Source organism: Myxine glutinosa, chromosome 1, assembly GCF_964187855.1.
Source record: "Myxine glutinosa chromosome 1, kmMyxGlut1.1, whole genome shotgun sequence".
Classification (NCBI taxonomy): domain Eukaryota; kingdom Metazoa; phylum Chordata; class Myxini; order Myxiniformes; family Myxinidae; genus Myxine; species Myxine glutinosa.
Window position 1 is genome coordinate 267,689,895 of NC_136261.1, and position 72,089 is coordinate 267,761,983.

At 47.3% G+C, this 72,089-nt stretch overlaps 1 protein-coding gene and 1 pseudogene across 1 annotated transcript; one reads left to right on the plus strand and one right to left on the minus strand.

The window, feature by feature from the left end:
- Window positions 1-13,675: 13,675 nt before the first annotated feature.
- LOC137420568 (uncharacterized) lies at window positions 13,676-57,991 on the minus strand. The gene is made up of 5 exons (XM_078786754.1): window positions 57,956-57,991; window positions 46,912-47,344; window positions 15,425-15,565; window positions 14,317-15,282; window positions 13,676-14,232 (listed from the first exon to the last, which is right to left on the minus strand). The coding sequence occupies exons 2-5, from the start codon at window positions 47,330-47,332 to the stop codon at window positions 14,138-14,140; spliced, it is 1,623 nt and encodes a 540-aa protein (XP_078642880.1). The 5' UTR covers window positions 47,333-47,344; window positions 57,956-57,991; the 3' UTR covers window positions 13,676-14,137.
- Window positions 53,780-54,610, plus strand: LOC144889890 (uncharacterized; annotated as a pseudogene).
- Window positions 57,992-72,089: the final 14,098 nt, after the last annotated feature.

A 72,089-nucleotide genomic window follows, 5' to 3' on the forward strand; every position in this document is an offset into this window, starting at 1 on the left:
TGCGCCAGGATAGTGATCGTGCTGTGCAGTACCTACCACTAGTTGTTATGATTGATAATTCTCAGTATCAGGATTAATTGAAAGAATCTTGCCGGTATGTGGGCGCTATCCCTTTTTGGGACTTCTTGTTGTGCAGTCGTTGACTGGTGCACTTCCGATTTAATCGCTGGAGTCATGACCGACGTGTAATTCCAATGACACCACTTATTCCGATTTGAGGCCTCCATTTCTTTTTCAATTTGTAACTTTCTGGTTATCCTTAAATATTATTCAGATAATAGACAAAAAACAGAAAGGAGATATTGTGGCGGACACAAAAGCCCACTGGCGTGGTGACATCATTCCACGCACCAAGTGGGCGGTGGCCACGCCCGAGGGGTAGGCGTGGCCTCATGATATACACCGGGCGACCAGCCCGGAGGAGTTCAGTGTTACAGTGTAGTCTTACAATAAAGACGTTTATATGTTACCGCTTGTCCGCTTCCTCCTTGCTCACAAGCAGCGCGTGTAACGCCGCGCTTTACTGGTGACCCTCGACGTTGGATCTGCCGGAGCGATCCTTCCACACGCGACGCCATCGCCATGGCCGCCTTCGTCAAACTTCCGGAATTTTGGGAGGCTCAGGCCGAAGTCTGGTTCGTCCAGGCCGAAGCCCAATTTCAGCTTCGGCACCTCACCGGCGATGACACGCGCTACTGCCACGTCGTCGCCTCCCTCGGGCCCGGCACGGCCGCTCGAGTTGTGTCCGTCCTTCGCCACCCACCGGACGGCCACAAGTACGAGGCACTCAAGCGGCTACTCCTAGCCACGTTCAGCCTCACGGACGACGCACGGGCCGACCGCCTCCTGGATCTCCCCGAGCTCGGTGAGACGCGCCCGTCGGTCCGAATGGACCATATGCTGTCACTGTTGGGCGACGAAGCCCCCGGTTCGCTATTCCGGGCGCTTTTCCGTCGCCAACTTCCAGCGCAGGTTCGCCTCGCGTTGGCCGGGACCGGGCTAACGGAACCCCGAGCATTGGCGGCCGAGGCGGACAAGTACTTCGCCGCTTCGGACACGCGGGCGAGCGTTGGCGTGGCCGTCACGGCCTTCGACGCTGATGTTCCACAGCATCATCTTCTACAGCACGCTGAAGTTCAGCAGCATGCTGATACGCACCTCGTGAACGCCGCCACGCCCCGCCCACCGCCGCGGCGAAAACCGCCACCGCGGGGAAACCCGTCGACTCCACCGGCCTGGCGGAGCCAGCCGTGCTCCTCCAGCTCCACCACCTGGTGCTGGTTCCACGCCAAGTTCGGCCACGAAGCTCGGCGGTGTCATCCGCCGTGTTCCTTCAACGGGTCGGGAAATGCCCGGGCCGGCGCTCAATTGTGGCGATGAGCGCCGGCCGTTCGAGCAGCCTGCTGTTCATAACGGACACCTTCTCCGGGCGCCGTTACCTGTGCGACACGGGAGCGCAGGTGAGTGTCATTCCCGCCGGCACGTCAGACAAGCACGCCGCGGGTGGGGGCCCCGCGCTGCTTGCCGCGAACGGGACGCCCATCCGGAAGTACGGAAAACGCTGCCTCTCTCTGCGGTTTGGAGGGCAGGTTTTCCGATGGACGTTCGTCACCGCCGACGTGCCCATGGCACTGCTTGGCGCGGACTTCCTGTGCGCTAATGGGCTCCTGGTCGACGTCAAGCGCAGACGGCTTGTCCAGGCCGAGACGTTCAGCTCGCTCGCTTGTGCGTTGCCTAGCTCAACGAGCGGCTTGCCAAGCGGCTTGCCGAACGATTCGGTTCCGGCCACGTTGGTCTGTACGCTTCCGGCAGCGGACGCATTCACCCGCCTCCTCGCCGGCTTCCCGGCCCTCATGCGGCCCACCTTCTCGGCGGGGGCCGTCAAGCACGGGGTGGCCCATCACATCCCCACCGTCGGGCCACCGGTCTACGCCCGGGCACGCCGCCTCGAGCCGACGAAGCTGGCGGTGGCAAAAGCGGAGTTCGCTACCCTGGAGCGACTCGGCATCGATCGGCGCTCAGAGAGCGCTTGGGCGTCGCCGCTGCACATCGTGCCGAAGCCCGGCGGGGGATGGCGACCGTGCGGGGACTATCGCCGTCTCAATGACGCCACGACTCCCGACCGCTACCCCGTCCCCCACATTCAGGACTTTTCCGCCCGTTTGGCGGGCAGGTCCTTCTTCTCGAAGGTGGACCTCATACGCGGCTACCATCAGGTCCCCGTCAGGCCGGAGGACGTCCCGAAGACGGCGGTCATCACGCCATTCGGACTCTTCGAGTTCCTGCGCATGCCCTTCGGTCTGAAGAATGCGGCTCAGGCGTTCCAGCGACTGATGGACAGCATCCTGCGCGACTTGGATTTTGTCTACGTCTACCTGGACGATATCCTCGTCGCCAGCGCGTCCCGCGAAGAGCACCTACGCCACCTCCGCACGCTCTTCGAACGCCTGGGCCAGCATGGCCTGATTGTGAACCCCGCAAAGTGCCGGTTCGGCGCCGCCACAATCGATTTTCTGGGGCACCGTGTCACCAGGCACGGCGCCGTCCCCCTGCCAGCCAAGGTGGAGGCGGTGAAGGGGTTTCCGCGCCCCCGCACGATCAGAGGGCTGCAGGAGTTCCTGGGCATGGTGAACTTTTACCATCGGTTCCTGCCCCGTATCGCCCAGCTCCTGCGCCCCCTGCATGAAGCTCTCCGAGGTAAGCCGGGCAAAGGCGACGTTACCTGGACCGAGCAGATGGACACGGCGTTCACGGGCGCGAAGCTCGCCTTGGCTAACGCCACCATGCTCGCGCACCCGGCGCCCGATGCACCGATCGCCCTCACCACCGATGCCTCGGACTACGCGGTGGGCGCGGTGCACGAGCAATGGGTGCGTGGAGCTTGGCAACCGCTGGCGTTCTTTAGCCGGCAGCTTCGCCCGCCCGAACGCCGTTACAGTACCTTCGACCGCGAGTTGCTCGGACTTCACTTGGCGGTCAGGCACTTCCGCCATCTGCTCGAGGGCCGGGCGTTCACTGCCTTCGTCGACCACAAGCTGCTGATCTTCGCGATGGGCAAGGTCACCGAGCCGTGGTCGGCCCGGCAGCAGCGTCACCTCTCGGCCGTGTCCGAGTACACGACGGACATCCAGCACGTCGCGGGCAAGGACAACCCGGTGGCGGATTGCCTTTCCCGGGCCGTCGCCCACGCAGTCCACCTCGGCATCGACTATGCCCGGATGGCAGCGGACCAGGCCGCTGACCCCGACGTCCAGGCCTTGCGGACCGCCGTCACGGGCCTCCGCGTCACCGAGGTGCCGTTCGACGGCGCGGGCGCGGCCCTCTTGTGCGACGTCTCCCTCGGGCGTCCTCGCCCCATTGTGCCCGCGGGCTGGCAGCGCCAGGTGTTTGACGCCATCCACGGCCTGTCCCACCCGGGCGAGAGGGCCTCCCAAAGGCTGATCGCCGACAAGTTCGTCTGGCATGGCCTCCGGAAGGCCGTCCGCGGCTGGGCCAGGACGTGCCTCGCGTGCCAGCGCGCCAAGGTGCACCGGCACACCCAGGCCCCGTTGGCCCCGTTCACGGTGCCGGAACGCCGGTTTGACCACGTCCACGTGGACCTGGTGGGACCTCTGCCCCCCTCGCGGGGTTTCACCTACGTCCTCACCATGGTGGACCGCACCACCCGGTGGCCGGAGGCCGTGCCCTTGGCGTCGACAACGGCGGCCGATGTCGCGCAGGCTTTCATCGCCACCTGGGTCGCCCGGTTCGGCGCCCCCTCAGACATCTCATCCGACCGCGGCCCCCAGTTCACCTCGGAGCTCTGGGGGGCGGTTGCGCAGGGGCTCGGGGTCCGGCTGCACCGAACCACGGCCTACCACCCCCAGGCTAACGGCCTGTGTGAGCGATTTCACCGCTCATTGAAGGCCGCGCTCCGGGCCACCCTCCGCGACGGCGGCTGGGTCGACAGGCTCCCCTGGGTCCTGCTGGGCCTCCGGACGGCGCCCAAGGAGGACCTGCGCGCATCCGCGGCGGAGTTGGTCTTCGGGCAACCGCTGCGGGTGCCGGGCGAGTTCCTCCCCGACTCCACGGCACCATGGTCCGCGGCACAGCAGCGCTCCGCTCTGCAAGAGACCGCCCAGAGGTTCGCCCCGGTGCCAACGGCATGCCACGGGCACCCACCGACGCACGTCGCCCCGGAGCTTCGCACGGCGGAGTACGTCTTCGTCCGCCACGATGCCCATCGGACACCACTGCGGCCCCCGTACGACGGGCCTTTCCGCGTGCTGGAGACCGGGGCGAAGCACTTCACCCTGGACATCGGCGGTACTCCTGACCGCGTTTCGGTAGACCGCCTCAAGCCGGCCCACCTCGATGTGGACCATCCACCGCCAGTGGCCCGACCCCCACGTCGGGGCCGCCCTCCTGCGGGCGGACCCCCGGCACCGCCCAGCCCCGCCGCCACGGCGCCCCCCGGTCCTGCACCCATCCCAGGGGCAGCCAGGGGCATCCCACCTCGTATCCCTGCACCCCGGACGCCGCCGATCGCCAGGGGGCGCTTCGGCCGGGTCATTCGTCTGCCCTGCAAACTGGCCCTCCAGGTGCGCGGGAATTCTGGGGGGGCGCGTGTGGCGGACACAAAAGCCCACTGGCGTGGTGACATCATTCCACGCACCAAGTGGGCGGTGGCCACGCCCGAGGGGTAGGCGTGGCCTCATGATATACACCGGGCGACCAGCCCGGAGGAGTTCAGTGTTACAGTGTAGTCTTACAATAAAGACGTTTATATGTTACCGCTTGTCCGCTTCCTCCTTGCTCACAAGCAGCGCGCGTAACGCCGCGCTTTAATATGTACAATTAATTGACCACAATGAACTGGCTGCCCAAGAGCTATAGGGCTAATGACTCCTATAAAAAGCACCTATATGAATCCATTGAAAATGTATTAAGGAAAGATAAGGCATGTGAGAGTTACAAAAATTATTACGACTTTGCTGGAAGGAGGCAAATTTGTAAGTTATTTTTGTCTGAATTTGTTGTTGAAAGATGACAATTCTAACTTTCCCTAGTTCAATGCTCGGGGTCGGTATGTTTTAATTTCCCACGGTCCACTTTCACCCTTTCTGTACGATTCTTTTTATTTTTTTGTCCTCAAATAAATTCTGCCTCCGTGTCCTTCTACCACTCCGAGGTCCCTGCTGACACTGCTCCGCCTAATCTGCCAGGCCTGACTCAGTATGGGTGGATTGAACAGGGGAAGTGTAATCTCCAGTTGTCACAAATGTGGATTCTGGCCTATGGGCTGTTATTGTTTAGGTATGACGTAACTGTTGCAGAAGTAATTGTGCATTATTTCATTGCTCCTGCAAACAGTTGAACATGGTGAGCACAGCATTGTGGAAGTGCAAGACGGAAGAGAAAAAAGGAGAACATTTTGAATACTTACACGTGAATGAAAATGACGAGGATGATAATGAGTTGCAGTGACATTAATTGCCACAAATAATACAGATATTACTTTAGCAATTTTAACAAGAAAATGTGTTGACAGTTGTGTTTACTCCATCTTCCATCTTTTTTTTATTTTGATGGACTTTTTTGAAATACCGACTTCTTTCCTTGAAGTCCGAGCAGTGTCCAAGTGTTTTATATCTCTCCCACCCACCCCTCCCCCCCTTCCCATGTCCCCTCCCGCCAAGCCCTCTCCCTCCCACAGATCTCCCGATGTGCCTGTTCTCTACTGTTGTACTTGTGTGCTTCCTTCTCTCTCTCCATCTTGTCTCCCGCTCCCTTTATAATATGTTTTATGTGTCAGTTTGTTTTTATGTGATTAATGTTAGCTCTTACATGAGCCTCGATCTTGTACACAAAAAAAAAAAAAAATCTTACACCAGATAGACAAATCCACCAGATGAAATTAATGATGCATGGATGCGAGACTTTTAAATAGCATTAATAGTATTGACTGTTTGCATTTTACACTTTGGGTGATAGGATGGCCTATAGGTATGCACACTCGCCTCTGAGTTGTCTAGCCTGCGTTTGAATCCTGACCCAACTATAAACTGTCATCCCGGTGTTTCACATGCAGGGCGATTCCTCACGACAGGGCGATTCCTACGATGTGTGCTGTCCCTTGGATGGACGTTAAACTGAGCGTTCTGTCTGTCGCCATTAGTTGGTGGATGTTAATGCTGAACCCAGGTGATGCTCGCTGCACGCTGACACCGCTAGGGGGGGCGCGACTATAAGACCCGATGCGGCCGCTGCTCTAGGCGTCTTCTCCTGTGACATGTTACATTGACTAGTAGACTCGTTAACGGTACGTACCGCATAGAATATTACGCTTGCTTTCATTGAATGATATTGTGGATTGACCTATGTGAAGCCGAACCTTATTTCTATTGCATCCCTGTATTTGCAGAATGATGTCAAAGGTCTTAATGGAATTAAACCAACAGATGGACTAAAGTTGTGACTTGATTGATTTCCACAACACAAGGTATCTGACATCGTATTGGTTTGAGATGTGCTGCTTGAGACAGAGTCACCCTGACATCTATGCAGAGTTTCAAGCTGGGAATTTTGTTGCACAAACACAACAGAAGCATGGGTTTGCTCAAATTGGTTGTGACCAAATAATTGAGCAAACTGCAAACCGAGACTCCAAGACAAAAAGAGGAGTGACTGGATTCACACTCAAGAAGGGTGCAGTGCACAGATGGACATTATTAAAATATGAAAGTACTGCCATTACGAGAAATTGTCAGGAGATGGCGTTGGTTGGTCCTCACACTTCATGTCGGGCCCATGTTGATTTAGACAGAACAGACCTTCATGAGGCTAAGGAAAAAGGTGAAGTTGCCTTCACAACATTCTGCCAGAAGAGACTTCAATCAAATGATATTGGTTTTCATGACACCACGACGAAGATGAAGCTGAAGACTTTCAAGGATACAGATAAGTCCACCATAACAAAAGTGAAGGGTAAAGAAATCGCCTTGATAGCTGACCAGGATCTGTCCGCAGGCTGATTGTTGTTGGTTCAGTGAGAAAGGTTGACATCAAAGAGATGCTGGTTCATTCATTGGGTCCATTTCCTGCACCACTGGCAAACCATGATGGCTCTCCTGTGAAAACCAACTAAGACAAACTCATGCACTTCCTGGAGGGATCAGTTGAGGAGATCCCATTTGGCCCAATGTGCGTATGGGATTCGACGGCACTCATCAGTCTTCAAACCACAGCCAACATTTGGACAGTTTGCTGATGAAATGTTGAAAGTCCTTGTGAAACAGGCAAAGATGAACAAGTCCAAAGTTGTGCACTTTGTTCCAGACAGATACATGTCTGGCAGCATAAAGAATGCTGAAAGAGGAAGATGAGCAGAGGGAGGGACCAAGATCACTGAAATATTTTCTCCTGATCAGAGGACTCCAAAACAATGGTCCATGTTTCGATCTTGTGGTGACAACAAGGAAAATCTGCTCCAGTTTCTGTTCAAACAGTGGTGCAAGACTGGGAAGCTGATTGATTACATCACAATTGTTGTTGGACATTGCATTGAGTGTCATTCTATTGGAAAGCATGGCAATGATGAGGAAGTTTTGCAAATCCAAAGTCTGTTCTCAACACAAGAAGCCGATACGAGACTTCTACTACACTCTTTGTACGCTGTAATAACAGTGATCACATCATCATCATCAGTCCAGACACCGATGTCTTGGTACTATGTGTGGCATTTTGCAAGGACATAGATGCAGAGGTCTACTTCCACACAGGCAGAGGAAGTAATACACACACAATTTTTGTCTGTCACATAATTGACCATTTCAGGAAAGAAGTTTGTTCTGCGTTAATAGGATTTCATTGTTTTACTGGATGCGACACAGTGAGTGCTTTGTATGGTAATAGTAAACCAAAATCTGCAAAGATCTTCACATCAAGTAAAGACCACTGATCCACATTTGAAAAGCTTGGCATGACGTTTACAGTACCACCATCCTTGCAAGAAGACATCGAAGCATACACCTGTGAACTCTATGGGCAGAAGGGCTGTCGTGATGTAAATGAAGCAAGATGCAGAATGTTCAAGACTCGGAGCTGTGGAGAGAAAAGCTTGCCTCCAAACAGAGATGCTCTGCACAAGCACATATAGCGAGCAAACTCCCAAGCCGCCATTCACAAAATGTGCCTTATCAGCAAACCAGAAATATCATCACCAAAGAACCGAGATGTCTGGTTTGGATATTGATGATGGTTTGCTCACCATAGACTGGATGGGTCTTCCCCCAGCACCATCAAGTGCAATGGAACTTGCCCATTGCTCTTGCAAGAAGACACAATGTACTCGAGGGCGGTGCTCTTGTTTGCTCAACAAGCTTCCCTGTACTGATTTGTGTTCATCTAAAGTCTGTGCAAATCAGGTATCTGTTCCTGACTTGATCCAGATTGAGGAAGAAATTGACACTCTGGAATCAGATGAAGATGCTTAATTATTTCCTTGTACTCTGTGGGTTTTTATAACTTGAGTCCATTAGTCATTGATTTATTTTGATGTTTTGCTACTGAATGCACAAATATGATTGACAGGTATGCATTATGTTATTGTATCAAGAAAAATCTCTGCGTTTTTGTTCTTTTTTCTTCATTTTACAACAAAGGGTTTTTCCACTTTCTAAAGAATGGGGTCATATCCATTTGAAAATGAAAGATTAATTAATACAAAATTTTGTATTTCAGATGAATGTAAGACTGGGAAATTATGCATATTTCTTTTTTTTTTTGGTCTCCAAGATCGAGGCTCGTGAAGGAGCTAACAAAAATCACACAAAAAGTCAAACCGACATAAAAAAACATATAATAAGGGGAGCGGAAGACAAGATGGGGAGAGAGGGGGGAGGACACAAACACAACATTTGAGAGCAGGGACATCGAGAGATCTGTGGGAGGGAGAGGGCTTGGGATTCATTCCAAAGTTTTGCTTTGGAAGATTATACCTGTGTTTTCATTTCGCCGACAACAGTTTATACTGCAGGGTAAAGCAAAAAGAATGTAGTTTAAGAATGTGAACTTTTGTGCTGTAGGGTCGGATTTTCATATGAAAAATTACAATGAATATGCATACCAAGTACAATATCTATCCTTTCCCAATTATTATTGAACCAAATTTTATGTACAATACTTAATGTGCACTAACTTGCGGATAGACAGAGGAATTGGAGGAGTTGCATGTTTGTATAATGATTCAAACCATGATGTCCTCATACAAACTTGTTTACATCAAGACTTGTTATACGCAATATCATATGCATGTCAAAGAGAATTTGTGAAACACACGAGCCGTTTATAAACTGAACATAAATGGTATATTTCAGTGGCTTTTGCCATTATTTAGTGCCGTTTCAGATAGGGATGCACACAGCTTGAGAGAGAATGAGAGAGAGAGAGGAGGGGGGGGGGGGGGGAGGGTGAGAGAGAGAGAGGAGGGAGGGGAAGAGAGTCAGAGAGAGAGAGAGGATGAATTAAGATTATGAAAAATGTGACTTTTAAAATGAGTGCATGTGCATGTGTGTGTCTGCATGGGTGTGCATATGTGTGTGTGTGTGTGTGTGTGTGTGTGTGTGTGTGTGTGTAAGTGCATGTCTGTGTGTGTGTGTGTGTGTGTGTGTGTGTGTGTGTGTGTGTGTGTGTGTGTGTGTGTGTGTGTTAAATGGAGAGAAAGGGGAAGGAAACAGGAAATATTTACAAGAAAGAAGAGTGATTAAGGATCATTTGGAATATAAAAAAGAATGATATGGATGTGCACGTGTCATGTGTGTAAAAGTATGTGTGTGTTTATGTGTGTCTGTGTGTCTGTATATCTCAAGAGGACAAAAATAGAGAAAGGTAGTATGGGGATACGACACAAATATAAATACCCATTAAAGTATATGTGATAATTATTTCGGTTTTTTTGAAATATTTGTTTCTTTAATGATTCATTTTTGTATTCCAAGTTATAAATATAGGGATATGGGGTGGGATCACGAGTCCCCAAAGTATACCAGTATGTTTCGAGCCTGGCTAGTCTAATTTACAGGGCAGATTTATACTTTTAGTGAATCAATTGATGCATACAAGCAGTTTGTGAAATATTGGTTGCGAGGGATATTTTTTACCATAGCAACGGACACCAATAGGAATTATGTACATGAAATAATCCACAAAATAATATCTGATAACATCAGATGATTTGCAAAATCATACATTTGCATGATCAGAGGATTGCAATGCTCAAAATCTCGATTTAGAAGCATCTATGCAACCGTTGCTAGGGAAAAGGAAGTCCTCACCAACGGAGTTTAACTTCGTCTTTGTTTTTGGCCGTTGCTCATTAATGTGTAAATTTCGAACATGGGAACATTTCATTAATGGTTCATATACACTTATTAAACATATCAAGCACATATGCAGATACTTCTCATCGTAGACCACGGAATTCGAAAACCAAGCAGAATTAGTGGACCCGGCCCATGGTCTATTTGTACGGATGCTCTCGTTGGTTGTTATCTCCACAGACCGGTTTTATTTAGAAGGTGGAAGGAAGTTGTAATCTCTGCCACACTATCAACTGCTCTCCCTACCTCCCCCACTCATCCTTCATCTTATCCTACTCCTCCCCTCCCCTGTCCTGTACCCGATGCTCCCCCTCTCTCTTCATAACGGTATGGACCTCAAACATCCGGGGCCTTCGCTCAAACCTGATTGATCTCTCCATAGAGGTTGCTTCTGACAATCCAGACTTGATCTGCTTAACAGAGACTTTCCTCCTTCAAGATGTCTCTGATTCCTTAATATCTCTTCCTGGTTACTCCCTCCTCCGGTACGATAGACCTGAGCCTCGTCCTGGTGGTGGGGTGGCTATCTTTATCAAAAACTCTCTTCCTCACTCTCCTTGCACTGCCCTCTCTCCTCCTCACCCCCAGGAGTACCTCTGGCTACGGCTTCCTCTCCGCTCCCACCTTTTGTTCATATGTGTTCTGCACAAATAATGATGTTCATATGTCCCCCAAATAGTGATGACTCCATTTACATTTCACTGTCTGACAACATGGACCAACTTCTATCCACTCATCCCAACTCTCTCTTCCTCATATGTGGTGACTTCAATGGTCATCATGCCACCTGGTTGGGTGTGGGTTCCTCTCTCACCAGTCATGGCACCTCAGCAAAGGACTGCTGTGACTCACTGGGATTGACACAATCTGTCAATTTCCCGACCCGGATCTCAGCCAATGGAGTATCTTCTCTTCTAGACTTGATTATGACAAACTTCCCTGCTAATGTCTGTTGCTCTTCTTCTGCTCCAATCGGTTCTTCTGATCATGTGCTTGTCAAAGTGGACATCTCTCTGGCCATTCTCAGAGAGCCTCCTCAGCGTCGACAAGTCTGGCATTTCACTCAGGCCGACTTGCACGGTCTTCAAGCAGCCATCAATCGTCTGGATTGGTCTCCCATCTCCACTGCCTCTGACATCAATTCTTCCTGGGAATTCTTCCAAAGCAAACTGCTCTCTCTCATGCACAGATTTATCCCATCTCGTCTTCAGTTGTCTTACCCTTCCTCCCGTCCATGGTACACTGAATCTTGTGGTGAGGCAGTTGCCCTGAAACAACTTGCCTTTGCCTCTTGGAAGGCTAATCCAACTGAAGGCAATCTCAGTTCCTTCCACCAAGCTCGGAACAAGTGTGTGTCTACCCTCAGGAGTGCCAGGAAGCACTATCTCCCCTCACTCAAGAATGAACTCTCAAACCTGTCTCCTTCCTCCAAATCCTGGTGGTGTCTGGTCAAATCCGTTTCTGGTGTTTGTTCCCCCTCCATCCCCTCCCTTACCTCAAATGGCCAGACAGTTGACATCGCACGTGACAAAGCCGAATGCCTCAACTCTGTGTTTACCTCAAAATCTTTAGTCCCAAACCCATCTCTCTCTGTTCCCACCTTTCCCAGTCGAACCCAACTGCTCCTGGACTCTGTGTCCTTCTCTCCTGACAAGGTGGAGGAGTTTTTGTCTAACCTCGACTCTGATTCTGCAACTGGACCAGACGGCATCAGCCCACGGGTCCTAAAATCCTGCTCTGCCGCTCTATCTCATCCTCTCTCTGTTCTTTTAACCCTATCTTTTGCTCAAGGTCATCTGCCAGCATCCTGGAAATCAGCAAACATTACCGCTTTACACAAAAAAGGTGCAAAAACAGATCCTTGCAACTACAGACCAATCAGCCTGCTCCCAATTATCAGCAAAGTCATGGAATCCATCATTGCTTCGGATATGAAATCTTTCCTCTTCTCCAATGGCTTGATCTCTGATCATCAATTTGGTTTCAGACCAGGTCACTCTAATCTGGACATGCTGCTTCTGCTGTCGCAACAATGGATGGAGGTCCTCAATGCCAAACAGGAAATCAGAGCTGTCTCCCTTGACATATCACATGCCTTTGATACAGTCTGGCACCCAGCTCTGCTCACCAAACTCTCCTCCTATGGTATCCATGGAAATCTCCATGCATGGCTTGCGGACTTCCTCTCTGGTCGTAGTCAACGTGTGGCCCTGAATGGATTTCTCTCATGTGGCCCTTCCTGTTCAGGCTGGAGTTCCCCAAGGCAGTGTGCTGGGCCCTGTGCTTTTTCTGGTCTTTATCAATGATCTCTCTGACTCTCTGGAAAATCCTCTCTATCTCTTTGCTGATGACTCCACTCTCTGCCGCTCCATTCCTCTTCCCTCAGATCGGCAGTCTGCTCACTCTCTGAAGACCTGGACAAAATCACAGTCTGGTCAAACAAGTGGAACATGTCTTTCAATCCTGACAAATCTCACAATCTTACTCTGTCTCTCCGAAAAGATCGACTGGACAACCCTCCCATCTAATTTCTCAACAATCCTCTCCAAGAAGTTCTGTCGCTCAAGCTTTTGGGTCTCACTATCTGCCATGATCTTTCTTGGGAAAACCACATTTCCAAGCTGGCCTCCAAAGCAAGTCGCCGACTGGGCATCCTCCGTCGTGCGAAGTCCTTCCGAGACACACCTCAGCTCCTCAACACATACAAGGCTTTCATCCGCAGCTCAATGGAATACTGTTCTCCCCTATGGGCCGGTGCTCCTGCCTCACACCTAGCTCGGCCTTCACGCTGTTGAAACCAAAGCTTTCAGAATCATTGGAATCTCTCGCGATGAAGCTATCTCTGAGGGCCTTTCACTCACTCACCGCAGGCAGGTAGGTGGTCTTTCTGTCTTCTACCGACTCCTCTCCGGCCTTGCTCCCCCAGCTCTCGTTGCGCTCTGTCCCCCAAATATTCCTACAGGTCGCACAAGATCTGCCAGCAACCCTCTGATGGTAAAACTGCTGAAATCTCGGCTCTCTGCTCACCTTCACTCTTTCATTCCTCTTTTCTCCCGCCTCTGGAACAAACTCCAACACTCCCTTCAATCCCACTCCTCCCTCCAGGTCTTTAAAACAGCTGTTCACCACCATCTCTTATCTTCCCCCATCCAAAACCTTGATCTTTTCTACCCCCAATAATTCACCCCAGATCCACCTTGTTTGAAATTCCAACTTCTTTCCTGGAAGTCCTGGCAGTGTCCATATGTTTTATACCTCTCCCACCCCCCCTTCCCATGCCTCCCCCCCAAAGCCCTCTCCCTCCCACAGATCTCTCGATGTCTCCATGTCTCTCGGTCCCTGCTCTCAAATGTTGTGTTTGTGTTCTTCCCCCTCTCTCCCCATCTTGTCTACCGCTCCCGATGTTATATGTTTTATGTGTCGGTTTGCCTTTCTGTGTGATTAATGTTCGCTCTTTCACGAGCGTCGATCTTGTATACAAAAAAACAAAAAACAAAAAATTCTCCCAGAACTCAAAATCTCCACCTCCTTTTTCGGTAAAGGATTCTTTTTCATTAACCAGTTTGTGAAACTTCGTTCTCATAGCTTTGGTCCAAGAGCTCGTTTCAGAATCCTCACTGAACCTCTGACAGCTTCCACCTGCAGATTCTTTGTCATGATATTCCCCGGAATGCTTTATAAGTACTTCTTTGGGATTTTCTTGATCATCCGGATTCCCTGTTGCTCTGACTATCACTGGTACAATTTCAGATTTCTTCAATTTCCAAATCCTCTTCATCTCATTTTTCATATCCTGGTATTACAGATTTCAGCTCTCCTGTATGGATCCTCATATGTAATTTCAAATTGCCTTTTTGAGAGAAACCTTTATCACCTATCGGGCATTTGTAAGGTTGTTATCCTGAATGGATCCTCATATGTAATTTCAAACTGTGTTTTCGAGAGAAACCTTTATCACATATCGAGCATTTGTGAGGTTGCTCTCCTGTATGGATCCTCATATGTAATTTAAAACTGTCTTTTTGAGAGAAACCTTTATCACATATCGAGCATTTTTGAGGTTGCTCTCCTGTATGGTTCCTCATATGTAATTTCAAATGGCTGTTTTGAGAGAAACCTTTATCACATATCGAGCATTTGTAAGGTTGCTCTCCTGTATGGATCCTCATATGTAATTTCAAACTGTCTTTTCGAGAGAAACCTTTATCACATATCGAGCATTTGTAAGGTTGCTCTCCTGTATGGATCCTCATATGTGGTTTCAAATTGCCTTTTTGAGAGAAACCTTTATCACATATCGAGCATTTGTAAGGTTGCTCTCCTGTATGGATCCTCATATGTAATTTCAAACTGTCTTTTCGAGAGAAACCTTTATCACATATCGAGCATTTGTAAGGTTGCTCTCCTGTATGGATCCTCATATGTAATTTCAAAATGTTTTTTCGAGAGAAACCTTTATCACATATCGAGCATTTGTAAGGTTGCTCTCCTGTATGGATCCTCATATGTAATTTCAAACTGTTTTTTCGAGAGAAACCTTTATCACATATCGAGCATTTGTAAGGTCGCTCTCCTGTATGGATCCTCCTATGTTTCTTCAAATTGCTTTTTGCCAAGAAACCTTCATCACAGACAGAGCACTTGTGGGGGTGTTTTCCTGTATGAATCCTCCTGTGTATTTTGATGTTATTCGTTGAAGCAAAATCCATTCTGCATACATTACACTTGTAACGTATTCCCCTTTCTACAACCCTTTTGTGTTTGTTCAATTTAATATTAATCTTGGTGTTGTGAGGCCCAGACATGCACTTGTATTTTATAGGAAGTGAGTCTTGATCTCGTGATTCTTTCTTCAAAAAAGGCTTCTTCTTCACTGTCAAGCTGCGCCTGGACCTTGTTTGTCCCTTATTACTTCTGGATTGTTCTACAGAAAGAAAAAACACAACAATTTTCTTTTTTTTTGTCAAAATCAAAATGCTAAATATTTAACACTTTTCCAAAAATTTAATATTTTCTCAACACAAAAGATCTCTTCTGCAAAGTTAATTTTTTACGTTTCCACTCACCAGTTGCAAAACAGGCAGCACTTCCGTTTGTCATGTGAATGTCATCTGAACCTTTCTTTGTCGAAGCACATTTTGAATCTTCTGTGACAGATGAATCATTGTTGTGTTGTCTGCCTTCCACATTTACAGGATAGACATCACCTGTGTACAAATCAGCGTCAGTAGTTTGGAGGGAAATGAGACTGAGATCCATCTTGAGAGATCATAGAACATGTTACGTCATGAAATGTATACTTCCATCGAAATATAAACAGAGGGGCAACACCCCCGGGTGCTCATCTGGTAGAATAAACAGTATACGACACTGAATAAAGGTGTTTTAAACCATATCAGGGCATTTTTAACCAATTTGAATGGATGCTGGAGGACAGGGCAGCATGTACAATCATACAAACGTCATCATAAGACTTTAAACAAACAAAAGAAAAATCAACCTCCATCCACCTCCCCCCCCCCCCCCCCCCAATCCCCATAGACTACCTTAGACCCCATTTTTGTAAATGCTGGGAAAAAACGTTGGTACATCATGGGTGATGAACATAATGTTGTGGTCAAGTTTTATTGGAATTGGATGTGTAGTTTCTGTGAAGAAAGCAAATACCTATTTTGGAGGGCAGACCCTGCCCCCTGCACAACCCCAAAGGGGCAGATTTTTTTTAATGCCATGAACAAACTTTGTTACAGCACGGGTGGTGAAGGTTGTGGTCAAGTGGCATCAAAATTGTGTGTGTAGTTTCAGAGAATAAAGCATATATCTATTTTGAGGGGTCAAACCTCGACACACTTGCCCCTCCCCCACCACCCCCCCCCCCCTCCCATTGAGCCCCTTAGACTTCGATTTTCTACGTGCCATGAACAAACATTGGTACATCAAAGGTGATGACGGTTGTGGTCGAGTTTCATCAAAATAGTGTGTGTAATTTCAGTCAAAAGCTACTTCCTATTTTGGGGGCGTTAAACATGGATCCACTTTGACTCCCGGAAGACCCAATTTTTTAATGCCGTGGAAAACTTTAGTCACAAAATAATAATATTATTTGTGCCAAGTTTCGTCACAATTCAATCAGCGGTTGAGGAGAAAAAGTTGCAAGTGTTTATGGAAAAATGGACGTATGGACGGACTGATGACGCACCATCACATTAGCTCCCCGGAAAATCGTTCCAGGTGAACTAATCATGAAGTTAAATATTGTTAAAAATAAAAATTCCGGATGTTAAGCGCTGTTGAAGCATGCTAACCTTTAGGTTAGTGGAAATAACAAGGCGGCGATTTGTATTCAACAGTGTTTAAGTATTTAATTCAATTTCCATGAAATAAAGATTGAAAAATTATTTAAAACATTTTCTGGAATTTCTCGGACTCTCACCGACCTCTGAACTAGCTTCGCGGCCTAACGGGATGTTAAGTAACGACTGACACCGATTGAGAATGCCAAACCTGGCAAGACAATTTATCTCAGCAGGTGATCCTTCCATGGCATGAACAGGTAGGCAGCTTCTCCTCGGGTGCCCAACACGTTCAAACAGCAGCGATTGCTCTGGAGTTCCAGCTTTTAAGCCGCTTCCGCACTAAATGTTCTATCCTATGTAATTCCCCCTCTGTGGGAAAGTTCTGCCGCACATCTGGAACCTGCCAATGAATTTAAATGTTCGCACTCACATTTGGCGGATTCCCGACGGGAACACGGATGTGTTCTCCACATCCACTGCTCGCGCTGCGGAACCCCCACAGACGTCACACACATATGCGCAGCCCCTAACCTTCACCACAACCACAACACTTCACCACAACGTGGTGCGTCCCCAAATCGCCTCATGGCCCAGCGTACACAACTTACACACACCAGCCGTCTCACGCACACCATTTATTCACACGATCCACTCCACAATCAATCTCACTCCATTCACACACATGGGTCTCTCCATGACAGTTCACACACAACTTTAGATATGAGCCTTTCCACGGAGATCCCGCAGCTGAATTTGCCAATTGTGCCGGATGCAGCATTTGTGCCGCGCACACTCAGCAGCACACCGTTTCTTGGGAATTTTTTTTTCAATCATCTGCATACGGGCGTTTTGCCCGACACAGACCGTTAACACACAGTGACAAGGAGTGTCTTGAAATGTACCCTCCCTTGGACCGGTACGGATTACAAACCTGTTCTTTTTAATCCCCGGCGCACAGGATGAGAACATATTAACATTTAAAATATTTCCCACTCGGTAACCTCGCCCCTCCCCTCAGTCAAGCTAACGGTTACCCCCGTCTGAATCGATGCATGACCCGTACCATCGCTCGTTCATGCACTCCACACTGCACGCTCACGGTACACACTCCATTACTCTCAGGTTCGGCACTCCAAGGAACCCCAGCTTCTTTATTCCACCCAAGCTCGGCACACACCCTTTCACACCATGAATTTGCTCCAGTTCACACAGCCTCAGCTCGTCGTGATCCTCTTTGATCGCTCATATCCTCTCCACCTGCACCTGTCATGTGTTATCCCGATCTTCACACATTGTTTCTTCATATTCCATGATCTCCTCCTCAACATTATTTGCCCTCTCGCTTGTCTTATTGTGCTTGAGATTACTTTAGTGCCTTCAAATATTTCTTTCATTTTCCGTTCTTTCGTCTCTAATCCTTCGTCCCATTTATTTTATCTTCTGTGTCCGGCCATTATGTCCCATTTTTAAATATTTTCTTACTTGCCAACATTTCTCTTTTTACATCCTTCCTGCTGTTCAAGTCCAAATACAGAATCTAAGGGCATTTCTCGAGCTGCCCTTAGATCCTGTATTACTTCTGATTTGCTTCTTCAGTTATTTTCGCTCATTCACAAGTCATTGTACTCCCTGTTTAAATCCATTAACCTGAAGGAGCCCGGGCTCCAGCATGAGACGGACAAAATGACGGGCAAGACACAAACTCGTCCGAGAAGAGATGTATTATCAAAACCAACTCGGGAACACTGAAAAGCCCGTTTATCGGGCTGCATTATAAAGCACAACCAGAAACCGAAACCGAAACCGAAAGCCACGCCTCTCAGGCGAGGTGTGCTTCGGTGGTCACGTGATCAACAGGTGTAGCGGATTATACCCGCACGCGCGGCACGCTTTGGTGGTCACGTGACCAGCCACCCTGGCGCCGCGGTTCCCCGCCGGTGACGTCATCGGCTGGAGTAGGGAGATTCTGATGCTGGTCTTGCTTGGGGGACCCATGGGTCGCTACACACGCCCCCCCAGAATGGACTTGGTCCAGGGAGGTCAACCTGAGGGGGGTCCGGATGACCCGACCGAAACGGTGCAGTGGACGGGGGGCGGCCGCGCCGAGGTGGTAGAGCCAGCCGTGGCGGCTGGCCGACGTCCATGTCGGCCGGTTTGAGGCGGTCCAGCGAGATCCGGTCCGCCCGGCCGCCGATGCTGATGATGAAGGACTTGTTGTCCCAGCGTAGGACCCGGAAGGGTCCGTCGTATGGTGGCCGGAGCGGCCCCCGGTGCGCGTCGTGGCGCACAAAGACGTACTCCGCCATGCGGAGTGCTGGGGGGACGTAGGAGTGGGGGTCGCCGTGGCGGGACGTTGGCACCAGGGCGAAACATTGGGCGGCCTCCTGGATGTCCGTGCGCTGGCGCGCGGCGGACCAGGGGCTGGTGGCGTCGGGAACGAACTCGCCCGGGACGCGGAGAGTCTGGCCGTACACCAGCTCGGTGGTGGACACCTGGAGGTCCTCCTTGGGGGCCGTGCGGAGGCCCAAAAGGACCCACGGGAGCCGGTCGGCCCACCCGTCGTCCTGGAGGCCGGCCATGAGTGCGGCCTTCATGGAGCGGTGAAACCGCTCGCACAACCCGTTGGCTTGGGGGTGGTAGGCCGTGGTGCAGTGCAGCGTGACTCCCAACGAGCGGGCGACCACGCCCCAAAGTTCGGAGGTGAACTGTGGGCCGCGGTCGGACTAGATGTCCGCTGGTGCGGCGAAGCGCGCGACCCAGGTGGCGATGAACGCCTGCGCCACGTTGGCGGTGGTGGTGGAGGTGAGGGGCACGGCCTCCGGCCACCTGGTGGTCCTGTCCACCATGGTGAGCAGGTGGGTGAACCCCTGCGATGGGGGCAGGGGACCCACCAGGTCCACGTGGACATGGTCGAAACGCCGCTCGGGCACAGTGAAAGGAGCCAACGAAGCCAGGGTGTGATGGTGGACCTTGGCCCGCTGGCAGGCTGTGCAGGCGTTGGCCCAGTCACGGACATCCCATCGCAACCCATGCCAGACGAAGCGTGCCGACACCAGCTTCTGGGACGCCTTCCGGCCTGGGTGCGAGAGGTCGTGGAGGGAAGCGAAAATGCGACGCCACCAGGAGACCGGCACGATGGGGCACGGTCGGCCTTGGGAGACGTCGCAAAGCAGGACCGTGCCCGCGAAGGGGACGTCAGCCAAGCGGAGGCCCGTGTCTGCCACCCTGAGCGCCTGCACCGTGCCGTCGGTGGCCTGGTCCGTCGCCATCAGGGCGAAATCCACGCCGAGGTGGATGGCATTGGCGCCGGCCTGAGAAAGGCAGTCGGCCACGGTGTTGTCCTTTCCGGCGACGTGCCGGATGTCCGTGGTGTATTCCGACATGGCGGAGAGGTGGCGCTGCTGGCGGGCCGACCACGGCTCCGTGACCTTGGCCATTGCGAAAATCAATGGCTTGTGGTCGACAAAGGCCGTGAATGGGCGGCCCTCCAGGAGGTGGCGAAAATGGCGGACGGCCAGGTACAGCCTGAGGAGCTCGCGGTCGAACATGCTGTACTTCAGCTCGTTGGGCAGGAGTTGCCGGCTGAAGAACGCGAGCGGCTGCCAGGCCTCGTTCACCCATTGTTCATGGACCGCGCCCATGGTGTAGTCGGAGGTGTCCATGGTGAGGGCGATGGGGGCATGGGGTACCAGGTGGGCCAGCAGCGTGGCGTTGGCGAGGGCCTGTTTCGCGCCGGCAAAAGCCGCGTCCATGTCCGTGGACCAGACGACGTCGTGCTTCGCCGGCTGGCCGCGGAGGGCGGTGTACAAGGGCCGCATGAGTTGCGCCGCTCGGGGCACGAAGCGGTGATAGAAGTTCACCATCCCGAGGAACTCCTGCAGCGCCTTGACAGAGCGGGGGCGCGGGAAAGCGGCGATAGCCTCGACTTTGGCCGGCAGCGGCACAGCGCCGTTCCGGGTGATGCGGTGGCCCAAAAGGTCGATCGTCGCCGCACCAAAGTGACATTTGGCTGGGTTGACAATCAAGCCGTGCTCGCTGAGGCAGCCGAACAGCGTCCGGAGGTGGAGGAGGTGCTCGGCTCTGGACGTGCTGGCGACGAGGATGTCGTCCAGGTAGGTGAAGAGGAACGGCAGGTCATGCAGCCCGCCGTCCATTAGGCGCTGGAAGGCCTGCGCCGCGTTTTTGAGGCCGAAGGGCATCCGGAGGAACTCGAAGAGGCTGAAAGGTGTGATCACGGCCGTCTTCGGGATGTCGGCCGGGCGGACGGGCACCTGGTGGTACCCCCGAATCAGGTCCACTTTAGAAAAAATGGTCCGCACCGCCAACCGGGCAGAAAAATCCTGGATGTGCGGGACGGGGTACCTGTCGGGGGTAGGGGCATCGTTGAGGCGGCGGTAGTCGCCGCATGGCCGCCATCCGCCCCCCGGCTTCGGGACAATGTGCAGCGGCGAGGCCCAGGCGCTGTCGGAGCGCCGCACGATGCCGAGGCGCCCCAGCGTCGTGAACTCAGCCTTGGTGACAGCGAGTTTGGCGGGGTCGAGACGTCGAGCACGGGCGTACACCGGCGGGCCCGTAGTGGGGATGTGATGCTCGATGCCGTGCCGCACCGCGATGGCCGAAAACGTCAGCCGCGTGAGGGCCGGGAACTCCGCGAGGAGACGTGCGAAGTCATCCGCCAATGGGAGGGCGCAGGAAAACTCGGTGTGCGCGGCCTGGCTCAAGGCGCACGCCAGGGAGCTGAAAGTCTCGGCGTTGATGAGACGCCGGCGTTTCATGTCGACCAGCAGCCCGTGGGCGCACAGGAAATCGGCCCCGAGCAAAGCCATGGGGACGTCCGCCGTCACGAACTCCCAGTGAAAGAGCTGGCTGCCGAAGCGGAGGGCGACGGTGCGTGGGCCGAAGGTGCGGATGGCGGAGCCGTTGGCCGCGACCAAGGAGGGGCCGCAAACGGCGGCCCGCCTGTCCTCCGCCGAAGCGGGAATGACGCTCAGCTGGGCGCCGGTGTCGCAGAGGAAGCGTCGCCCCAACGCTCGGTCCACGATGAACAGCAGGTTTCCGGAAGGGCCAGCGTTCATTGCTGGGAGGGAACGCCGGCTCGCCCGTTTCCCAACTTGCCGAACGTGCATGGGGGTCGGCATGATCGGGCCTGCCGCCCAAACCTGGCATGGAAATAGCACCAGGCCGGGTCCGGTGGGGGCTCGGGTCGACGCGTCGGGACCGGGTGACGCGGCGTCGGCACTGCCAGTCGTGCCGGCCCGGCGGCCTCCGGGAAGGAAACTGCGTCGCGGGCACCGGGTGGGTGGGCGGGAAGGCTCCCGGCTGCCACCCCGACGAGCTGGCTCGCCGCTCCGGTGAGCTGGCTTGCCGAAGCGATCTTGTCGGCCTCCTTGGCGAGGTCACGGGGGTTTACGATGGTCGTACCTGCCAGGGCGACCCGTACCGGGGCCGGGAGCTGGCGAAGAAAGAGCTCCTGAAACAGGAAATCCGAGGGGTGCTCGCCGAGCAACGCGAGCATGTAGTCCATGCGCTCGGACGGGCGCGTATCGCCGAGCTCAGGTAGGTCGAGCAGGCGTCGTGCGCGCTCAGCCGGGGAGAGGGCGAACGCGCCCAGCAGAAGTGCCTTGATGGCGTCGTACTTGCCGTCAGTGGGCGGGTTCTGGAGGAAGCTCAGGGAGCGGGCGGCGGTCGTGGAGCCGAGCGCGGCGACCATGTAATGGTAGCGGGTGGCGTCCTCCGTTATGCCACGCAGGGCAAACTGGGAGTCCGCCTGCGTGAACCAGACGGCGGCATGTGTTTCCCAGAAGGTGGGCAGCTTGAGGGACACTGCAGTGTCCATCACGTCGGGGTCACCAGTGAAGGAGCCCGGGCTCCAGCATGAGACGGACAAAATGACGGGCAAGACACAAACTCGTCCGAGAAGAGATTTATTATCAAAACCAACTCGGGAACACTGAAAAGCCCATTTATCGGGCTGCATTATAAAGCACAACCAGAAACCGAAACCGAAACCGAAAGCCACGTCTCTCAGGCGAGGCGTGCTTCAGTGGTCACGTGATCAACAGGTGTAGCGGAATATACCCGCACGCGCGGCACGCTTTGGTGGTCACGTGACCAGCCACCCTGGTGCCGCGGTTCCCCGCCGGTGACGTCACCGGCTGGAGCAAGGAGATTCTGATGCTGGTCTTGCTTGGGGGACCCATGGGTCGCTACAAACCTCTTCTTTTATCACAATTATCTCCATCATTCTAGCCTCACCTGCCCCCATCTCGTTGTGGACACCATCCACATGCTCAGTCACCTATCCCCATACAGCCTTGAGCGTTGCGGCTATCTCATTGCCCATAACCTTCATATCAGCCTTTACCTCTACCTGCCTTGCATGCATGTCATGTCTAATGCCAGCCACCTTGTCCCTCCTGCATTTTAATCATCACCTGTGCCATTAGTTGACTAATAAACAACATTATCTAGTCAAAGGCAATGGTGTCCCACTAATCTGTGTTATTGGTGCTGCCTTTTCCAGGGGCTGGTGGGGAGGTGGAGGTGGGGGGTTGGGAGGGGGAGGAGTGGGGAGGTGGGGGTTGGGGGGGTTGGAGAGGAGGGAGGGAGGGTTTGAGAGGGGGGAGGCTTGGGTCCTCAATCGCTATCGGCACGTCTCCTGCTTCCCCTCCTGGTCCTTCTCCCACAATGTTACATTCATATACAGCTTCCTGGGCCAAGAGCTCCTCCATATCTATCTCAAGTAAGGCCACCAGGACCTGCTCACATAAGCTTGACTTTTTTTGTATGTAAGATCGAGGCTTGTGTAAGAGCGAACATTAAACGCAAAACATATCAAATAAAACATAATGAAGGGAGCGGGAGACAAGATGGGGAGAGAGAGAGCGAATCAAACAAGCAAAACAACAGTAGAGAACGGGGACCACCAGAGATCTGTGGAAGAGAGAGGGCTGGGGGTGGGGAGGGAAGGGATGGTACAACGTATAAAACAAATTGACAATACTAGGCATTTCAGCAATGAAGTCGGAGATTGAAAGAGGTGGATTTGGGGTGTATTAACGGGGGTAGAAAAGATCAAAGTTTTGGATGGGGGAAGATAAGAGATGGTGGTGAACAGCAGTTTTAAAGACCTGGAGGGAGGAGTGGGATTGAAGAGAGTGTGGGAGTTTGTTCCAGACGGGGGAGAAAAGAGGAACGAAAGAGTGAAGGTGAGCAGAGAGTCTTGATTTTGGCAGATTTATCAGAAGAGGAATACAGGCAGATCTTGTGCGTCCTGAAGGAATATTTAGAGGACAGAGCACAGACAGTGCTGGGGGACCTAGGCCAGATAGGAGACGGTAGAAGACAGAAAGACCACCAACAGAAGGCCACCAGTCTGCGGTGAGCGAGTGAAAGGCCATCAGAATCAGCTTCATCGCGGGAGATTCCAATGATTCTGAAAGCTCTGGTTTCGTCAGCGTGAAACCGAGCTAGGTGTTAGGAAAGGAGCACCAACCCAAAAGGGAGAGCAGTACTCCATCAAGCTGTGGATGAAAGCTTTGTATGTGGTGAGGAGATCAAAGGTGCCAAGGAAGGACGTCACACGATGGAGGATGCCCAGTCGGCGACAGTCTTTGGAGGCCATCTTAGAAAAGTGGTTTTCCCAGGAAAGATCATGGCAGATTGTGAGACCCAAAAGCTTGAGTGACAGATCTTCTTCGAGAGGATTGTTGAGAAAGTAAATGGGAGGGTTTTCCAGATGGTCTTTTTGGAGAGACTTTGTGAGAGTGAGAGATTTGTCAGAATTAAAAGACATGTTCCACTTGTTTGACCAGTTTGTGATTTTGTCCAAGTCCGTAGGGAGTGAAGAGGATGCCACCTGCCGATCTCAGGGTTGAGTTGTGGAACGGCAGAGAGTGGAGTCATCAGCAAAGAGATAGAGACTGGGCCAGATTTATGAATGGGCAAGCTGGGCAGTTGCCCAGGGGCCTCCACAACCAGGGGGCCTCCACATATGGACGATCAGAAGAAGCTGCACTCTCACTGTCTGAAAATTTCGAGTTCAGAATTTTCTTCCAGTAATTGATCAGTTTCTGAGTTCATTGGAGCAACAATTGGAAGCCTATGAAAACACCTGTTCTCTTTTCGGTTTCTTGCATGAACTGGAATCACTGGACTGCGATGAAATCGAAGCAGCTGCAGCAAAATTGGTTGCTGAGTACAAGGATGATCTAGATCAAACACTTGGTGTTGAACTTGTGCAGTTTTCAGCCTTCTTCACTCATTTACTGGAATACGAAGATGATAACATAGGGAGAGAACATTTCCTTTACAAACTGTTGATGGACAAGAAAGTAGCGGATACATTTCCAAATGTCGAGATAATGCTACGGATGGACAGTCACGTGAAAAAGTAAGTACACCCCATGTAAAGTTTTTACTTTTTCAACGTATTTCAACATACAGCTATTTGATCTTCATTTCAACAATATTGATAGATAAAGGTGATATAATATAACAAATATCATGAAACATTTACATTTTGTAGTCCATTGTATAATTTAAATAAACATGAATGCAAATTTCGCATGTGAAAAAAGTAAGTACACCCTTGGCTCTAATAGGTGGTATTGCCCCCTTTGGCAGAAACAACCTCAAGTAGGCGTTTCTTATAACTGTCTACCAGTCTGACATCGACTGGGAGAAATTTTTGCCCACTCCTCCATGCAGAATTCTTTCAGCTGTGTGATGTTTGAGGGGTTTCTTGCATGCACAGCTCGTTTCATATCACCCCACAACATCTCGATGGGATTTAGATCCGGGCTTTGACTTGGCCATTCCAGAACCCTCCATTTCTTTATTTTCAGCCATTCCTTGGTGGATTTACTGGTATGTTTAGGGTCATTGTCATGTTGCAAGGTCCACCATCGGTTAAGCTTCAACTTTCTGACAGATGGCCTCACATTATCCTCAAGCACCCTCTGGTACAATTAAGAATTCATAGTGGATTCTATGATGGTGAGCTGCCCAGGCCCTGATGCAGCAAATCTGCCCCAAACCATAATATTTCCACCACCATGCTTTACAGTTGGTATCAGGTTCTTGTGGTCAAATTCTGACACCACAACTTCTAGAAATCCGAAGACTACGGTTCCAAGACAGACCTATCTTCCCGGGGGCTCGAGGCAGACCACGAGGTTCTCCTCTGGGCCTACTTGCGCTTTTTGCCATAAACCTGGACACTTCATGTCCCAATGTTATGCTCTGAAAAAGGGAAAACAAGAACGGAGTCAGACTAGTACAACTCCGAATGCAATGGCCAATGTAAAAAAAAATTGCCCTCAAAAGGGTCACCAACCATTTATTTCAGAGGGTCTGTGTCACTGGATGGAGACTCGACTAACCAGAGACAGGTTAGGGTATTGAGGGACACAGGAGCACATCAATCGTTAATGCTTGAAGGCATTTTGCCATTGTCAGGGAAAACGGCAACTGGTGGTAGTGTTCGTTTACAGGGGATTGGTGGCTGTGTGAGAGCTCCACTGCATGTTATCCATTTAGAGTCTGATTTGGTGTCAGGATCAGTCACCGTAGGTCTACAAGCCACTCTTCCTGTAGAGGGAGTATCTGTTGTTATTGGGAATGATTTGGCCGGTAGTCAGGTTTCTGGTAACCTGATGGTTGTTAAAAAGTCCAGTATGGAAAATAACACTGCACCAGTCAGGGATGGAGGCAATATTGGCAAGCTATTTGTAGGTGGACTGAACTTCAAAACAAGGGAAGAGGTTCTGACCTCTGTCTTCGGCCAATATGGACCACTTTTGGAAGTGCGACTGGTAAAAGACAGGGAAACACAAAGGTCAAGAGGGTTTGGCTTTGTCACATTTGAAAACACAAAAGACGCCAAAGTGGCAGAGAAGGATTGGAATGGCAAGGATTTGGATGGTTGGACCATAGCCGTGGAGAGGGCAGGCCGTAGGCGTCGAGGGGGCTACAGAAGAGGAAAACGTGGCGGTAGTTTTGGTGGTGGCCACAGTCGATATTACTATGGAGGCTCCCAGAGTTACGGCAGCGCCCGAAGGAATGATTAATCAGGGTAGTGGCCGAGAAGGAGACCGTTATTCACGTGACTACAGTGACAAGTGGTCCAACCGTGATTATAAGGGAAGTTAGAAAGAGTTAAAGCACTGAATGCTGCGGAGCAGCCGAGACAAGGTTCCTACACGGGTTAACCGTGAACGCCGCGTTCCTAAAGGCGTCCATGTAGTGAACTTTCCTACACGGACTAACCATCAACTCCACGTTCCTAAAGGCGTCCATGTCGTGAATACTTAGCTCGGCCTCCCGGAAAAGGTGCTATCGATTTGCTTCACTTTGGATTTTTTTGATCAACCCTTAACCTTCATTCAAAAGAAATTGAAAGTAAAATGGGAGGTTGATGAGATGGAGTTTGGTTTTGCAAGAGTTCAACTGGGAAATTGAACATGTAAAGGGCAGGGACAATGTCGTGGCTGATGCTTTATCCAGAATGAATTAACTTTGGAAATCTCTGGGGGTTGTGGGGAATTTTGTTGCTTTATTTTTAAGAACTATGGATTGTTGTTGCTCACACTGATGCTTTGGGGTTGTGAGTTTATTTTTGTTTGCTTAAAGAGTTTGCATGCAAAGAAACTTTTCGCTGTGTTCAAACTTTCTTTATTGAGGGGGTGGGGGGGGAAGTGTTACGGATTTGTCACGTCCGTGGTTGTGGATTTCATCTACTTGATACATTTCGGGTTCTATGTATTATTATGGTTATGGTTGTTTAAAGGAAAAGGTTATTGTTGTTAAAAGGAAACGGTTGTTGTTGTTAAAAGGAAAGGGGTTAATATTTTATTTTATTTTAAATGAAACAGAAAAACCGGATCGAGAACCGGAAGACGAGAAGAGGCGTGGCGAGCAAAGTCGGAGAAGACGCGTGACCTCGAGGCTCCATAGAGACCGTGGTTTAACGAAAGATGCGAGGGGAATTTTGAGTTCCTTGAAAGGACATCCTGCGATAGGGTTTATCGCCGGAATTGAGAAATCTGCATAGTCAGATTTTGGGCACTGAGATTCCGCCGAATCCTCGCCTAGTGGCATCGACTCAAGTATGAGCCGTCGGGCATTTTGAACCTCGTGCTTCGAACACCTACGAAGGTTCGCTCCGCGTCAGCTTTATCCCAACATCCGACCGTCTGTTGGGGATGTGTGTGTGTGACCGCTCCGTCTCAAACTACATTGCGGTTTGCTGAATGAGCTGTGAAGGTGCTCCTCTGGAGGGCGCCTTTGTACAGTTTCGGTGGGGCGACCGCCATTGCCCCCTCCACGCGATTCGAATCTCGAATGGAGAGTGAGATTCGGGCTTCGACTGGATTTTGTTCTAGCGACTGCTGGAGCAAATCACCTTCGCCTTGGAAAAGGTTACAGAGACATTGAGGAGTGTCCTTTTTCCTTCACTGGGAGCAGTGAGTTATCTGGCTTTATTTGATGGTACCATCATAAGCAATAAGGTATATAGAGTGCACTCTTAATTGCCATTTGTTGTACCATTATTCCTGTGTGTGATTTTTAATACAGTTTGTTCATTTATTAATCATCAGTGTGGTTTCACTATTGATTTTCAACACAGAATAATATATTTTTCTGCCAGGGCTCCTCTCGGGGTTCCGAGGTTTACCGAGCCCAGGAGATCGGTGAGGGACCCATAACACATAACAAATGTAATTTGTGCCAAGTTTGCTCACAATCCAATCAGCGGTTGAGGATAATTGTTTACGGAGTGATGGACGGATGGACGGACTGATGATGCGCCACCACATAAGCTCCCCGGAACTTTGTTCGAGGCGAGCTAATAATGAAGTTAAATGTTGTTAAAAAGAAAAATTCCATTGTTAAGCGACATTGAAGCAGTCTTCTACATCACCCTTATACACCACCCTATTTAATATGTTCAAGTCATGCTAAACTGGAGGTTCGTGGAAGTAACAAGATGGCGATTTGTGTTCAACAGTGTTCAAGTATTTAATTCAATTTACACAAAATAAAGATTGTAAAATACACTTTTGAACATTTTCTGAAATTTACTGGCATTGCGCAGTGTCGAATACATCACTCTATCTCACACGTTAAATTAGTTATTTGTGCCTGTTGTTTGTGTCCTTTATGACGTCAATATAAACAGCAATTCTCCTGTTTGGAATGATTTTCCTACCAAGCAGCAGACAGTGAAAATATTGTTGAACACGTGGAGTTTGGGGTGTGTCACGAGTGGGACATCTCCGACAATGCCACATTTCTATACAGCTTCCTGGGCCATTAGCTTCTCCATATCCTCCTCAAGTAGGCCCACCAGGTCCTGCTTACCATGGCTTGACATAGCTATATAATTCTTTGAAGCACAATTGCAACCTACACTCCTTACAATTTTTGCGGTGCTGCTGATATCGCCCCAGATTCGATTCTCACACCTGATGTCAATTGTTCCGGACGCAGGGTTCTTACTCTTTTACAAACGTGTTACCTTTTGGTGCCAAACGGTTTGGTGGTGCCAATTGGGGTATGTATTCTCAATGCACATCCATGTTTCTTTTTATGAGATATCACCTGCTACACAAAGCCTTTAAGGCCACTCGAGCTGGGGCCTACGCAAAGGCAAGTATAGATATTCAACATTAGACAGAAAGGAGGAGTCTATTGCCATTCCTCTTGAATCGAGGTCAGTTGAGATAGAGGGGAAAGCGGGATGCAGGTAAGCCATTCCAAAGTAATGCTTTGTGGGGAAAAATAAACGAAGAATACATTATAGTCTTACTCCTTGGGACAGATATCGTGTATGGATGGGAAGAAACTGCCAGATGTGTTCAGTGACTGAAAGAATGCTCAGGTAGAACAACCTGATAGACACTCAGAGCACATTCCGTGGAAATATCTGTATAAAAGGCTCAAGGAAGCAACAGAGTGGCAGATTGAAAGAGGTTCCAGGAATGGTGCCAACTCCTGTCCCATCAGAATGTCAGCACGGTGCTGGGTTCTGTCTAGAAGAGAAAGATGACAGGCCGGCGCACCAGCCCAAATACGGCAATGATACTCCATGACAGGACGTACAGTGGCCTTGTATAGATGGAGCATATCAGCTTGAGAAAGGTATCGCTGAGCACAAAAAAAAGCTGCCAAGTTGCTGTGACACGCTTTTAGCTCTATCAGAGATGTACTTTTCCCAGCTGAGGTTTGAGTTGATATCCAATCCAAGCAGACAGATAACAGGGAGTTCCTGCAAAGGTGAGGAATCCATAGACAGGGTCGGAAAAGAAGGTGATCTTGAACAAGAAACAGATAACAAGTGGGTCATTTTAGGTTGAGAGTAACAAGCCAGTCTTTTCCCCAGTTCATCACACTCTCCACGTCCTGATTGAGAGTGGTACTCGCATGGTCAATGGGTATTTGCGTCGAGATTGGGTCTCAGGTGGGGGTAACTGACTCGGGACACGGGCTTCCCCTGTAATTATTATTAAACAGTACAGTGAAACCCCTCATCGGCTCTTCCTCATTGTTACATTTAAACCCATAACAGAAGCAGATTTTGCTTTTTCTTGCCAGAAACAAAACACCATTTGCCACTGTTAATGGTACAGTTTCCAATTTTACAGAAAATGGTTATTAACGCAAAATGTGCATTATAAAGAAAGGCATTTGTATCCTCTTTGTCCAAAAAATATTAACCATCTTCTCAAGTATTGTTTTGCCAATCTTAGGGAGAAAGTGTTCAACAGTCGAGAGTGTGAATTGACTCGATCGGTTCAAACGTCCCGCTATCTCCTATATTTACGATCATACGGCTGAATCAAAGTGACCATTTTTTTTTTGTGTGTCATGAAACAGAGTTCATAAAAAAGTTACAAAAGAGAAATACTGAACTAACAGTGGTAGAAAAGGTCATGGTTTTGGATGGGGTAAGATAAGAGATGGTAGATAAGAGATGGTGGATACGAGATGGTGGATACGAGATGGTGGATAAGAGATGGTGGATAAGAGATGGTGGATAAGAGATGGTGGATAAGAGATGGTGGATAAGAGAAGATTAGAGATGGTGGATAGATGGTGGGTAAGAGAAGATGAGACAACAACAACAGGCATTTTAAGGCCGTTTTCCCTGCTAGAGCAGGGGTTAGCCTTGCGGACCCCATGACATTCTTCTCCCTTTTGCCCTATTTTCTGCATCTCCCCTTTTTAACCCCCTTGCCCAGATTTCTTCTTCCACCATCTTTACCCAAGTCTTTCTCAGTCTACCCTGTCTTCCACTTCCATCGACATTCATTTCCATCACTCTTCTCAACCAGTGACTTTCATCCTTCCTCAACACATACCCAAACTATCTCAACCTGTTTTTCTTCACAGCATCCATCACAGTCTCTATTCCCATCAACTTTCGCAATTCATCATTTGTCTTCCTCTCTCAACGATACTCCACACATCCACTAAACCATTCGCATTTCCACCCTTTCCAGTCTACGTTGCTGCTCTACGTTCATTACCCATGTCTCGCTCCCATAAATCATGAAACTTCTCACACATGCAGCATACACCTTTCCCTTCAGCTTATACGACACTCCGCTCCTCGTCAGCACGCCACTCAGTTCCCGAAATGTCTTCCATGCACATCTCACTCCAGCAACCTTTGCCGAGACTGATCCACCTTCTCCATTCAGCATGTCTCCGAAGTAGCAAAATGTTTTCACACCTTCCAGCTTCACACCGTCTCCAAGATCCAACTCAACATTTCCTCCATCTGCAGCTCCTTCTGTGCACACCTCCCACTTGAATGTCGCTGCCACACTGGTTAATGACCCTCTAAGACCACTACATTTTTGATGAACCCTCTCAGTGCACATTGTATATTGAATGGAGTTCATTCCGACACCCTTCCTGCACTCAGCACACGGCCACTTCCCAGTTCTTTCCACCTCACCACATGCTTTACCACATGCCATCACCTTCATCTTTCCGATATTCACCTTCAGACCTTTTGTCTCCATACATTCCTTCCACTTGTTCATCTTCTCCTTCAGTCCATCCATACTTTCTGCAATCAACACCAGATCATCTGCATACAACAACTCCCATGGCAAACACTCCTTTATGTTCTGAGCCAGCACCTCCATCACAGCTAACAAATCGGAGTGGACTTAGTACCAACCCCTGATGCACTCCCACCTTCACCTCAAACTCACCACTGTTTCCGTCCTTCATCCTTACAGCTGTGCATGCTCTTTCGTACATTGCCATCACTACTCTGATCAACCATTCCTCCACTCCTAACTTCCTCAATGCCCATGTCACAACTTCGTGTGGAACCCTATCAAATGCTTTCTCCAGATCAACAAACCCAATAAACAACTTCTTTGTCTTCTCCATATATTTCTCCTGCAACTGCCTTACAATAAAAAGTGCGTCTGTCGTTCCGCTTCCTGGCATAAATCCAAACTGCATTTTGTCGATCTTAAATTTCTTCCTTATCCTCCTCTCCAACACCTTTACCAATACCTTCATTCCATGCTCTAATAACTTTATCGCTCGATACGAGCCACAGTCAAGATTCAGTCTCAGTTGGGAACTCAGTTCCCAATCCACTGGAATGCGGCCTTCTTTCACCACCATATTACAGATCTCTGTCATTCTCTTCACACCCCAACTTCCTGCTGCCTTCAACATATCTCCCACAACTCCCGTCGGCTCTTCAGCTTTTCTACTCTTCATTGCTTTAATCGCTTCCTCAACCTCCTTCTCAGTTAGCTTCTCTGCTGGTCCTAAAACTGGGTTACTCTCTATGTTGCCATCCCATTCATTCTCTGCATTCAACAGTGTTTCCATATATCTCTTCCATCTTCCTTTAATTCCATCTGGGTCCACAATGATTTGTCCCACTTCATCCTTCAAGCAACTCACCTCCCTCACATCACACCTCTCTTTCGCTATCTGCTTTGCAATCCTGAATACCACTCTCTGACCGTCTTCCAAATCCAAGCCTCATCCAAACATTTTCATACATGCCTCCTGCGCCTTTGCTACCTCTTTCTTTGCAGCCTTCTAGACTGCCTTATAACTTTCTTGCTCTGCCTTTTCTGCCCCCCGTACACTTTGCCTTCTGCCACTCCTTGAACTTCTTTCTCTTCTCGTCAATCCTCTTTCCAACTTCATCATCCCACCACCATGTTTCCGAGTGCCTCGGTAGTCCTTTTGTACATCCACATACCTCATCAACGGCTCCCAACAGACGATCTTTCATTGACATCCAACCACTGTCAAGCTCAACCACATCATCCTCTACCATACTCAGCCTCTCTTTTAATGCCTCCCTCACTATCACCTCTTTCAACCACCACACCTTCATTCTCGGTTTGTACTTCACCCACCGAGCTCTCCTCACACCTTTCACCCTTATGTCGCAGACAACCAAGTGGTGCAGTGAAACAGCCTCCTCCCCCGGAATCACTTTTGTGTCCCGGAGGTGCCCCTTATCTCGCCTACACATGATCAGGTAGTCAACGGTTGTCGTCGACGCACCTGAGGATTAGAAGATGAGAGATGTTGGATAAGAGAAGGTAAGAGAAGGGGGAGAAGAGAAGATAGGAGATGGTGGATAAGAGAAGATATGAGATGGTGGATAAAAGATAAAAGATGATGGATAATAAAAGATAAGAGATGGTGGATATTAGAAGGTAAGAGAAGGTGGAGAAAAGAGCATAAGAGATGGTGGATAAGAGAAGATAAGAGATGGTGGATAAGAGAGGATAAAATATGATGGATAATAAAAGACAAGAGCTGGTGGATAAGAGAAGGTAAGGGAAGGTGGAGAAGAGAAGATAAAAGATGGTGGATAAGAGAAGATAAGAGGTGGTGGATAAGAGAAGATAATAGATGGTGGACAAGAGAAGATAAGAGATGGTGGAAAAGAGAAGATAAAAGATGGTGGACAAGAGAAGGTAAGAGATGGTGGACAATAGAAGATAAGAGATGGTGGATAAGAGAAGATAAGAGATGGTGGATAAGAGAAGATAAGAGATGGTGGATAAGAGAGGATAAAATATGATGGATAATAAAAGACAAGAGCTGGTGGATAAGAGAAGGTAAGGGAAGGTGGAGAAGAGAAGATAAAAGATGGTGGATAAGAGAAGATAAGAGATGATGGATAAGAGAAGATAAGAGATGGTGGACAAGAGAAGATAAGAGATGGTGGAAAAGAGAAGATAAAATATGGTGGACAAGAGAAGGTAAGAGATGGTGGACAATAGAAGATAAGAGATGGTGGATAAGAGAAGATAAGAGATGGTGGATAAGAGAAGATAAGAGATGGTGGATAAGAGAAGATAAGAGATGGTGGACAAGAGAAGATAAGAGATGGTGGAAAAGAGAAGATAAAAGATGGTGGACAAGAGAAGGTAAGAGATGGTGGATAAGAGAAGATAAGAGATGGTGGATAAAAGAAGATAAGACAACAACAACACAACAACATGCATTTTAGGGCCATTTTCCCTGTTAGAGCGGGGGTTAGCCTTGCAGTCCGCATGCCAATCTTCTCCATCTTGCCCTATTTTCTGCATCTCTCCTTGTTAACCCCCTTGCCCGCATTTCTTCTTCCACCATCTTTAGCCAAGTCTTTCTCGGTCTTCCCCGTCCTTTACTTCCTTCTCCATTCATTTCCATCACTCTTCTCAACCAGTCACTTTCATCCTTCCTCAACACATGACCAAACCATCTCAACCTGTTCCTCTTCACAACATCAATCACAGGCTCTATTTCCATCATTTTTCGCAATTCATCATTTGTCTTCCTCTCTCTCAATGATACTCCGCACATCCATCAAACCATTCGCATTTCCACCCTTTCCAACCTTTGTTGCTGCCCTACGTTCATTACCCATTTCTCGCTCCCATAAATCATAACACTTCTCACACATGCAGCATACACCTTTCCCTTCAGCTTCAACGACACTCCCCTCCTTATCAGCACGCCACACAGTTCCTGAAACTTCTTCCATGCACACTCTAGCAACTCTAGCAACTCTAGCTCTATGCAAACTCTAGCAACCGTTGCCGAGTCTGATCCACCCTCTCCATTCAGCATGTCTACGAGGTAGCAAAATGTTTTCACACCTTCCAGCTTCACGCCGTCTCCAAGATCCAACTCAACATTTCCTTCATCTGCAGCTCCCTCTGTGCACACCTTACACTTTAATGTAGCTGCCACACTGGTTAATGACCCTCTCAGACCACTACATTTTTGATGAACCCACTCAGCGCACATTGTACAGTGAATGGAGTTCACTCTGACACCCTTCCTGCACACAGCACAGGGACACTTCCCAGTTCTTTCCACCTCACCACATGCTTTACCACTTGCCATCACCTTCGTCTTTCTGATATTCACCTTCAGACCTTTTGTCTCCATACATTCCTTCTACTTGTGTTCATCTTTTCCTTCAGTCCATCCATACTTTCCGCAATCAACACCAGATCATCTGCATACAACAACTCCCACGGTAAACCCTCCTTTACGTTCTGAGCCAGCACCTCCATCACAGCTACAAATAGTAGTGGACTTAGTACCGACCCCTGATGCACTCCCACCTTCACCTCAAACTCACCACTGTTCCCGTCCTTCGTCCTTACAGCTGTACACGCTCTTTTGTACATTGCCATCACTACTCAGATCAACCATTCCTCCACGCCTAACTTCCTCATTGCCCATGTCAATACTTTGCATGGAACCCTATTGAATGCTTTCTCCAGATCAACAAACCCAAGAAAAAACTTCTTCCTCTTCTCCATGTACTTCTCCTGAAACTGCCTCACAATAAAAAGTGCATCTGTCGTTCCTCTTCCTGGCATAAATCCAAACTGCATTTCGTCGATCTTCACCTTCTTCCTTATCCTCCTCTCCAACACCCTTTCCAATACCTTCATTCCATGCTCCAATAACTTTATCGCTCGGTACGAGCCACACTCCAGATGGTGACCTTTCCCCTTGTATAGAGGGACGAGGGTACTCAGTTCCCAATCCACTGGAATGCGGCCTTCTTTCACCACCAGATTACAGATATCTGTCATTCTCTTCACACCCCAACTTCCTGCTGCCTTAAACATATCTCCCACAACTCCCGTCGGCCCTCCCGCTTTTCTACTCTTCATTGCTTTTATCACTTCCTCAACTTCCTTCTCAGTTATCTTCTCTGCCGGTCCTAAAACTGGGGTACTCTCTATGTTGCCATCCCATTCATTCTCTGTATTCAACAGCATGTCCATATATCTTTTCCATCTTCCTTTAATTCCATCTGGGTCCACAACGATTTGTCCCACTTCATCCTTCAAGCAACTCACGCCCATCACATCACACCTCTCTTTCGCTATCTGCTTTGCAATCCTGAATACTGCTCTCTGACCCTCTTCCGAATCCAAGCGTTCTCCGAACATTTTCCGACATGCCTCCTGCGCCTTTGCTACCTCTTTCTTTGCAGCCTTCTTGGCTGCCTTATAACTTTCATGCTCTGCTGTTTCTGCTCCCGTACCCTTCGCCTTCTGCCACTCCTTGAACTTCTTCCTCTTCTCGTCAATCCTCTTTCCAATGTCATCACCCCACCACCATGTTTCCGAGTGCCTCAGTGGTGCTTTTGTCCATCCACAAACCTCACCAACGGCTCCCAACAGACTAGCTTTCATTGACATCCAACCACTTTCAAGCTCAACCACATCATCCTCTACCCTACTCAGCCTCTCTTTTAATGCCTCCCTTACTGTCACCTCTTTCAACCTCCACACCTTCCTTCTCGGTTGGTACTTCACCCGCCGAGCTCTCCTCGCACCATTCACCATTAGGTCGCAGACAACCAAGTGGTGCTGTGAAACAGCCTCCTCCCCCAGGATCACCTTTGTGTCCCGGAGGTGCCCCCTATCTCGCCTACGCACCATCAGGTAGTCAACGGTTGTCGTCGACCCACCTGACGTGTATGTAACAAGCTTATTATCCTCTTTCTGGAACTGAGTATTACAAACCAACAAATCAGCTCCATCATCAAACTCCAAAATCCTTTCAACTTCTCCATTTCTCACACCATATCCGTAACCCCCATGAACTCCCTCAAAACGATCCATACTCCTTCCCACATGTCCATTTACGTCTCCTCCGACCACAAAAACTTCCTCATCTTTCACATTTTCCATCAGCCTCTCTATCGCACACCAGAACTTGTCCTTCTCTTCATCGCTCCGACCAACCTGCGGAGCATATCCCGAGATGACATTCACCAAGAGCTTTCCAATCATCATGGTTTTGGATTTCCGTTTCCGGTCCGGTTGTGAGAGGACGCTGGCGTCACTTGCTCGCCGCTTCTCTGACTGGACCATTGTCCGTATCTTGCTTTCCTGGTGGTCGTGGCGGATTTTTGGCCATTGAGTCTTCCTCTGCACGGTCCCGGCTCTGCTCTGCTGCTCCTGGCTTCACCTGCTCGGCTCCTTCGCTGTTTCCTCGGGCTCACTCTCGTGGGTTGTGCCCATTGTTTGCAGCGGCGGTGGTGGCGGTTTGCCGCCGTGATCTTGATTAGCGGCGGCGGTCGTTTGCCGCTGCATTTGCCGCTTTGCCTCCTCAACCTTGGCCTCGTGCTCGTCTCTTCGCTCCTGTCTGCCCTCTGCATGGTCCCGGCTCTGCTCCTGGCTTCACCTGCTCGGCTCCTTCACTGTTTCCTCGGGCCCACTCCCATGGGTTGTGACGATTGTTTCGCCTCCTCACCCTTGGCCTCGTGCTCGTCCCTTCGCTCCTGCTGGCATGGCTCTGCGGTACTCCGCCGCAAGGCTTCTCCTGCTTAAAACCCGCTCCACCCCATCATGCATCTCTGCAATCAAATCGAATGGACTCCTGCGTCGACCCAGGTACATTCACCGTGGCTCCGGTCATAAGTTTGTTTATTTACAATCAGGTCACTCCATCCCCATCCTTTGGTCGGCTCAGCGCACTCCCACTCATCGTCGCAACACACCTGGTCACAACAACGCACAAAATCGCACCTCCTGTCTGCGAACCCTGGCCAAATCACCTGGATTCATACCCGCCGTACAAAACAACATCAAGCTCACCCTGTTCAATACCCGGTCCCTCAACAACAAATGCCTCATCCTGAACGACTACATCCTGGAAAATAAACTGGACTTTCTCTGTCTCACTGAGACCTGGCAACAACCACTGGACTACTACACGCTCAACCTCACCACACCCAATGGATATTCTTACATCAATAAACCACGCTCGGAGGGCCGAGGTGGTGGAATTGCCGTTATTCACCGACAAGACATCAAGACCAACCTCATCTCCATCTCATCTGCTCCATCATTTGAACACCTGGCTTTTAAACTCTCTGGTCACACACAGTCAGTCATGGCTGTTGTCTACCGCCCTCCCAAACGACACCCATCATTCCTGTCTGACTTCTCCTACTTTCTGACCCAGCTATGTTCCCTCTCCCCCTCAATCCTCCTCCTTGGTGATTTCAATATCCACATGGACTCCACTGACTCCACGCTAACCACTGACTTCACTGATTTACTCACCTGCTTTAACCTCACTCAACATGTCAACTTTCCTACCCATAACCGTGGTCACATTTTGGACCTTGTCTGCTCTACTGGACTAATTTTGCACCATCTCTCTGGCTCCGACCTCACTCTCTCTGACCACCTAGCCATCACTCTGACCATCAACATCCCCACCCCAGCACCAAGGCATTATCGCACTATCAACTTCCGTAAGCTAAACGCTCTTTCACCTACCTCATTCTCACCGACCCTCTCTGAAAAAATGTCCACTTCTCCCTTCGTTGACCTCCACACCCCTTCTGACCTCACTGACTACTACAACCACACTCTCTCCTCCTGCCTTGACCAACTTGCGCCTATAAAAACCAAAACAGTTTCTTTCACCCATTCTGCTCCCTGGTTTACCCCTGAACTCCGCCTGATGAAAACTCGTGCTCGCCAACTTGAAAGACTCCGCAATAAAACAGGTCTCACAGTTCACTCCCAGGCCTACAAGGACCACATACAACACTATAAAGATGCCCTCTCCCGCGCCCGCTCCGCCTACTACTCTCAAATTATCCACTCTGGCTCCGGAAACCCAAAAGCACTCTTCTCTACAATAAACAAACTCCTCAGCCCCCTGAACACCACCACCCAGTCATTCACAATAGACAACTGCATCTCCTTCCTTTCATTCTTCCAACGCAAAATTGAAAACATCTACAACAGCTTGACCACCGCCACACCCGCTCCCCCTCAAACCACCTGCCCCCCCTTATCCTGCCATCCCCTGTCTCAATTCTCCCCAGTCTCCCCTACTGACCTCTCTGAACTCCTCATCAGAATGAAAACTGCCACCTGCACCCTTGACCCCATCCCCTCCAGCTTTGTCAAGGCCTCCCTTCCTGCTTTCTCTCCACTTATCATTGCAACAATAAACTCCTCCCTGTCTACAGGCATCGTCCCACCATCCCTCAAAATTGCTGCTGTTACCCCCATTCTGAAAAAACCTGGACTAAACCCTGACACCCTAAATAACTTCAGACCCATCTCCAACCTACCCTTTCTGTCAAAGGTTTTGGAACGCGCTGTAGCCACTCAACTCAAACATCACCTCTCTGCCAATAACCTGTATGAAACATTCCAATCCGGATTCCGCTCCAACCACAGTACTGAAACTGCTCTCCTCAAAATCACCAACGACCTTCTCCTCTCCTCGGACGCTGGCAACCTCAACATTCTCATCCTCCTCGACCTCAGCGCCGCCTTTGACACCATCGATCACACCATCCTCCTCACCCGACTTGAAACCACCTTTAACATTACCGGCACTGCCCTCTCTTGGATTAAATCATACCTCTCTGACAGACGTCAGTTCATCTCCATCAATAACTGCAAATCCCCCACTGCTCCCCTCCCCCAAGGTGTCCCCCAAGGTTCAGTTCTTGGCCCCCTCCTCTTCATCCTTTACCTGTCCCCCCTCGGTCACTTAATCTGCCGTCATGGTCTCCAATTCCACTGCTTCGCCGATGACATCCAGCTTTTCATCTCCACCAAGTCCATCTCCACCGCCACCCACTCTATCCTGACAAACTGCATCACTGAAATAAAATCCTGGCTTCAAATCAACTTCCTCAAACTTAACTGTGATAAATCTGAAATAATCATCATTGGCCCAAAAACGCTCACCAAGTCCACCCATAACTTTGCCCTCAACATCGACAGTTTCCCAGTATCCACCTCCCCTCACATCCGGAATCTTGGCATCATCTTTGACCAAACCCTCTCCTTCGACAAATACACTAAACAGATCACAAAGACAGCCTTCTTTCACCTGAAAAACATCGCCCGTCTCCGTCCATCCCTCTCCGCCGTGGCTGCAGAAACCCTCATCCACGCCTTCATCACTTCCCGTCTGGACTACTGCAATAGCCTCCTTTATGGTTCACCCTCAACAATCACCAATAAACTCCAATACATTCAGAACTCCGCTGCCCGTCTACTCACCCATTCCCGGACCCGTGACCACATCACCCCCGTCCTTTACAAGCTTCACTGGCTCCCCATCTCCCAGAGAATCCAGTACAAAATCCTCCTCTTGACCTACAAAGCCCTCCATAACCTGGCCCCATCCTACCTGGCTGACCTCCTCTCCAGACACACTCCCACCCGCAACCTCCGCTCTGCTGGTACCAACCTCCTGACCCCCCCCCCCCCCCATCCGGACCAAATTTAGATCCTGGGGGGACAGGGCCTTCTCCATCGCTGCTCCCACCCTCTGGAACTCGCTACCTCACACCATCAGAGACTCCTCCTCACTCACCACATTCAAAACATCACTCAAGACCCACCTGTTCAACACTGCATTCAACATTTAACCCACAGCATCTAACCCCTGACTATCTCCTCTCCTTCTCCCTCCTTTGTGCTTTGAATATTTCCCTATTGATTCTTCTTTTTTTGCAATTGTTTTTATGTTTTGCTATGCATTATGTTTTGGACTCTGTCAAAGCGTCTTTGGGCTTCCTGAAAAAAAGCGCTATATAAAATAAATGCATTATTATTATTATTATTATCATTTTCACCATCATCAACCTATCACTCACTCTAGTCACACTCACCACACTGTCTTCAAACTCCTCAGATAACAGGACACCAACACCATTCACGCCCTCCAGGCACCCTTGCACACAAACTTGTATTTCTGTCCCTGCCTACCCTTCACCACTCTCACACCACTTCCCTTCCATCTCGTCTCTTGCACACAACATATGTCCACTCTTCTTCTGACCAATACTTCCACCACTTCTCCTGATCTCCCTGTCATTGTCCCTACATTCCATGTCCCAAACCTCAGAAACGGATCTCCTTCGGGCTGTACCCTACCCATATGTAGTTGTAATTGTCATGGTTCTCTTTTTGAGGCAATGTTTTTATGGCCCGATGCCCTTCCTGACGCCAACCCTCTTGGTGGTCTCTTACGACACGCAGGGATACGGTGTACCTATTCTAATCCAGGGTACACACTGGGAATAAAAGAAGATAAGAGATGGTGGATAAAAGAAGATGAGAGATGGTGGATAAAAGAAGATAAGAGATGGTGGATAAAAGAAGATAAGAGATGGTGGATAAGGGAAGATAAGAGAGGGTCGATTAGGGAAGATAACAGGTGGTGGACAAGAGAAGATAAGAGATGGTGGAAAAGAGAAGATAAAAGATGGTGGACAAGAGAAGGTAAGAGCTTTTACCCAATACTGCACAGAGATGGTCAATGTCAAAACTGCAGTTTCTGAAATTTAGTTAATCACAACTCAAACTTTGATATAGTTCAAAATAAACATTGAAGAATTAAATAATTATTTTCTTTAGAAGAAAGACAAAATTGTTGTTGTAAAAATCACAACAAAAATTTCCACATTTTGTTTGTTTTGTCGACCAGTGGGTTGTAGTTTGTTTTCAAATGAAAATGCTTTTTTTAATGTTTACATTGTTCAACCAAGTTTTCAAGATATAAAGAATTATACGATGATTTTCACTGTTTAAACAAGGATAAGAGAAGGTGGGGGTACATCGTATTGGATCTGGGGGTTCCCTGGGTCACTCTTGGGAGATTGATCGTCTGTCTCCGTGCAGCGGGCTTATTCAAGAGAACTATCCAGGGCAATGCAACAACAACAATAATAATGTTAAGCCCATCCATGGCTAAAGAGAGGTACTAAAACTACAAGAACAAATGATGGCACACCATCGCAAATCCCCACGATTCACACACAAAGCAAAGTTGAAAGATGGCAACACGTTCCACCAGGAATGACCCAATATAAAATTTTGAGTGTTTATTTTCCATTTTGACCCGTGACGCTAAATCCTGGGGCATGAACCAGAAGTCAATGAAAAAGGTTACACATTTCATGTGTCCCCCAATGCTGATTGCATATACAAGGTTGCATTAAAAAAAACTAGCAACGGTACCCGCCCTATGGGCGGGGCTTCAATTGGGAGGCCCAACTGAAAAGGCAAAATATCAGAAATTGAAGGCTTTTTTATTTTAAACGATTCATATAAACATCCGTTAAATCATATCACATGCAAATCATCAAAATCTAAACAGTATTTGTAGAATTTAAATAAAAGCCACATCACTGTTCATATCGGTAAATATTATTCCATCGCGTTTCAAATCGTGATATCAACTGTGCGCTTTTCTTTAAGGAAAAAAAATGGAACGATTTTGTACCTCTTTTTCAGCTTTGAACTTCAGTATAGACGACATTGCTGATAAAAGTTCCTTTTCTCTCTGAAGTTCTTGGCAAACATTTTTATATTGTCGCTGCTGCCAACGCAACGCGTGGTGACATAAAGCTGTCCATGGCTGAAGAAATCTGTCTTTACGTAGATGGCTACCTTTTCCAATGTCTGACCTTGAGCCTTGTTACTGGTGATTGCAAAGCAGAGTCGGACAGGGAATTATTTTCGCTGCATCTGGAAGGGGAACAGGTTTTCGGATGGAATGATTGGAATCCTCGGTATGAAGATCTTGTTTCCAGCATGAGGCCCAGTAGCTGGTGTCGCATCAATGAGATTCGGCATCAAGTTGTCCACGATGTAACGACTCCCATAGCAGTGGCCATTTTTAGGGTCAAAGTTTCACAGCAGCATGATCGGAGCTCCCTTCTTGAGGCAGAGTTTGTGAGGAGGCATTCCTGATGCGCATATCGAGTTAAGGAATTCTACTGGATATTGGTGTCTGTTCTCTACTTCCATTATCTTGGCGCTGCTCAAGAAGACAGATTCCTTCCCAGGGTATTGCCGCAGTACGATCGCATTCACTTCATCAACCGCCTCATTCGTAGGACAGAGGATGGTTCGGCTGCAAAGCCAGTTCCTGTCAGCATGCAAGGTGCTCAGGTTGCTGAATATGATGTCAGTGAAGCTCTTGACTTGATGCAGTGCATTCAGAAAGTATTCAGACCCCTTCACTTTTTTCACATTTTGTTATGTTGCAGCCTTATGCTGAAATCGTTTAAATTCATTTTTTCCCCAAATCAATCTACACTAATACCCCATAATGACAAAGAGAAAACAGGATTTTATAAAGTTTTGCAAATTTATTAAAAGGGAAAAAACTGAAATATCACATTGACACAAGTATTCATACCCTCTATGACACTTGAAATTTAGCTCAAGTGCCTCCCATTTTTCTTGACCATCTTTGAGATGTTTCTACACCTTGATTGGAGTCCACTTGTGGTAAATTTAATTGATTGGACATAATTTGGAAAGGCACACACCTGTCTATATAAGGTCTCACAGCTGACAATGTGTATCAGAGCAAAAACCAAGCCATGGCGTCGAAGGAACTGCCTGCAGAGCACAGATACAGGATTGTGTTGAGGCACAGATCTGGGGAAGCGTAGAAAAAAGCCTCTCCTCAGTGAAAGCCCACTTGGAGTTTGTAAAAAAGCACCTAAAGGACTCTCAGACTGTGAGAAACAAGATTCTGTGATCTGATGAAACCAAGATTGAACTGTTTGGCTAACGTCCGGCCACTCTGCCATAAAGCCCAGATCGGTGGAGTGTTGCAGTGATGGTTGTCCTTCTGGAAGTTTCTCCCATCTACACACAGGATCTCTGGAGCTCAGCCAGAGTGACCATCGGGTTTTTAGTCCCCTCTCTTACCAAGGCCATTCTCCCCCGATTGCTCAGTTTGGCCGGGCGGCCAGCTCTAGGAAGAGTCCTGGTTGTTCCAAACTTCTTCCATTCAAGAATTATGGAGGCCACTGTGCTCTTGGGAACGTTCAATGCAGCAGAGATTTTTTTGTTGGCTTCCCCAGATCTGTGCCTCGATTTTGTGGATTTGTGGATTGACGAGGGAAAAAATGAATTTAAACGATTTCAGCATACGGCTGCAACATAAAATGTGAAAAAAGTGAAGGGGTCTGAATACTTTATGAATGCACTGTATATTGTTATGACATATCACCTGCTAAAAAGACTTTCAGGTTACTCGAGGTGGGGCCGACAGAAAGGAAAGTATAGATATTCGATGTCTATTGACATTCCTCTTGAATCGAGGAAGCTTGTGATAGAAGGGAAAGCAGGATGCAGGTAAAATGTTCCAGAGTAATGCCTTGTGGGGAAAAATAAAAAGAAGAATACCTGATCGTCTTACTCCTTGGGACAGATATAGTGTATGGATGGGAAAAAAACTGCCAGATGTGTTGAATGACTGAAAGAATGCTCAGGTGGAACAACCTGATAGACCCTCAGAGCACATTCCGTGGAAATATCTGTAGCAACAAAGCGGCAGATTGAGAGAGGTTCCAGGGATGATGCCAACTCATGCCCCACCAGAATGGCAGCATGCTGCTGGATTCTGTCAAGAAAAGAAAGGTGACAGGCTGGCACACCAGCCCAAATATGGCAATGATACTCCATGACAGGACGTACAGTGGCCTTGTATAGATGGAGCATAGCAGCTTGAGAAAGGTATCGCCAAGCACGAAACAAGCTGCCAAGGTGCTGTGATGTGCTTTTTGCTCTACCAGAGATGTACTTTTCCCAGCTGAGGTTTGAGCTGATATCCAATCCAAGCAGACAGATAACAGGGAGCTTCCTGCAAAGGTGAAGAATCCATAGACAGGGTCGGAAAACAAGGTGATCTTGAACGAGAAACAGATAACAAGTGAGTCATTTTTGGTTGAGAGTAACAAGGCAGTCTTTTCCCCAGTTCATCACACTCTCTAGGTTCTGATTGAGAGTGGTACTTGCATGGTCACGGGTAGGGGCATCAAGGGGAGGTCTCAGGGTGGGTCACTGCCTCGGGGCCCGAGCTTCTCTGACAATGTTTTTTAAACAGTATAGTGAAACCAAACCCCTCATCAGCTCATCCTCATTTCCTCATCGTTACGTTTAAACCCAGAAGCTAATTTTGCTTTTTCTTGCCAGAAACAAAAGAACATTTGCCGCTGTTAATGGTGCAGTTTCAAACTTTACAGAAAATAGTTATTTACCAGAAATGTGCATTACAAAGAAATGCGTTTGTGTCCTCTTTGTCCAAAAATTATCAATCATCTTCTCACGCTTTCATCTTCTTCTCATGTTCGGGAGAAATAGTGTTAAATAGTCCAGTGTGCGAATTGACTCGATTGGTCCAAACATCCAGCTATAGCCTCTATTTTCGATCAAAAGGCAAAATAAAAGTGACCATTTGTTTTCAAAAAGTTTTCTGTTTTTCATTCAAGAAAGTTCCTTAAAAAGTTAGAAAAGAGAGAAAGGGTGGGGGTTTGGGCCCCGAGGTAATTTGCCTCGGGTACCGTGCTGGCTCTCGACGCCCCTGGTCACGGGTAAGAGGAGACAAGGTTCCTGCGTAGGTAGTATATAGTGTTGAGTAAATGCTTTGTAAATGCTACGTAAATGCTTCATTGAGAAAGAATACAATCAGGCAGATCATTGATATATAACAGAACAATATTGGACCCAACACAGACAGACCCCTGAGGACGAGCATTCGTTTTACGGAAAGCGGATTACTGTCCCTCATGTACCACAGATATTTGACGATTTGCAAGGAAGCCAGTGATTGTATCAAGCAATTTTCCAGAAATGCCAGATGATTTCAGCCTTTGAGATATCGAGAGCATCAATCCTGGCTTCTCCACGATGATCCAAAGTCCCATTCACTTCTTCAGTGATTCCGGATAGAACATCACCAGTAGACAATGACTGTCTATAGCCATACTGAACATCAGTTTGGAGGTTGTGGGTTTCCAGATGTCATGAGGTGTTCTATGAAAGATTCAAAGACTTTGCTGATAATGGGTAGAAGGCTAACAGGCCGATAGTTAGAAGGATCTGATTACCCAGAGGAGCCTTTAAAGACAGGGACTACAGAAGCCTGCTTCCAACTCGGTGGAAACACAGTCTTTGACATGTACAAGCAATACTGTTTTGAGAGAACAGAAGACAGTTCAAGTGAACACATCTTCAAAGCAATTGTAGGGATTTTATCTTGTGCAGTAGATTTTGAAATGTCAGGCCTTTGAATAATCTTAGCAACTTTCCTGGGTGTGCTGATGATAGTGGAAAGCCTGGTATAAATACGGGAAGGACAAACAGGCAATGTTTGTCTGTGGTCTTCAAGTGTGCAGTTTGCACCAAAATGCACAGCAAAGAGGTTGGCTTTATTAATAGTAGAAGTAAGCACTTCAGGGCGTGAACAAACTTTGGTACATCACGGGTGATGAAGGTTGTGATCAAGTTTCATCAAAATCGTTTGTGTAGTTCTAATTTGGGGGGCTGCGTTGGGTCAAACATGGACCCTCTTTGACCCCTGGTAGACTCCTTGAGACCTCCATTTTTTTTTTAATGCTGTGAACAAACTTGAGTTCCAACACACAAAATATAATGTTAGCCAAGTTTGGTCACAATCCCATCAACAGTTTTGGAGCAGAGGTTGCAAGTGTTTACGGACGGACTGACTACGCGCCATCCCATAAGCTCCCCGGAAATATGTCCCAGTTGAGCTAAAAAGTACGTATATCGTTACCTTGTACCCCACATCAAAAACCCATGCATACTAGGCAATACAAAGCTGTACCAATAGAGATTATACAAGTTATAAGAATACAAAAAAAACAATGGTAGAAGATCAAGATATTTGTTAACATGTGATGTCGTATTTTAAAAGTGACATACCAGACGTGGGTCTTGATGCTTCATGCTGAGAGCGGAGGCTGCAGACATCACTGAACCCGATTCCAGAGAAAACAGAAACGTTGTCCTGGTGCACATTTGGGGATCCGAAAATCTTTTCACAGAAACTGGAAAGTTCCAGAATAACATTCTCCAAGTTGACGAAAATACTTCCCAAAAGAGAAGAACCTGCAATCTGGAAATCTTGCGGCTTCGAAAAAGAATTCATAAATTTACAGAAATCAGCATACATTGCAAATTGTAATTTCTCTTTGGCGAGAGAGAGGAGCTCGGTCCGCAATGCATCCGACTCAGTACAAGCTCGAATAACCTTCAGATTCTCAATTCCAAGCTTATCGATCACTGCTTGGGCTGTTTCTGCTCTCAATCCTTGGGACTTCAGCCATTCCAAAAAGCTCTCCATTTCACCGATGACCTGCCAAGGAAACAATGCTTATGTTAATCACGGAAAAGTTATACATGTTATTTTGTTTCCTCTGTGTGGAATTTTTGTGAGTTATTTCCGTTGACAATCCAATCAATTATTATCCAATAAATGCGGGCTTTTGCATACAGTTTGTTCACCCGCTGTATCCCATTTTGTAAGTTTTCTTATCAATCATGATCTAATGTATGTGAGTTTTTATGTACAGAGACAAAAATAAACCCAGAGTAAAGTAGGAGATCATTTGGCCCATTAGGCTGCGCCACATCAACACCAGGCCAAGATTATCTGCCAAAACGATGCAATTTCATTTGGGGAATGAGGGGAGGAATGTGGACGAGACGATGTGGCACGATCAGGGATATCCCAAGCGCTTCAAATACAAATGGGGAAATACAGTTATTTTAATTGTTTAAATAAAAAAAAGAGAAAAGCAATCTTTTGTGTTATTTTTTCAGAGGTGGGTGGGGGCGGGGGGCGGGGGGCGGTGTGGGAGGGGATAGGTTTGGGCGATGGCTGTTCTTGGATGACAAACACACAACATCAACCACACACCACCCCTTGACGAAACCTCCCACAGAAACGTCACTCCACTTCACTCAGATGCACACAATCACCCAATCCCTACTCAAGTCACAAACGTCTTGCCAATATACCGATACTCTTCTATCTCTAATGCTTCCAGGTACCTATCTAATCATAATTTAAACTTATCTATTGGTTTTGTTGTCACTGCCATTCTCGGAGACAATACCATGCATTGACTACTCTGAGTGAAAGAGCCTAATAGTCAGGCAGCTTAGGACCGGATTTGAGATGGGTATGGACGTTCTGGACAAAAGCGCCAAATTTTTCCCACATGCTACCCATTACCTTAGCTTTCCATTTTTGATAGGAACTTCCTGCAAATACATTATGGCGACCATCTTGGATTTTCATGACAGCCGCCATGTAAAAACCTATATCTTCCAATATCTCTGCTTCTAAGCCACTTAGGATCACAACCTTGGTGTCTAAACATACATTTTCTGGGACAAGGAATACAACTATACCATTTAGAAAAGCAACAGACGATTTTTATTAACACAAAAAATAAACTGAACATAAAACTTGAAAAAAAAGATAAAACGGAATACTGTTAATGTGCCATAGTCACTGAAACTACTGCAAAAAAATAATGTATTCGGAGGAAGTGGTTCCTACCAAAAATGGAAAGCTAAAGCTATGGGCAGCATGTGGGGAAAATTTAGTGCTTTTGTCCAGAACACAGACATCCATTTGCTGAGCTGCCTGACTATTACCTTACGACTGTATTAACTCTTCTTTTCTTTACTAGGCTACGGCCCCTGTAGTGTAGCAGCATAGCAAACCTGTTGTGCATTTTGTGATACAAGCACCAAATTTGGCACAAATGTACATTAATATGTTGCGAACATTTTCAGATATTGGGCCACTTGAAATTCCGTAATTTTTTTTTTCAATTTTTTTCAAATTTCGTAATTTCAAATTTTTCGGGTGACACCGTCACAATTTCGGTCTTCGAGGCCGGCCGATATAGTGGGGCGGCTTAGCCCAAATATTCAAAAGAATTGTGCATTTTGTGATACAAGCACCAAATTTGGCACAAATGTACATTAATATGTTGCGAACATTGTGTGGTCAGCAATGAAGATGAGAGTCTGAATTACATGTATGCAAAAGACCTTGTGAACCAGTGAAGCAAATACACGGGTAAGCATGAATTAAATCTAGGGCATGATATAATTTCCATGATGTTTACCTCTACACTCAATGGTGGAAGGAGGTAATGTTTTGATCCCAGCTTGTCTGTATGTCTGTTTGTCTGTTAGTCCACAAAATTCCAGACAAAGCTTGTAGTAGTGGTAGTTGTAGTGGTAGTGGTGATAACAGAAATTGTTATATAGAACTGAACTTATATTATTATTATATGCAGAAAATAACTTCATTTCTATATGCCCTGCAGTGGACAGGTTAATTGGTTTATGCACTGAAGGGGTCACCCTGGTGTGCACTGCTGTGTTCTGCCTCACTGAGTTGTTCAGGTATGATGTACTCAGCACAAGCTTCCGGTCGGCCCGGAGGTGGGGATGCGGGGCCTGTCACGGAACGTCAAAACAAACGGCCTGCCGGGGCCGCCCAAAAGTCGGGCGTGAGGGGCGCGTCCACTAATGGAACGCCTCTCGCTTCCCAGATCGAGGGCCACGTGGTCAGGAGAACCTCGTCCCTTCCGGTCACACTTTGCCTATCGGCCGGCCTCGAAGACCGAAATTGTGACGGTGTCACCCGAAAAATTTGAAATTACGAAATTTGAAAAAATTTGAAAAAAGAAATTACGGAATTTCAAGTGGCCCAATATCTGAAAATGTTCGCAACATATTAATGTACATTTGTGCCAAATTTGGTGCTTGTATCACAAAATGCACAATTCTTTTGAATATTTGGGCTAAGCCGCCCCACTACTGGTCCTGTCACTATCTCTGCTGAATAATTATTCTGCACTTGTTTTGTCTATACCCTTCATTATCATAAACATATATCATATCCCATCATAACCGCCTCATTACTAATACATGTTACAAGAAGGGGCATTCTTGGGGAAAATGCCAGGGGCATAGAAAAGGCCCCTTTATAAGGTATGTGCCATGTGGCAAAGTATAGAAAAGAAGGGACATTCCATAGCTTGTAGAAAATGCCAAACAGAAAATAAGGGACATTCAAAAAATTTCGTGTGCATGCTGGACTACCCTTGTGTTTTTAGGAGGAAGCAAGGAATGCTCTGGAAAAGTTGATATAAAAGGGGCACCCTACATCTTGCAAATAAAATACATTAACTTCTTCTTGTGTAAAGGTATTGTGTTTTTGTGTGGTCATGAGGTTGGAAATGAACTGTGATCGAGTTATTATTGTGATGTGTTTGGAAATGGGGATTTCACATGGAAGCAGGCCTTTTTGGTAACATCTTCTATGGAAATATGTGGTGGAGAATTTGAATGGCGCCCCTTTATTGGCCTAATGGATGAGGCATCAGACCTCCAAGCTGGGGATTGTGGGTTCAAGCCCCATTTGGTTTGAATTTTTTTTTTCTTCTTTCTTTTTCAAATCTTTTATATAGTTTTGAATAAAGTCTTGTATGATGAACAAAATGCAGTTTTTAGCTGCGATGAGCAGCTCTATGAGGACCGCGTTGTTGTTGGGTGCCGTTTTGAACAGCGCATGCGCATACACTCAGACGTACGTTGGTATGCGGCAAGAACATAGGGCACTAAAATCGCTATTTGTTTGAAGAAACCAGAATAAATTTAGCAACAAAGACAACATGAAAGTTTTCATATCAATCTCGTTTCACAGAACTTGACACAAATTAGGTGTAATTATTGAATAGTGCATGCGCATGCACTCGGACATGCGTTGGTATGAGGTAAGAACATCGCGGACTAAAATCGCGATTTGTTTGAAGAAACCAGAATAAATTTAACAACAAAGACAACATGAATGTTTTCATATCAATCTCGTTTCACAGAACTTGACACAAATTAGGTGTAATTATTGAATAGCGCATGCGCATACACTCGGGCGTGCGTTGGTATGAGGCAAGAACATCGCGGACTAAAATCGCGATTTGTTTGCAGAAACCAGAATAGATTTAGCAACAAAGACAACATGAATGTTTTCATATCAATCTCGTTTCACAAAACTTGACACAAATTAGGTGTAATTAACATATCTATACATGAAAACAAATCGCACAGGGGCCGAGCCTCGGGGATGCTTAGACCACCAGCAGAATCCCAGCATATGCAGGTACACAATACAAATAGACACAGCGGATTGAGAAATACCAAAGAAGCGACCACAGTGTGAAACCTGGAATATGGTCACACGCGACTTGGAATATGGAATAATTTTTTTCTACTTTCTTTTTCAAGTATTTTACATCATCTATCTATATATATAAAACACAGTTTGTGTGTGTGTGTGTGTGTGTGTGTGTGTGTAATGTTACCGATAGACTCCTAAACGGAGAGGCTCACGTGCTTGATATTTGGCATAGACATGGCCATTGAGCCTGGGACGAACATGGCCGACCTCAAAATATTTGACGATCCATATTTTTTATTCATATTTACCTCAGCGCATTTCAGCGAGGAATATTATCTCAGCTGGTGCCAGAGCAGCTCGCTGATTCGCTCAGAGCGATCACGTGATGTTCCATCCCCGCCACCAGACTGATTCGCTCAGAGCGATCACGTGATGTTCCATCCCCGCCGCCAGACTGATTCGCTCAGAGCGATCACGTGATGTTCCATCCCCACCGCCAGACCACTGAACTGAAAATATATCGAATGACCATTGCCATTCACACCACATAGGTGGAGATGCAGTTACCGGGCGCCATCTTGGTTGGCAGTCGATGCTAGGCGATGGTGATTTCCGTCACACGTTTGCACGTAATTCAGAGCGAAAAGCGATTGCGTTTTTTCACCTTTTGTACGATCGTGTTTTGTGTCGATTTTGTGCGATATGAATTAAACGTCTTTGAAACAGCTGTGAAACATCTTTCCACAACCCTTCCGTAACCGATTGGAGCAGTTTATTGCCGCACAAAATGGCATTTTAACAGTTGTCTGGCTTTTAAAATCTGGGACACGTTCAAAACAAACGAGATCCGTGAAGCGAGTTGGTCGAGTCATGCGAGTCGGGCTAACCAAGATGGCGACAGTTTTCACGGATTATGAGCGTTCTATATATTTTCAATTCAGTGCGCCCGACTCGCTCACGTACTTCATTTGTGGCATAGACATGACCATTTTTTTTTGGGCCTTCATGGTGTAATTTGTGCGAGGCTTTTGTCCGAGTGAGCTTGAATCGAGAGGGCGAATGTACGGGTTGGGAATGTACGGGTCTCCCTTCCCCCGCCCGGCAACGCCAGTACTGGAGGGCGTCACAGGATCGGTGAGTCTCCAAAATCCGCTTTGTGCTGTTGCGAAGATGCAGGACGATGTCGCGATTGTTGTGCTGCTCTCTGACCATGAGAACTGCAACGTCATTGTTGACTGGCCCTCCCCTTCCCTCCACCCTACCCCCTCCACCCTACCCCCTACCCCTTACCCCCTCCACCCTACCTCGTCCCCCTCCCCCTCCCTTTTCCCCCTCCCCCCTCCCTCTCCCTTTTCCCCCTCCCCTCCCTTTTCCCCCTCCCCCTCCCCCCTCCCCCTCCCTTTTCCCCCTCCCCCATCTTCTCTTCTCCCCTCTCCCCCTCTTCTCCCCTCCCCCTCTTCTCTTCTCCCCTCTCCCCCTCCCCCTCCCCCCCTCTTCTCCCCTCCCCCCTCTTCTCCCCTCCCCCCCTCTTCTCCCCTCCCCCCTCTTCTCCCCTCCCCTCACCCCTCCCCTCCCCTCCCTCACCCCCCTCCCCTCCCCTCCCCCGCTCGGCAATGCCGGGTACTTCTGCTAATATATATATATAACACAGTTTGTGTGTGTGTAATGTTACTGATAGACTCCTAAACGGCGAGGCTCACGTGCTTGATATTTGGCATAGACATGGCCATTGAGCCTGGGAAGAACATGGCCTACCTAAAGATATTTGACAAGACCCATATTTTTTATTCATATTTACCTCAGCGCATTTCAGCGAGGAATATTATACACGGAATCTGAGCCGGTGGCAGAGCAGCGCGCTGAATCGCTCAGAGCGATCACGTGATGTTCCATCCTTGCCACCATAAACTCACAGTTACGCGTTCGCACGTAATTCAGAGCGAAAAGCGATTGGGTTTTTTCACATTTCAGCGAGGAACATTGCCATTCACACCACATAGGTTTTTTTTTCTTTCATCTTTAGATCCATATTTTTTGCCATAACATAGCGCATTATGGCTCGCTCGAGCTCGAGTTAGCCAATCACCTGGGAGCATGAGGCCACGTTGGCCACGCCCACGACACGACGCAGCGTTGCAATCTTGCGTTTGCGTCGTTTGTTACCACGTGTAAGCGTAAAAGTGAAAAAAATTGAATTTGTCTACGAGTGAGTGACTGGAAGACTGACTGTGATAAAGGCAATGGCACCGAAGAAAAGAAATTTGTCGCATTCAACCTCCCGAGCAAGGAAAATCGCTGATCGGAGACTCCATGAAACCGATGAAGATACTTTTCACCATCGACGAGCCAATCAAGATCGTGTCTCTAGATTCAGACAGCAAGAGACAGAAGATGAGACAGAGGCACGTCTAAACGCCAATCAACAACCTCTGGCGAGGGCCAGACAGCGAGAGACAGAAGATCCAGAAGAAGACAGAAGAGGCACAGAAGACAGAAGGCAGACAGAGTCAGACAGAAGACAGAAGTCAGAGACAGAAGGCATCTCCTCTATGGTCAAAAGTGACGAAGTTGAAACTCAGCACAAACATGCGTGTGACCCTTCATGGAGATGTAGCCGCAGACGCCTTTTCAACGAAGCTGTTAAAGATCGGAAACGGAGATTTGGAGACGAGCCCTGAAGATGGACTGGACATCGTACCATGCGGCAACAATGTCACCACGGCTGACGAACTCAAGGCGAACGTCTTCCCCAACATCCCCGCTAACTACCGAAATCACTCCTGGCTCTATGAAAGGGCAATTCTAGCCCCAAAGAACGATGCAGTGGACAAAATCAATTTGGATCTTCTGAAGACTATTCCTGGGAATCTAAGAACTTACCGATCTGTCGACTCAATCCAAAACGACCACGAGACTGTCCATTACCCGGTAGAGTTCCTCAATTCGCTACAGCCTCCGGGTGTGCCTCCCCACATACTCCATCGAAAGGAAGGTGCTCCAACCATCCTCCTGAGAAATATCGATCCTCCAAAACTGTGCAACGGCACATGACTGGCTATCAAAAAGTTGATGCCTCACGTAATTGAGGCCGACATACTTACGGGAAACTATAGCGGGGAACAGGTCTGCATTCCGAGGATACCAATCATACCATCTGATCTGCCATTCGAGTTCAAAAGGCTCCAATTCCCTGTACGGCTCAGCTTTGCCATGACCATCAACAAGGCGCAAGGACAATCTCTCAAGGTGGTCGGACTGAATCTCGATTCCCCGTGCTTCTCCCATAGCCAACTATATGTAGGATGTAGTCGGGTAGGACAAGAGAACAATCTATACATCCTATCCGAACAAGGAAAGACAAAGAACATTGTTTGCAAGGAAGCACGCGTAATTAACTACGTGTCTGGTGTGTTGTGATGATTGTGAGAATATCGATTCTGATTCTGATTCTGATCTGAATTTTATGTGTATTTATGTGTATTTTATGTGATTTTATGTATTTATGTGTATAAAAAAAAAACACAAAAAAAGGCACGAAGGGAAATAGTTAATTACTCTGACACATTTAGCTGCGGTTATTGAAGAATCACCGGACAATTGTTGCTGTTTTGATGCTTTTTACTGCTGTTTTGATGCTTTTACATTGCTGTTTTGATGCTTTTTCACAGCTGTTCTGATGCTTTTTTAAATATAAAAATCTCATTTCAAAAAAAAAAAAATCCAAAACAAATCTCACAATGATATATAATTCACAGAAAACGTTGAAGCAACCGTGTAATATTGCGGTGATGTTTAACTCTGAGTGAGAATAGTTCTAATTTAAAAAAACTTTCATCTGATATTTGTGATTTATTTCAAACAAACTGTATTTTCCATCTACACGGCCATGTATTCCTATTAACGTTATGTAAAGTACATAAATTGTGTGGATTACATCATTTGTGGATGTGATCAATTGGCAGTAACCATCTATATCCCTCCCCTCCCCTTCCCTCCTCCCCCTCCCTCCCCCTCCCTTTCCCCTCCCCCCCCTCCCTCCCCCTCCCTTTCCCCTCCCCCTCCCTTTCCCCTCCCCCTCCATTTCCCCTCCCCCTCCCTTTCCCCTCCCCCTTCCTTTCCCCTCTCCCTCCCCACTCCATTCCCCTCCACCCTACCTCTCTCCCCCCTCCCCCTCCCCTTTCCCCATCCCTTCCTCCTCCCTTTCCGCTCCACCCCTACACCCTAACCTTCTCCCCTTCCCCCCTCCCCTCCCCCCTCTCCTCCCCTCCCCCCCGTTCCACTCACCTCCCCTTCCCCCTCCCCCCCTCCCCCACCCGGCTATGCCGGGTGCTTCTGCTAGTCTTGAATAAAGTCTTGCATGATTAACAAAATACAGTTTGTTCGTATTTAAAACGTATCAATTCTTAAACCTGATTTTCAGCATCATTACGAGTTATGTCCACAGTGCTATTGTGCCAAATTTTAAGGTACCAAAACCATGCAAAAATGCGTCGGCCATGACATCACCAGATCTTATCTACGTCACATCAAATTTGAACACGACACGGACCATTTGAGCTCCCAAAATGAGTGATAAAATGAAATATGTACCTTTTACCATGATAAATAAATGACATGCCAATTTTAACAAACAAACACACACACACACACACACACACACACAAATCCCCTTTTTAATAAAAAGTCACCCCGTTTCCTTTTTTTCAACAAAACTGTGTATTTTAAGAAACAGTGAAGGTTATTTATTTATTTAGTCCAATGCGGGAAGGGCTTGTAGTATTGTCTACAGGTATGCACACTCACCTTTAAGCTGTCTCATCTGGGCCCAGGGATGCACGTCAAGCTGGCTGTCCAGTCTGTTAGCATTAATTAATTATTGGGGGAAATGCCAGGGACATAGAAAAGGCCCCTTTATATGGTATGTGCCATGTGGCAAACTATAGAAAAGGCCCCTTTATATGGTATGTGCCATGTGGCAAACTATAGAAGAGGCCCCTTTATATGGTATGTGCCATGTGGCAAACTATAGAAATGGCCCCTTTATATGGTATGTGCCATGTGGCAAACTATAGAAAAGAAGGGACATTCTTGGGAAAAATGCCAATTTGATTCACACAGCTGCATGAAGAAGTAAATGCGTTTCATTTGCCAAATGGCGGGCCCTTTATATGAACTTTTATAGAGAATTCCTTGGTTCCGCCTATGGAACTTGGTTCTTATTGTTTGAACTTGGAAGTTATTGACATCCCCCCCCCCCCCCCCCCCCTCTGATTTCAAATGCACATACCATATAAAGGGGCCTTTTCTATGCCCCTGGCATTTCCCCAATATATATATAAATATACATGAAGTGAATTGGTTGAAAATTGATGATTTATGTCACGTGACCGAAGACCTGTTTCCCTCAGAAACAACCCACTTCCAGTTTCGCACCCCCCCCCCCCCCCGATGCAGTGCCCCGTGTTTCCGGGAGGCTGGCACTCATTTTTCCGACTTCAAAAGGACGACGCGCTGAGTCAACTCACCTGGTGTTATTTTAACGGCATCACCCGAACATCTTAAACAAGCCACATTTACCATGAAGCCAACACCAGGATTAGTTTCACAGGTAATGAAGTAGAACGTCGCTCGATATCGCACAAACCTCCACCAGGATAAACAGGTAACGTTTTGTATCCACTGATAGACCGGATCTGGATTCGGACCTGAACCTAAATCGAATCAGCTTCTTCTTCCTCTTATTCCTCTTCTTCTTCTTCTTCTTCTCACTCACCCATCTCATCCCCATAGTTTCGTCATAATCCATCCACATCTCTGTCATATTGTGCTACGTATAATCATAATGTTCGCCCGATCTCTCTGTTAATATTATGAAGAATCACTTCAAATGATCGTTTCACAGAATATCTTTCTCAGTATTAATAATAAAATGCGAAACTCCGAACAAATCTTTTCCTCAGAAGATCCGAACCGATCACTGTTTCAGCCGCTTGTGGAAAAGGACACGGAGCGGAGCACGGAGGACAAAAGGACACGGAGCGGGGCACGGAGGGAAAAGGACACGGAGCGGAGCACGGAGGACAAAAGGACACGGAGCGGCGCACGGAGGACAAAAGGACACGGAGCCGAGCACGGAGGACAAAAGGACACGGAGCGGAGCACGGCGGACAAAAGGCCACGGAGCTGAGCACAGAGGACAAAAGGCCAAGGAGCCGAGCACGGAGGACAAAAGGACACGGAGCCGAGCACGGAGGACAAAAGGCCACAGAGCCGAGCATGGAGGACAAAAGGCCACGGAGCTGAGCACGGAGGACAAAAGGACACGGAGCCGAGCACGGAGGGGAAAAGGCCACAGAGCCGAGCACGGAGGACAAAAGGCCACGGAGCTGAGCACAGAGGACAAAAGGCCAAGGAGCTGAGCACGGAGGACAAAAGGACACGGAGCCGAGCACGGAGGACAAAAGGACACGGAGCCGAGCACGGAGGACAAAAGGCCACGGAGCTGAGCACGGAGGACAAAAGGACACGGAGCCGAGCACGGAGGACAAAAGGACACGGAGCCGAGCGGAGGACAAAAGGACATGGAGCAGAGCACGGAGGACAAAAGGACACGGACACGAAACCAAAAAGGACACGGACACGAAACCAAAAGGACACGGACACGAAACAAAAAAGGACACGGACACGAAACAAAAAAGGACACGGATCGATACAATTATGGGAATATTCATCACAGTTACAGTTCAAGGTTTACAAGATCACCCGGAAGTTTTCGTCGTTATTGAATCCTTTCTCTGGATGCAATTCATTATTTTTCTACCTCCTCGGAATCATCAATCTCTACCACGTGGTAGTTGATGGCTCATTGGCCAATTGGCGTCAGATAAAGAACTGAAGCCAAAAAACGGCCATCTTACCACTCCCGTTCACGGCGCAAAATAATAATTACCTTTAGTTCAGTTGTTTTTCAATCGTTGACCTGGCACGAAGTTTGGAGTTACACAAAACCCCTTATATTGACCTCATAGAGAACGAAAGGCGATGGTATTCTGGAAAGGGTTCTGATGCTCTCTCGGAGTGCCACCCGCCTCTCACGCCGTTCCGCTCCTCCCCTTCCAGGACTGCCACGCCCCGTCCCGTCTCGCCGCGCCTAATCCCTCCCCGCCATACCCCTTCCTGGCCTGCCATGCCCTGTCCCGCTCTGCCCCTTCCCGCCCTGCCTCGTCCCTCTCCTGGATTGTAATCATCCATACGACTGTTCTTGGAAACACCAAAACCGAAATCCTGGTAGATCTACGAGACGACACCAACATCACATTTTATTTTTGTTTTCTCCTTTACGATACCAGCTCAGGGGAAATTCTGTCAAAATGACGGGTGCACAAAAATAAACAACACAGAGGATTACAATAAATACAGATATGGATTATGTCCAAGGGATTATTTGCAATAAATAATACATTAATGCAATGCAAGAAATGAAAGTTTCCCTGGGAAGGATTAGAGGTGAGGACAGAAATTTGGCCAAACATCGCTTGTTGAACAGAGAGCATTGTAACATCAGCAGGTCCCTCCCCCTCCCCCTCTGCCCAACAGGCGGGAAAGGCAACCTCCAGCATCCCTCCCCTACCCACCCCAAGAGAAGGGTAAGGCGATATCTAGCATCTCCCCCCCCCCCCCCCCCCCCCCCCCCCGCCTTAAGAAGATGGCAAGGCGATATCCAGCATCTCCCCCCCCCCCTAAGTGGAAGGTAAGGCGATATCTAACATCCCCCGCCCCCCCCCCCACGCCCTTCAAAGAGGGTGAGGGCAATCTCTAGCATCTCCCCCCCCCCCCCCACCCCAAGAGAAGGGTAAGGCGACGGCAAGGCAAGGCGACGGCAAGGCGATATCCAGCATCTCCCCCCTCCCCCCCCCTAAGTGGAAGGTAAGGCGATATCTAACATCCCCCCCCCCCACGCCCTTCAAAGAGGGTGAGGGCAATCTCTAGCATCTCCCCCCCCCCCCACCCCAAGAGAAGGGTTAGATATAAGGCGATATCTAACATCCCCTCCTCCCCACCCCCCCCCACCCACGCCCTTCGAGGAGGGCAAGGCGATCTCTAGCATCCCCCTCCCCCACCCACCCCCTTCGAGGAGGGCAAGGTGATATCTAGCATCTCCCTCCCCCCTCCCCCACCCTAAGAGGGGGATAAGGCAACCTCTAGCATCTCCCCTTCCCCCCGCTCTTCGAGGCAGGCAAGACGATCTCCAGCATCCCCTCCTCCTCCCCACCACGCCCTTCGAGGAGGGTAAGGCAATCTCCAGCATCTCCCTCCCCCCCAAAAAGAGCAGCTTCTCCCCCCCCCCTAAGTTGAAGGTAAGGCGATATCTAGCACCTCCCTTCCCGCCCCCGCCCTTAGAGTTGGGCAAGTCGAACTCGAGCATCCCCCCTCCACAAAAAAGAGCATCTCCTCCTCCCCCCCCCCCCCCTAAGTGGAAGGTAAGGTAATATCTCGCACCTCCCGCTCCCGCCCCCACCCTTCGAGGTGGGCAAGTCGAACTCGAGCATCATCCCCCACCCCACCCTAAGAGGAGGGTAAGGCAATCTCACGCATATTAAGAGGAGGGTAAGGCGTTCTCGAGCATATCCCCCCCCCCTCCCAAAGAGGAAGGTTCGGCGATAGATGGCATCCCCCAACCCCCACCCTAAGTTTTTAATGAAATTTTTCTGGTATTTCTATAATTTATATAATTTAATTTATATAATTTATGATTACATTTATAATTTAAGTAAAAAAAAATTAATTTCATTAAAATGAGAATGTATATATATATGTATATATTTTTAATATCGCTTTCAAGCTAATATGGCTGCTGCACCACATGACATATAACCTGAAAAATGTCCACTCTGTATATGTATGGGTCGGGGATCAGGTTTGTGAAGTTTTGTGTTGATCGGATAATGTTCGTTTTCTATCCAAGATGGCTGCCAAACCACATGACCTACAATGTCATCATTTTCAAACGATATGCAACAGTGGTGTTAAATGATGCTTGTAAAATTTCGCATTGATCGGGTAAGTAGTTTCAGAGATATAATTATTTAATATTTTCCTTCAATCCAATATGGCTGCCAAACCATGTGAACCATGATGTCGTAAATGTAATATTTCAATACAAATGGGTCATAGATCATGTGCATGCAATTTCCGATTTTTAGGATGAGGAATTTGATTAATGGTCGAAGCAGAGTCCAGGTAATCATAGCACAGAATGAGCACATTCCCTCAAGAGAGATAAAATACCTTCTTTGGTACAAACTCTGAACAGGTATTTTTGGTTATTGAAAACATGGAGTTCTTGTACTGAAGGTAATTTCACTTGAAGGTAAAATCATCTCTCCAGGACAATTAAACATTCATAATAATCGATACAGGTATTCGGTTTTGTTTACGTGTTTCGCAATTACTTGCAATTAATTTTCGGAGAACACAAATTATTACCACACCGTGAAACACCTTGACGGCATTTTATACCTGGGTCTGGATTCGAACCCGGACATGTTCAAGATCGTCGGTAAAGAAGGATCATTTTAGCCATGAAGGTAAATGTCCAGGTGAAGTATATTACATTCCCATTGGTTTCCCTCACACCAATCCCCTTTTCTTACCTGTACAGGTGCTTCCAAGTGTTCAAATCGAACGGTTGTTCTTTATAAATGAATGAATAGTGTATCAAGGTCCAGGTAAATTGTAATGAACTGAAGATTCCACCGACAATCCCCAAGACATTCCTCCTGGGAGACGAGATCACGTGTACCGATTGTTATCGAGTTGTGAAACGAACTGTTGAAACACCCGTCTGTGACGTCACAGCGCATTATGACAACACAATCCACCGACAATCCCCAATACGTTCCTCCTGGGAGACGAGATCACGTGTACCAATTGTTATCGAGTTCGTTCGATCGAACATGATGGAGTTGTATAAGGACAGGGAATCGGGACTCCAGGTTACACTCCAGCCATTGTCCGGTGTCCACGTTTAAACCAGGTATCCAACAATGGTCTTTAAATGTGATTCACTTCGCTTGAGGAATCGACTCAGAAATGATGGGACACGCGTTTTAAACAGGGTTACCTGGTGTGGATCGGGTTTTCGATCACACCTTAATACTCCATGTTGTGATGACGTTATATCACGTTGGTACGTGTATGATGACGTAATACATCGGTGGAACTATTCTGTTGTCACATGTTACCGATAATCCAACAAATGCTCGTCGTACCTTTACCTTATTTACAGGAGTGCCTCGTGGGTTTCAGCAGGAATGTGTAATTCGTTCAGGATGCCGGCGATAGCTTGCCTACTCTTCGTGAAGGACACCGTGGGATCTTTAACGTTCACCAACTAATGCAAGCACACGACGACTGGCTTCACGTCCATCCGAGGGATGAAGATGAACACATTGATGAATCGCCTGCCTGCGAAACACCTGGACGGCAGTTTATACCTGAGTAAACGGTGCTGTTGCCCGGCTGAGCATGTCCCTGATGTACATTTTAGGCCCAGGCTTGTACACAACCCTGAGGTTGTAGCTCTGGAGTGTGAGCAGCATGTTCTGGAGCTCAGGTGTGCTTTGGAGGGGATTTCTGAAAATGGCAATGAGCGGCTTGTGATCAATCTCTGCCGTGATCACTTCCTGGACATACAGGTAGTGGTGGAAGCATTGACAGGTAAACACTATGATCAGACATTCTTTTTCGATATGTGCATAGTTTTGCTCCATCAGTGTTGGTGCCCTTGATGCAAATGCACCTGGTTGTCCCTCTTGCACGAGACAGCACTTTAGTCCATTTTCGCTCGAGTCACTTTGTATTTTGACTGGCTTTGAGATGTCATCGTACCTTAATACGGGTGCAGTGGTGACCAAGCGCTTCATTTCCTGCACGCAGCATTGTGTTTTGGTACTTCACGTCTGTTGGGAGAGATGAACATTCAAGGAGGCAGAGATGAACATCTGAGTTTATTCAAACCACACAGTGACCGAACACGCAAGCCTTCGGCGCAGGGCATCGTCGAGCAACTAACCACCTATAGACTGGTCGGATTTTTGGGAAAACACACTTCTAGACAGGTGGCATTTTTGGGGAAAAGCTGACGTACCACTTTTTTTTTAATCATAATGAGGGTGTGCTGAGTTCATTTTTGCTGTCTGTCACCCTCTCCTGTGAAGCTAAATTCCTCAAAATGGCCAAAAACAAAATGGCCGCCAAAATGTTATTTTACCTATTATATCCGGTCTTCCTGAGGTCAAATGCACAGTTTAGAAGTGTCATCCATAGATATGACGTATCACCATATATAAATTTGTTGTCCTATCAAATTATAATGTTGTCTTCATTTTAATTAGTTGCAATGGCGGCCATTTTGTATTTCAAGATGGCTGCCATGGCCAGCAACTATTTCTCTTATATCGACTTCTAAGGTACATCCTAGTCGGAGTTTAATTGTTCAAAGTTTTGAGGAATAAAGTATTTAATTTGGCCCAAATATTTCCAATCGTAGTTGTAATCAAGAAACATATTTGCTCCATATATGTGTAACCAAAAATGCTGAAACACTCTACGCTCATATCATCATCACCAGAAAGCGCTTATATGGTTGAGTGATAAAATGCACTAACTCATTTTTCTTTTGTTTCAGATGAAGGATTGTCGAATGTGATTTTCATATAATGAATGTGCCGATACAAAAATGAGAATATGGAGCCAATACTGAATCTTAAAAGAGACAGATCCACTGATGTCAGACAATGCATCATCTGTCAGGAGAAGAAAAGTGACAAGCTGTTAGGTTCTACAGAACAAGGACTAACCAAACTGAAAGAGTCTGTGCAAATACATCAGAAACATAGAGACAGTCAAAACAGAACAGCAATCGATAGACTTGTTATGATACTAACTACCAACCCTGATTCCTTGGTATGGCATAAATCTTGCTATGCTAGTTTTACTAGCAAAACAAACATATCCAGATTACAAAAACGAAATTACTCTGAATCGTGTGAAGCTGGCACAAGCACTTCAGCTGGTGATCTGCCCTCGGGACCACCCCCTAGACTTCGAAGTTCCATACAGCCTGTTGATTGGGCAGCCTGTATGTTCTGTCAGGATGACAGCACTAAGACCAAATTGTCATCTGTGACCACGCTGAAGATGAGCCAGCAGATCCTTGAAGCTTCTCCCTATGATCAACTTACCAGTATACGTTTATCTGGGGTGAATGATCTTATAGCTTCTGAGGGCAAATACCATGCTAACTGCTACAAACAATTCCTCCGCAATACATCCAGAAGAAAGGAAAACACACAAAAAACAGATCTTGCTATGCAATGGCTTATAGAAGAACTAGAGGGTGCAGCAAAACTAGCTCATGTTCTCGAATTATCTGAGGTGTGGAAAAGATATTGTCAATTGGCTGAAACAGCTGATATTGACGTTCCCCCATGTTTCACTAGTAGGAGGGCATCTTTCAAGGAAAAGCTTAAACTATATATAAGTCACTTCTTTGAGTTCGTAGTTATGCACAACCAAGCCGTTGAAGACAGACAAACATTGCTGGTGCCAACAAAATACGGACATGTCCCAATTTCAAAGTTGGTAGCTGAAGATGAGGATGCCCATACCATGCCTGCTTATCAGCCAGTGGATGATTCGTTCCTGGAAATGGTACATGTTGCATTGAAGCTGCGATCTGAAATAATGTCCCAATCTTCCTATGAAGGCTTCAACATTAGTGAGGATGAAGCAATATCCTGTGTTCCTGATAATCTGTTTATGTTTCTTCGTTTGCTCTTTGGTGGACAGGGTCTTCTCGAGGGCGAATTTGGTGAAACTGAAGATGAAGTTGAAGATATCGAAGATAAAACTGAAGAAATCAAAGAAGAGGAAATATCCCAGGGTGAATTAAAACTTCAAGGTATAATTCTGAGCATAGGACAAGACTTGGTTTACAATGTCAGTGGTGGAAAACGCTGGACGCCCAAGCATGTAAGCTTAGCATGTACATTACACCAAGCCACTAGATCAAAGGAGCTGGTGCAGCTCTTTCACAATGCTGGTCACATCATTGGCTATGACAATGTTCTACAGGTTGACACAGCTCTGGCAGAACATACCCTGAAATCCATGAACATTATAACAGGAGCAGTGACACCTCCAAATTTTGTACCAAATCGGTTTGTGCATTTCACATGTGACAACATAGATATCAATGACAGCAGTCTTGATGGGAAAGATAGCTTCCATGCCACCCAAATTGCAGCGTGGCAACGGGGTCCAGAATCGGATATGGGTTTCAAGAATTTAGGGCCATCGAAAAACACTACTCTAGAAGTGCCTGCAGCGATGGAAGAACTATTGCCTGCTGAAGTTATAGAAGGTGTCGTGGAACCAAAATCAACCAGAGACACAAAGAAGGAATGGTACAATGAATCATCAACAAATAAAGCAGCAGTACGTCGGTCAGAAGCAACTGATGTGGCATTTTTTATTACCCGTCAAGAAGAGGACAATAAAATAGGCTGGACACATTTCAATCAGAAAATCAGTACGGTAGATCCAACCTTGACAACAGTTGGATACATGCCTAATGTCCAAGCACCAGCCCATGAATTGGATACATTGAATACTGTGGTCGAACAGTGCAGACATGTGGCTCGTTGTCTTGGTCAAGAATATGTAGTGCTAACAGTGGACGAAGCTCTCTACTGTAGCCTGATGGAACTGAAATGGGCAAAGGATGAATACCAGACATTCTTGATCGTGCGGCTTGGAGGACTTCATACAGCAATGAATTTCCTCAAGGTTATAGGTAAGTACGTTCAGTCATCTGGACTGTTGGATTCATGGGTGGAAAGCAAATTCATTGGTCCTAGGGATGCAGCACAAGTGGTGGCAGGCAAGGCATATGCCAGGGGCATGAGAGTTCACAAAATCACCCTTCAGGTTCTCTGGAGGATCATCATGCCCAAGTTGCTGGATCAAATTGGCCATACCAACCCACAACTCAGGCAAGACATAACAGACAAAACTAGTGATGGAGACTTGGATTCTTTGATCTCGCTTCTCGAAACAGATGAGTTCAGGGATGCAAAGACAGTGTACATAAACGCCATGGACAATGTAAACTGCCAGTTCTGGTGGAGTTACATGCAGATGGTACATACACTTCTCTTGTTCACCCGTGCCCAACGTGATGGAAATTGGGAAGTTCATTTGTATGCTTTCCAGTCTATGCTCCCACTGTTCATGCGTTATGATCACACAAACTATGCATGATGGGGAACAATATATAATGTGAATGAAATGCACCAACTTCCACCAGAAGTGCTACATGAATTTAAAAATGGAAATTTTGTTGTGAAAAGATCAAAGCGTAGGTTTAACCAGGTTGAACCAGACCAAAGCCAAGAATGGCTAAATGGGACGGGTAAAAAAGGAGGTGGCATCATTGGTATCACCAAGACCATGACAGCCTTAAGCAGGTGGGCCCTGTCTTACAACCTTAGATCCCACATGTCATGTGAAACCAGAAAAATGTACCACCTGAACATGGACGAAGAGCCAATGCACAATGAATCCACAAAAGGAAGACAAAAACAGGACAGCCAAGATGAAGACAACCTGATGGCAGTATTGCTATCATTCAACGTATTTGCGAATGAAGAGTCTCCAGTCTTGCAAAACATCACAACAAAAGACCTGGCCACCCAAAAGATTGGAGATGATCTCCTGAATGCCAAAGAGAAAGGACAAACGCAACTCAACACATTTGTCGAGGATAGGCTTCTGCCATGTGAGAAACGGATATCAAATTTTGTGACCCACTGCGCGGCGAATGTCGTGGGCAAGCTCCCCGATGGTCTCCTGGGGCTTGCGTTTTCGCCGTGCCAGCTGGGCTTTAACAAGCTCGCTTTGCTGTTCAATACCAAAACGATTAATTAAAGCCGCACGGAGAGCTGACAGGGTGAGAGCACTGACAGGGTGACAGGGTGAGGTGGTAAAGCTGTCAGCACCTCCGCCGCCACACCGCGCAGTGCCCCCACAAGGTGTACTCCACCTTCGTCCGGATACCAACCATTGCCTCGGCACATGTACTCAAACTGCGCCACGTACGCCCTCAAATCACTCTTGACGTCGTACGGCATGAGTGGGACCTTGTGGGCGCCCGAAGGCCGGACCCCGCGCGTCACTCCTTGCGGGATCAACGCGGGACCAAACCATTCGGGCTTCCACAGTACGCTATTCCCGGGGGGCTCCCGCGCATCCCCCGTCCCTCCAAACACTACCCCTCTTGGTGTCGATGCCTGGGTCGCCCTTCCGCAACCCGCTACCCACTCCATACCCACACACCATTGCTCACCAACACCCCCCTCACTCCCCATAACCAGACCTCCTTGCACACCTCCTTTATCCATACCCTCCGGACCAGTCATACACCTCACCGTTGGTCCCTCACGAACACCCGGGTCTACACCACTCCCCAAGCCGACTGAATCTCCCCTCACACCGTATACATTTCTGAGTATATCGCCACTCTCCTCGGCACCTCTTCGTCGCTCCTCCTCCGCCACCTGCAAACTCTTTATTTGGTTAGCAAACACATCATCATGATTTGAGCACAGACCTTGCACATATTCCATCACTTCCTCCTTTATCTCCTTTTTAGTTCCCCTCTGTCTCTTCTTAATTTCACTCACTCCCTCTTCCACTTCCTCTAATTTCTCCCTTACCTCCTTCATTTCCCGGTGCACCCCCTCAATCTCTTCCTCTAAGGCCACCTTGACCGTTTCTATGTGCGTCCTCACCTCCCGGTCTTTCGTCTCCATTGCCTCCATCACCTCATCCAACCTCTTTGTCAATCCCTCATGTACCATCTGACATTCCCTCTGTGGAAGTGTAACTCAGTGTAACTCATTGGTTGGAACTGGTAACGAATCAAGGTACGAGCAGGTGGTCGTAAGAATGTCAGGAATGCATCTCGCCCTGTCGAAGCTGGGAGTCCTGTTGTGTAGCTTTAGCACGGCCCCGGGCTAACACACATTCCCAAGCCTTCACTATTGACTTGGGACATCAGGATGCAAAGAGGGTGAAGGAACTACCCAGCAGGGGGGCGAGCATGCATGACCTCGGGGCATTTGCGGAGAAGGGATTAGCGCGACAAGGCCCATATAAACCAGAGCAAACTATGAGTCAGGATCACTTGCCATCAGAAGCCCTGCCCGATGGGATGAACGAGTACGGCGCTATAAAGAAACATCGGCTGAGAAAGAGGGACTATGTGGATAGAGTTATCTGGTCCATTGAGTTAACGGTAGTTATTAGTATTTGAATGAAGTGAACAACTAGTTAATAAAGTCTGGATCTTTTGTAAAACCTGTTTCCGATTATTGGAGTCTTGAGTCCCAAACCACTACCACGACAATTTGGCGAGCCAGATAGGGGTCAATTTGGACACAACATCTGAAAAGGTAAGTTATTCTTTGTTATTCTTGTCCAAAATATGATCTACGAACCTGCGTTTAGTTCTTGTACATACATGGTTGAGGAGGTGGTGTGGAACTTCCCGCGATATAGGTAACATGCCGCGATATAGGTAACATAACGACAATCCAAGGAGTGTAAACGTATTTTTGTCATGACCGTCCGAGGTAAAAGTCACGGATGGAACGTTTTAAATGATTCTATTATTCGTGTGTTTGCGAGGATGCGTACGTTATACGCTGGGTGTTAAGAGCCTTACTCTGGTCTGCAGGCAAATCGGCTCATGAAGTGCACCATGAGGCGATTTGTTTGCCGGTTCGGTAAGGTTCGGTAAGGTCCGTACACGTGTACAATCGTGTACACCCGTTTTAAATAAATAAATAAATAATTTTTTTTCAGTTTTCCCGCCATTTCTAAAACTCGTTTGATTAACATATAAATTAATGACAGACAACGCCATCTCATGCCGGTCCAGAATTATTGTGAAAGATGGCGATTGGATGAAAATTGCATACCGACACTCCCTCACTGTCCCTCATTGTCCCTCATTTCCATTTCGGCTACCTGTCTCTTGTCCCCGCTCTTTCTTGCGAAATGAACGTTCTTTGAACAAGTGGAATGATTTAGGAATGTTTAGAGGTCATTGCAATATTAATTACTTGTGATCATTTGTGAAATTTCATGAACAGATATGTGCAATGGATCTAATTTGAGTGAGTATGAGAAAATTTGGCGCAGGATTCGTGGAATGTACAAGGCTGGTACATGTGTTTAGCACTTGAAGACATACCCCTGAGCTGCCCGCTCAAGGTGTGCGATTAAGGCGGCGGACAAAGAAATTATTATATACAGATATTTTTTCTCAGTCAAATTGAATGGGAAAAATGCACTTTTAAATTTTTGCCCCATTGCAATGTGCTTATATTTTGGAACGGCTAGGGGGATTAAAATAAAATAAAAAATGAGTAAGCTTTTCAGACATGCTTCACGGTTAAATGAAAGACAATAATTAAGCGCTTTGGGGAAGGCAATGGCAAACCACCCAATGTCGTACACGATATTTTCAGCACGATCATGGATTTGAGAATGCATGTAACTTGCAGTGTTGAACAAATTAAGACAGAGAGAGAGACAGACAGAGCGAACCACAGACAGAGAGAGACAGACAGACAGAGAGATAGACAGACAGAGAGAGATAACAGAGAGAGAGAGAGACAGACAGACAGAGAGATAGACAGACAGAGAGAGACAGACAGAGAGAGACATAGACAGACAGAGAGATAGACAGACAGAGAGAGACAGACAGAGAGAGAGACAGACAGAGATAACCACAGACAGAGAGAGAGAGATAGACAGACAGAGAGAGAGATAGACAGACAGAGAGAGACAGACAGAGAGAGAGAGACAGACAGAAAGAGAGAGAGATAGACAGAGAGAGAGACAGAGAGAGAGATAGACAGAGAGAGACAAACAGACAGAGAGACAGAGAGAGAGAGACAGAAAGAAAGAGAGAGAGACATAGAGACAGACAGAGATAAAGATGATATTCAGACAGATAGAGAGAGACAGACAGACAGACAGAGAGAGATAGACAGAGAGAGACAGAAAGCGAGAGAGACAGACAGACAGAGAGATAGACAGAGAGAGACAGACAGAGAGAGACATAGACAGACAGAGAGATAGACAGACAGAGAGAACCACAGACAGAGAGACATAGACAGACAGAGAGATAGACAGACAGAGAGAGAGATAACAGAGAGAGACAGACAGAGAGAGACATAGACAGACAGAGAGATAGACAGACAGAGAGAGAGACAGACAGAGAGAACCACAGACAGAGAGAGAGAGATAGACAGACAGAGAGAGAGATAGACAGACAAAGAGAGACAGACAGAGAGAGAGAGACAGACAGAAAGAGAGAGAGATAGACAGAGAGAGAGACAGAGAGAGAGAGACAGACAGAGAGAGACATAGACAGACAGAAAGAGAGACAGACAGAGAGAGAACATTTTTGGGAACGTTTTGGGAACATTCAAATGTTGGGTTTTGCTAACGTTTCCACAACGTCGCCACAACGTTTCACTTTCGTTGTTGCAACGTTTTGCTCCAACGTTTTGGGAACATTCAAATGTCGGGTTTTACTGACGTTTCCACAACGTCGCCACAACGTTTCACTTTCGTTGTTGCAACGTTTTGCTCCAACGTTTTGGGAACATTCAAATGTTGGGTTTTGCTGACGTTTCTACAACGTCGCTACAACGTTTCACTTTCGTTGTTGCAACGTTTTGCTCCAACGTTTTGGGAACATTCAAATGTTGGGTTTTGCTGACGTTTCCACAACGTCACCACAACGTTTCACTTTCGTTGTTGCAACGTTTTGCTCCAACATTTTGGGAACATTCAAATGTTGGGTTTTGCTGACGTTTCCACAACGTCGCTACAATGTTTCACTTTCGTTGTTGCAACGTTTTGCTCCAACGTTTTGGGGACACTCAAATGTTAAGTAAATCGGATAAGAATTCACGAGTTATTTAATTATTAGCGATTAATGAAGTACTTATTTAATTAATTACATTTCTTATTACATTACAGTAATTACATTACAGTAATTACCTGAGGTAATTACAGTAATTACAGTTCCGGTAATTACAGTAATTACAGTAATCATTACAGTAATTACAGTAATCTTATTACAGTAATTACATTACATTAACTCAGGCACCTTTTGAGTAAGGAAGCTGATATTTGGACATGACACTGACCAAGTGATGTGGCTGTCAAGGTAAATTTTGATTTATTGATTAATCATTTAATAAATTAACTCGTTGATTTATAAATGACTTATTTAATTAAAATTCCTCAGAGATACATCTTCGGATGAAATACTTGCAGATTGGTTATGCTATGAGCCAATTGATTAAGGAAAATATTTTGTGATGGCCATATTGGAGTTCGTGGCAACTCAGTTAGTGCCACTGCATCTTTAAAATGCATCCCTGCGTTCATTTTTCGATCGATTGAGTTGAAATTTTGAACAATCGGATCTGGACTGTCGTTGTTAACGACTCTAGCACGCACCCGTCCAATCAGGATGGAGCGGTATGGTCCCCGGATCATCACTGCCCGCAGTTTTAATTAGTTTACTTTTTCTCTTGGTCATATAATTTTGAAGACATGCATGTCATGATATAGGAAATGTTTGTTCTGTTGAACGGAAGAAATGTTGTTTATTTGTGTGGGTGTGTATTTTTGTGTATTTTGGATATATTTTCACAGCTAATTCCAGTTAACACCCTGCAAAATTTGCTCGTTTTTCTGGCCGAGTCGAAATTGCGTTGAGTTCCTATGGCATGCGCCATTAAAAGCGCTGTGTAATGGTTGAGTTCCCTTTATTTCGTTTTGGTCACGCGGATGAGCGGACAAAATGACGAATGCTGCGGCTGGAGCAGTAGAAGCGATTTTTAAATTGTTCAATGATTATTCGATATTGTTATGACTTATTGTCAATAGGTATACTAAGTGGTCAGGAGGTAGCCTGTTGCTATGTACAGTTTTATTCTATTGTTGATTATACCACATAGCTGGGGTGATAAAGGAAATGTTCGTTTTTAAATAGATGATTATGATAGGACCGTGATTATAAAATCATGATGATTATTATGAATGATATCATAGGGTTCAAATGCAGAATGATTGCACGAACTTGGAAAAGAACTTTCAAGCCCTATGGGATAAATTGGGTATTACAAGCGATGGAGTTTCAAAATTTAGCATGATTGAAGGAATTTTACAGTCTTATTTCAGGAGTTTTACGAAATTTATATTGCCAAGAGATTTTGGGTACTATTAAAAGAAAAATGATGAGATATTTTTCCCAATGAACTTTAATATCTGCCATCCATTTTGGCTGTCTCACGAATGAAGGATGAGTTGCCTTTAGTGGTTGCAAAGAAAATTTGTGGAGACCAGGCAAAATGGGGAAATATGTCAGATATGACCCTAGGACAGAACGGTGATTCATCAATTGACATGAGGTATGAACCTGAGGTGACGACCGATGAGCTTCGATCTCAGTCAATGGATGGACCTGTCCTGACATCATTGGGGAAAGGGCTTATGCAAGGAGTCATCCAAAATGATTAATTTGATTTATTGATGAATATTGATGAATTAATTGAAATTGAATAATTGATTGAATTGTTGATTGATTGAATCTAATTGATTGAATTTAATTGAATAAATTTAACTGGATAAATTGAATTGAATAAATTGAATTGAATATATTGATCGTTTGATTGATGAAAATGCGGTCTCAAGAAAGAAGCTTTGATATCTTTGTGAGAAATTATCAATGTGAAGACAACCT

Bases quoted from the DNA above. Each gene is read 5' to 3' on its own strand.
- LOC137420568 (XM_078786754.1), bottom strand. From the start codon at position 47,332: ATGGAGAGCTTTTTGGAATGGCTGAAGTCCCAAGGATTGAGAGCAGAA. The intron at 15,283-15,424 runs GTGAGTGGAAAC...TTCTTTCTGTAG, and splicing joins TGCTGCCTGTTTTGCAACTG to AACAATCCAGAAGTAATAAG. The intron at 14,233-14,316 runs GTGATAAAGGTT...AATGCCCGATAG, and splicing joins ACCTCACAAATGCTCGATAT to GTGATAAAGGTTTCTCTCAA.